The 71,222-nt window shown below is 40.1% G+C and overlaps 6 protein-coding genes and 2 pseudogenes across 6 annotated transcripts; all 8 read right to left on the bottom strand.

Annotated features, from left to right (window-relative positions):
• Window positions 1-3,289: 3,289 nt before the first annotated feature.
• Window positions 3,290-4,231, bottom strand: LOC139158652 (olfactory receptor 9G4-like). Its single transcript, XM_070735975.1, has one exon. The coding sequence runs from the start codon at window positions 4,229-4,231 to the stop codon at window positions 3,290-3,292; it is 942 nt and encodes a 313-aa protein (XP_070592076.1).
• An 8,393-nt stretch (window positions 4,232-12,624) lies between these two features.
• LOC139157022 (olfactory receptor 9G4-like) lies at window positions 12,625-18,332 on the bottom strand. Its single transcript, XM_070733337.1, has 3 exons — window positions 18,099-18,332; window positions 17,862-17,994; window positions 12,625-13,583 (listed from the first exon to the last, which is right to left on the bottom strand). The coding sequence occupies exons 1-3, from the start codon at window positions 18,330-18,332 to the stop codon at window positions 12,625-12,627; spliced, it is 1,326 nt and encodes a 441-aa protein (XP_070589438.1).
• Window positions 18,333-20,367: 2,035 nt separating this feature from the next.
• On the bottom strand, window positions 20,368-21,309 carry LOC139158660 (olfactory receptor 9G4-like). The gene has a single exon (XM_070735981.1). It carries the CDS (start codon window positions 21,307-21,309, stop codon window positions 20,368-20,370), a length of 942 nt encoding a protein of 313 aa, XP_070592082.1.
• An 11,812-nt stretch (window positions 21,310-33,121) lies between these two features.
• Window positions 33,122-38,611, bottom strand: LOC139163919 (olfactory receptor 9G19-like). The gene is made up of 3 exons (XM_070745287.1): window positions 38,580-38,611; window positions 36,101-36,180; window positions 33,122-34,080 (listed from the first exon to the last, which is right to left on the bottom strand). Exons 1-3 carry the CDS (start codon window positions 38,609-38,611, stop codon window positions 33,122-33,124), a joined length of 1,071 nt encoding a protein of 356 aa, XP_070601388.1.
• Window positions 38,612-38,937: 326 nt separating this feature from the next.
• LOC139163962 (olfactory receptor 9G4-like) lies at window positions 38,938-41,205 on the bottom strand (annotated as a pseudogene).
• Window positions 41,206-41,456: 251 nt separating this feature from the next.
• Window positions 41,457-42,398, bottom strand: LOC139158669 (olfactory receptor 9G4-like). Its single transcript, XM_070735995.1, has one exon. The coding sequence runs from the start codon at window positions 42,396-42,398 to the stop codon at window positions 41,457-41,459; it is 942 nt and encodes a 313-aa protein (XP_070592096.1).
• Window positions 42,399-55,131: 12,733 nt separating this feature from the next.
• On the bottom strand, window positions 55,132-56,076 carry LOC139164002 (olfactory receptor 9G4-like; annotated as a pseudogene).
• A 5,792-nt stretch (window positions 56,077-61,868) lies between these two features.
• LOC139158676 (olfactory receptor 9G4-like) lies at window positions 61,869-62,810 on the bottom strand. Its single transcript, XM_070736007.1, has one exon. It carries the CDS (start codon window positions 62,808-62,810, stop codon window positions 61,869-61,871), a length of 942 nt encoding a protein of 313 aa, XP_070592108.1.
• Window positions 62,811-71,222: the final 8,412 nt, after the last annotated feature.

Raw genomic sequence — 71,222 nt, forward strand, 5'->3', positions numbered from 1 at the left:
GGGCTACTAGTACTAGAAAGTTCATAATGTATTGCCTTCCACTTCTGTCATTTTTATTAGCATAACCTGTTTAGAAAGAAAAGTGAAGTAATGATTCTGCAGTTCTCAGCTCAGGAATAGAGAATTCATTGCAATTTTCGAAAGATTGGTTGAACTCCCAAGACCTTTGGTATAATTTTCTCAATGATGCCCCAAGCTGATGAGTAGAATTTGGAGGAATACATTGAGGAAGACTGGTCTAGGAAGTTGGAGTCAATAGGATAAGTTCTATCTTACAAGTAGTAAGATAGGACAAATTCTATCTTACTACTTATAAGTATTTTCCAAGATAATTACATGGACACCTCATTTTATTATGGGGCCCATCAGTAGTGGTATTCAATAGGGGGGGCAGCGTTGGCCCCTGGTGTTTGGACAGGAACTTGCGGACTTGTAGCGCGTTGTGGCAAGGCGAATTGTCATGTAGTGGAGTTGCCAGGTAGTGGAGATATTTTTCTTGTCCTGATGACCCTTTTTCGGAGTCTTTCCAGCACATCCACGTAGTCCTTGAGGAACAAACTCCTTATGGACCACTCCTTTACTGTCAAAAAAGACAATGAGCATTGTTTTCACTTTTGATTTGCTCATTCTTGCCTTTTTGGGCTTGGGGGATTGGTCATCTATTTCTACATTCTACATTCCCCAAAAAGGTTCAAACAACAAAAAAAAGTTCCTCTGATTGCTCCTTGGCTGTAAAGTAGTTTAAAAATAATTCCTGCAATGCAAATTTCAGGGGCTTGGGAAACTCCCATCCTCTTGGCTAGCAGCTGAGGAAGACAACTCTGTTGTTATTAGCTGGGACAGTCACAAACAGACTGATAAAAAGGAGATATTGTAGATTGCCTGGGTGACAAGATCTAAACATTTGTGATGGAGAGGTCTAGAAGTACTGACTCTGGTGAGTGTTTGGATGATTTAAATATTAAAAGAAGAAATTCCATGCTTAAAAAGAAACAAGAGGTTTTAAAATGGAGTGGACATCTATCTAGCAATTGGAAATAATTATAATTATAATTATTATTATTATTATTATTATTATTATTATTATTAATTAAATGTGTATGCCGCCCCTCTCCGCAGACTCGGGGCGACTCACAACAATAATAAACAGTATACAATAAACAAATCTAATATTTAAAAGAAGAAATATCTAAAAGCCCATTATATAAAACCATACAACACAAGCATACCATACATAAAACTATATAAGCCTGGGGAAAATGTCTCAATTCCCCCATACCTGGCGGTATAGGTGGGTCTTATGCAGGTTACAAAAGACAAGGAGGGTGGGGGCAGTTCTGATTCCTGAGGAGAGTTGACTCCAGAGGGCCGGGGCCACCACAGAGAAGGCTCTTCCCCTGGGGCCTGCCAGACGACATTGTTTAGTCGACGGGACCCAGAGAAGGCCAACTCTGTGGGACCTTATCGGCCGCTGGGATTCGTGTGGTCCCAGAGATATTCTGGTCCGATGCCTATGCCTATAGACTATGAAGTGGTATATAAATCTAAATGCTAATTGCTAATTCAGATGGCACCCCTATTCCTGAGCAAATATTAGTAAATAGCATACACCAGTGATGGCAAACCTATGGCACAGGTTGTGGCAGGTGGCACGTGACGTTGTCCCACATAATAATAATAATAATAATAATAATAACAACAACAACAACAACAACAACAATAACAACAAAATTTATTTATACAGTAATGCCATTTTAGAAAAGGGCATAACAACAAGCCATATACAATTGATAAAGACAGACAATAACACTTCTTAGGTAATATATACACTTAGCAAAAACACGGCTAATAAAAACCCTGAACTTATTAAAACATTCCCAATCACTCCAATGTCTTCCCCTCTTAATGATCCCCGGACAAGGATGTTTCAGTGTGGCGAATCAAAAAGGAAGGTTTTTAATGCCTTATGAAAATGGTGAAAATTCTCCTCTCCTGAAGCTCTAAGGGAAGTCTGTTCCACAGACATAGGGCTAGATCTCGAAAAGCCCGCAGTATTGATGCTGCTATATGTGTCTGTGGAACTACAACAGACCTTCCCTGCTGAACGTAGGTCCCTCGATTGTGTATACCAAGACATACCATAGAGAGAGAGACTTAAAGGAACAAGTTCAAAAGTCCGATTTTGAGGTGATTTGTATAAATGGAGTTGATGGGAGTTAAAGAAAGTGAAAAACAAAAGAATAAGAATTAGAAGAAAACATATAATTTACAAATGGATTTAAAATATGGTGCTTCTCATTAAAGAAGAAAAGGGAGGGGGGGAGTGTTGGGAAGCAACATTGCCATCTATTGGTTAAAAGAAATATTGCAACAGACTGTGGAAAATAATATGTTGACTGCTGGATTGCTTATCAATCTACTGCTTCTCTCCATCTGGAGGGAGGGAGGGAGGATCTAAGGCTTAGACATGGGATATAAAACTCATGGCCCATCAAATACAAAACTCTGAATGGTTTTATCGGATTATTATTAACATCTTGATCAATTCAATCGGATCTTAACCCAAGTATAGATCAAAATGTACTGAAAAAACCGCGGCAACCAGATGCCGCCCAATTAGCAATCTAAAGTCTTTAGAACTGTCAACAACAGTTCACTGGGGGGGAGGGGGAGGGAAGGAAGAGACAGAAGAGCTAAATGATAACGAATTACAGAGATACAGTACTTTTAAAAATTCAATCAATAACTGGTTTTGGTTTTGATATGTATAAAGTTTAATTGAACAAAATAACCATATTCTACTTGTGACTATATGTTATCATAATGATGTAAAACAAGATATACCCACTCTTCCTCCCTTTGTATATACTTTTTTGTAAACTAATAAAAATTATTTTAAAAAAAAATGATGGCCCAGAGGCTGGTTGTGTCACATGCTAGCAACGCCTATGGCAACACCGTGCAGGGAAAAAACAATGATGGCAATGTGATGCGGTGGGTTTGACACCCATGACCTAAACATAGAATAACTTTATTGTCACTTTGAATGTGCACTAATTGGCATACATTAAAATGAAATTTCATTGCATACAGCTCTCAAATGGTCCCCACTACCAATATACACTACATAAATATGACAAAAAAAACATATACAAAATTATGCACATACCCAAATATATTATATGACATGAGACGGAAGGAAGGAAGTAAGGAAAGGAGGGAGGGAGGGAGAGAGGGAGGGCTTAAATTTTCTGCCATCCAGTCTGGAGAAATACAGTATTGATAACATTTATTTATGTGCCAGAAATCTCCTCCAGACTTTCTTGAAGGCTGCCTTCACATCTTTGTTGCGTAAGCTATAAATTAATGGGTTGACTAGAGGGTTGATTACCGTATAAAACAATGCAATTGCCTTGTCTGAATTTGGGGTGTGTTGAGAGGGGGGTCTGCAATACATGATTAGAATGGAACCATAGAAGAGAGTGACTGACACCAGGTGAGCGGAGCAAGTGAAGAAGGCTTTGCGTCTCCCTGCAGCCGAGCGGATACGCACTATGGCTGCCCCAATACCAATATAGGAACCCAGGATCACAATTGTGGTTGCTAACGTATTACTACCAATAAGAGCAGAAAGAATGAGTTCATAGACTTGTGTGTCATCGCAGGCCATCTTCACAAGTGGCACCACATCACAAAAATAGTGGTTGATGACATTTTCCCCACAAAAACGCAGTCGAAAGGTGTTACCAGCATGTGCAATGGCATTGGCAAAGCCAGCTACATAGGAACCTACTATTAGATGGACACAGAGTTTCTTGGGCATAGCAACGGCATAAAGGAGTGGGTTGCAGATGGCCACAAAGCGGTCATAGGCCATGAAGGCCAATAGGATGCATTCACTACAGCCAAAAGCAGCAGAGAAGAAGAATTGGGCTGTGCAACCAGCAAGGGATATGTGGTTATTTATTGACACACAGTCAGACAAGATCCGAGGAGTGTAGACTGAGGAGTACCAGACATCCATGAAGGAGAGGCTGCCCACAAAGAAGTACATGGGTGTCTGCAAGCGGAAGTCCAAGTAGATCAGAGCCATGAGACCCAGATTCCCAATCAGGGTTAACGTGTAGGAGACCAAGAAGAGCACAAAGAGGATTATGCGTAGAAATGGGTCTGTTGTAAATCCAACCAAGACAAAATCAGTTACCAATGTCTGATTGCTTTTCATTTCCATTGTTTTCATAAGCACAACCTGTTTACAGAGGAAAGAGGACTAAAAATTTGGCAAATGTCACTGAGGAATAGAAAATTCATTCAATACTTTTGAGAGATGTGTTGAACTCCCAAGACCTTTGGTATAATTTTGTCAATGTTGCCCCAAACTGATTTTACTTCTGCTTTTTAAGAGTTTATATCCATTTACAGGATGTAGGTGAGAATCTTACACAGTCTGGGAGCTTTTCCAACTCTTTCTGAATGTAGATCTCAGCATTTGAGTGATGTTATTGGCTGTCTGACCTTTAGGTGGCTAAGTAAAATTTTGAGGAAGACCAATCTTTGAAATCAGAGCTATGTCCTATGACAAATAATGTGTAGCCACTTTTACATATTTGCCAAGATAAGTAGATAGACTTGCTCATGTAAACACGAGGCATCAACCTGTACTTGAAGGAAACACTGGCCTTTCCAACAGGACACAGGGATATGGACGCATATATTCCACATGGATTCTTTCTCCTAGGGGGATATAAAAATGTTTGGCAATGGTTTCCCATATCGAAGTTGTGTGTGGATTATTTAAGGGAGAATAAAGTGTAGGAATTTCCTTGGTGGACCCAACACATTTTAGTCAGCTGATTTGGAGATGTTTACATTGTGATATGATTCAATGAAGAAGTCCACTTAAGTCTTTGGGACTACATTGCCATCTACTCAAATAGGGAACATTTTTTTTCTGCTGGGCATTCATCTCCAGCCAAGGGTTGGAGTGTAAAGTCTGTGAGGTGATAAATTAGGTTTCATAAAACAACATATAAAAAAACCTCCATGTTTTTACCATGGTTCAAAAGGGAGAGAGTATAAATCTGAATCCTTGCTCAGAATTGGACTCCTGCTCATAGCACGACTAAGAAAATCATAGGTAGGCAGGAAATAAGGATATATTATGTTTGCAACTACAAAAAACTACATTTTTTAAAAGAGAGTGGCTTAAATTATAAAATCACTTTTAATACTATGTAACCCAGATCTTTTAAATAATCTATTTGCTATGGGCACATGTAGGAAAAAAGAAAGAAAAGGACAAGATATTAAAAATATGCAACATCTACCATCCCAAATTAAAATTAACAAAAGCATCCTGATCTTATTGAGTTGAGATGACAAAATCTTTTGATCACTTGGCAGAAGAAACAGCAAAGCCTAGAAATATTCTCACTGCAATGTAGATCAGGTGAGGGGTGGGCTTCATAGTTAGGAGAGCAGGAATAACACTGTTTAAAGTTTGGACCCCAGACAGAATTGTATTATAATGGGGGAAGAGTACATATAGTAGAGCTACATACTTTTAACATGAATTGCAAGTGAAGAAAGGTCCTACAAAAATACCCGAGAATCTGAAGTTTTGCACATGGAATTTTGAGCCTGTGGATTTTACAACGATAGATTCATTTTCAGTCTGTAAAAATAAAAGAAGGGAAAATGAGGTATAGTTTTTGATATCAAGTCCTCATAGAGGGGCCTAGAATAATTCAAATCTAGTCAAAATATTTAAAATGTTTCAAAAACAATTCAATGCTATCCACTCAGTCAAATGACCATCAGAGGAAACATTTCTTCATAATTGTCAAAGAATTGCTGCATCCATGGTGTAACTTTTTAAACAGATAATACCTTTTTTTTTAAAAAAAATCTGCATCTTGCTAAATTTACTTGTATGGCTCATCATGCTAACTGGGAATTCTTACTTTCTATAATTTATCTGCTGTTAATGTCTTTTCAATCTGGGAAGAAGTGGTCCTTCCCCATAGCAAAGATGCTATGAAGAAACATATGAATTGTTTTACATTCAACATAATTGGCTGGAGAGCAATTCCTCCAAAGCAGAATTATTTCAAAATTGAAGAAGGAGAAAGCTTAGACTGGCTGGAGCTGTAAATCTGAAACATATACCAGAAAGTCCAAATAGGGAAAGAAAGAATGAATGGATTTCAAGAACACAGAGTGATATTAGGGGTCATGATTAATACTTGCACTGTGTTAATGGCTGCTTCTCTATTGTGCTATTGAAATACAGATTGTCCTCAACTTACGACAACAACTGAACCCAAAATTTATGTTGCTATGTGAGAAATGTGTTAAGTAGGGTTTTTTTACAATGTTTCTAGCCACATTTCTTAAGCGAATCACTGCAGTTGTTAAGTTAATCACACGGCTGTTAAATGAATCTGGTTTCCCCATTGACTTTGCTGGTCAGAAGGTTGAAAATGGTGTTTCTGTAACCCTAGAACTGTCATAAATGTGAGTCAGGTGCCAAGCACCCGAATGCAAATCTTATGACCATGGGGATGTGCAATGGTCATAAGTGAGAAAAATGGGCATAAGTCACTTTTTTCAGTGCCATTGAAACTTCAAATGATCCCTGTGAACTGTTGGAAGTTGAGGACTACCTGTGCACTGCTTTATTCTGTGACATCTACAGTGTCCAGCCTTTTACAGCTTCCTTGCTTAATGAATTCAGATTCCCTATTCAAAATATTCTGATCTCTAAATTACCTCATAGGATGCAATTCTTTATTGACCTTTAAATCCTCCTTCAGAAAATTGGACCACTCAAACATTTCTTGTATCTTTTCTATAGATCCTCTGTGAGGAAAACAGATGGGTAAGAAGTTTGATAGAGATAAATAGATGGATGGATAGACAGACTGACAGACAGATAAATCTTTTTCTCCGCCTAGCTTTCCTGAGCACTGATAACTTAATTTCACTATTGTACAATGCTCTGTGTCTACAAATTTCATAAAACTAAGTTTCTACGAAGATTCAGTTGTTCTCTCAGAGGTACATTTTCTTTGACCAAATTTCATCAGAATAACCAGGCACACACGCAGGAGAAATTAAAAAAAAAAATTTCTCAAGTTTGGGGAAAAGAAAAAAGCAGAAAGATTTTGTCGCTTTTTAATGGGAATCCCAAGTTCGCTGCCTGAAGTTGGTCACTCCACTTTGACAAAGTAAAGGTAGGACTCTCCTTAAAAGCTGTCCATAAAATAGCATCACTTAAGTACAAGCAATGAACAAAGGAGTGTAGGGGCAGTGTTATGTTACCTGTGTGCACCTGCATTTTTATGTATCTGAAAGAACATATGCACTTGTCTTCCTGGTGTCAGTGAGTGATCTCATTTTCAGCCAGTAAAGCAGCAGAAAATAGCTGCCTCTTTCCTCACATTTTTCAGCCAAGATTCTTCCTGAAACTCATCTCAACAGGGCTGCATGTTCTGCTTAGATCCAGATTAGTGTTCTGTTTCCTCAAAGGAGTAAGCAGTTCTCTTTCCGCTTCATAGAAATCAGCAGTTTAGGCAATTAAACGTTCTAAAGGTGTGATGTGAAAAGCTTTCTCTGTCTTTTCTCAGAGCTCAAACCAGATTTTATTTTTCAAATCCTGTTTATAGGTATGTGTCAGAGGCAGGTTTGACTCCTACATTTTGTTAGAGAAAGTGTGGATAAATTGAAGGGTCACCATGCATGGACCTACTTCTGGAGTGAATAGGAAGTCAGAAAAGTCATTTGCCTTCGAACACCTTGATATTAGTTAAGTTCCAGCTGGAGAAATTAACATCTTGATGGGAATCTCCCTAAAATAAACCTGGAGATGTCAAACTTACCCGAATGAAGTGGAGTACACCTTCCCACTAAGTCTGTTTGGACAAGCTAAAAGATCACCATACCTGGGAGCCATGTGTTTTCCTAAATAGGATGAGCACAATATTCCTTCAAATTAAGTAGCCTCAGTTCCCTGTGGAAGTACTTAGATGGTGTCTTTCCTCTGATGATTTGAAGGTGGAACATTAAATATCATGCCAAAAGTTTTTTTCTTAATTGTCCCAAAGGGAATTTCATCTAAGAAAAGAGGAGGGAGAACCATTCCCTACCCCAGATCTTCGAGTAAACAAATATCTTCTACATTGTAAGCTCAGTCATTTTATGTATTTATTTAATATTCCACTTTATATTACTTGTCTCAGGGTCCTTTCTGGAAGAAACAGTGGTGTCTACACTTGATAATTATCAGCCTTTTTATCAACTTTTTATTATAATAAAAAGTTATTTATTTAATGGGTGATCTTTGGCTGGGAAGGAAGGGAAGCTGAAGGAATGTACCATTTGTTGCTTTTAAATTATCCCATATGAAACCAGTAAAGGCTGTCCAGCCAGATTGCTGAGGCAGGATAGGACTTGGTTTGGGGGCATTGTGATTAAAGCTGTATACTCTTTAAAATAATGAGTAGAGGAACATTTATGTGACTATGAGGAGGACCCTCAAGGTAATTTCAAATTGTGGGTAGTGTTTGGGAGACAATTAAGCACACTTTAATCCATAAATGTACCTCCTCCCCAGTATTCACACTTTTTAAAAAAAAATGGTACCGGTGATTTCATTGAAAGTTATTCTTCAAAATTTCAAATAACACCCCACAAATTAATTTGTTGTCATTTTCTCTCAGAAATTATTTCATAAATTTAACACAGAAATAACATCTATGTTTAATCTTAATCACATATACCAATTTCATAATCCTTTCTTTTTCTTTCAATCCATAGATTATTATTTTTTCTGTAAATTCAACAACAACAAAATTTGTTCTTTCCATATCTTATATATAAACAAATCATTAAATCCCCATAATTTAGTCCAGATTGAGCACTGAACATATTACGAGTAGTGTTGGGCGAACCCAACAAAATTCGTGTTCAGCGGGTTCGTGTGAACTTGGCGGCTGGTTCGGGCAAATTCGTTTAACCCAAACCCACCAAACCCTTCTGGCCCCGCCCTCCCATCTTCAAGTTTCTCCGGGGACCACCTCGACGGCGGCTTTAACGCACCGAGAAACTTGCCACCGTCTTACTTTCCCAACAGAGAAATGCTCCCCACACACACCGCGCGCGCCCAACCTCCTTCCAACATCATAGGGGAGGGGGGCGGTGGCAGGCACCGAAAACCAGGAAGTGATGTCTCCCCCCCATCGTGGGGAGCCTGGGGAAGCGGGGGAGGGGATTCCCCTCTGCCTGCCACTCCCCCCTCCCCTTTGACATCGGAAGGAGGATGGGTGCACGTGGTGTGTATGGGGAGCATTTCTCCGTTGGAAAATAAGATGATGGCAAGTTTCTCAGTGCGTTAACGCCACCGCCAATGTGGTCCCCGCCGAGAAACCTGACACCGTTTTACTTTCCCAATGGAGAAACACTCCCCAGACACACCACGCATGCCCATCCTTTTTCTGACATCACAGGGGAGGGGGGCGGTGGCAGGCAGAGGGGAAACCCCCACCCTCACTCCCCCAGCCTCTGCACCGAAAGCCAGGAAGTGACGTCTCCATGACGTCAAAGCCTCACCCCCGGAATCCCATTGTGGGGAGGCTGGGGGAGTGGGGGTGGGGGATTCCCCTCTGCCTGCCACTGCCCCCCTCCCCTTTGATGTCAGAAGGAGGATGGGCAGGGGTATGTGTGGGGACCGTTTCTCTGTTGGGAAAGTAAGACGGTGGCAAGTTTCTCAGCGTGTTAAAGCCACTGCCAAGATGGTCCCCGCCGAGAAACTTGCCACCGTCTTACTTTCCCAACAGAGAAATGTCCCCCCCACACACTGCGCATGTCCATCCTTCTTCCAACATCAAAGGGGAGGGGGGCAGTGGCAGGCAGAGGGGAATCCCCCGCCCCTACTCCCCCAGCCTCCCCACGATGGGATTCTGGGGGCGGGGCTTTGATGTCATGGAGACGTCACTTCCTGGCCAACCAAGGCGACCGAACGCCAAACGCGACCCAAACTTTGCCTGAAGTTTAAAAAAAATTCTGGTTCGTGTTTGGCATGCTGAACACTGCAAAATCCGTACGGACCCGAATTGTGTGAGTTCGGTTCGCCCAACACTACTTACGAGCTACTGGTACTAGGAAGTTCATAATGTATATGTATATGTGTTGTGGTTGGCTCTGGCCCACCTCCTGCCCCAGAGAATGTGGAGGTGAATGCAGGGGAAACATCAACATGTCATAGGCCTGTTTTATTGCCGACAGAGGCAGGTAGTGCATTTTCCTCGGACGAAGAAGAAGGTGGGGGTGACTTGGAAGAGGGGGGCTTGGCACACAGCCCAGGAAGCCAATCTCCATTATCTTCGGTCGATTTGGATGCGGAAGTCTTTGACCCGTGCAGGCGCAGGGTTATGCATAGAAGAGATCAATTGAGGACATATTACAGGAGATAAGAGAGGCCACCTGTGTTTGGGTGGGGCTGTAGTAATTAGAGCTGCGGATACAAATAGCAGCGTGTTAGTTTGGCTGTTGTGGAAGATTATCTGATCACAGTTTCTTCAGGACCGTATTTTGCTGTTTTCCGGACTTTGTTGATTTTTCACGCCTTTGAAACCAAAGTAGAGCAAAATGTGTGTGTCTCACTTCATTGGAAGAAGGAGGGCTGTGATGTTTCTTCACAGCAAGTTCTTAAGGACTGATTAAGGGAATTGTACAGTCTACAAGGTTGTTTTGGGACGAGTGCTCTTTGCAATACAAAAAGGGTGCTTTGTTTCTTTTGAATTTTGTGATAAAGAACATTGTTTTGAATTTCCAAACGTGTGTGTGTCTGAAATTTGTACCCTTGAATTTTCGGGAGGCTCATACCAGAGAGCCCGGCAGAACATATATGTATATGTATATGTATATGTATATGTATATGTATATGCATATGCATATGCATATGTATACGTATTTTCCCAAACAAATAATTCCCTCAACACTATCAAACGTTTTACTAAGTCTGCACTTGTATTTCAATTAGTTTTTTTAAAAGTCAACATTCCTATCATCCCTTTCCTCCAACTTAGGATCATCTTGTTGCTTGTATTCTAAGATTTTTATTAATATTGATAGTTTCTTCATTGATTTTTTGACCCATATGACAATCATTAAGTGTTGTATCACATGTTTCCTGACAAATCTATATTTTCTTTTATGTACACTGAGAGCATATGCACCAAGACCAATTCCTTGTGTGTCAAATCACACTTGGCCAATAAAGAATTCTATTCTATTCTATATGTATATATATATATGTGTGTATGTATACGTATATGTACTTTGATCAAATAAACCAACTTTTGATTCCTTTTTGGTTTTAAAATCTTGATATTTATTCCTTTTAAAAAGTATCCCCAAAGCTTATTTCTTTTTATTTTCTATCAGGAACTCCCTTGTTAGTATAACACATCTCTTTTGTAAGTCCAAGATAAATATATTGTCCATGTCACTCTCTGATTTATTATTTGTCTGTTGCTTTTAGTGACTTAATCATCAACTGGTTTCACTTGTAAATACTGTACAGTCCATTTCATTCTTCTATTTTGTCATTTTAAAATCCATACTCAAAACAGTCTCATTCTCATTTGTATCCTCTTCTCTTTTAAATTCATTTTATTGTAGTGTACAATCTTAAAATAAATTTCCGAGTGCATTGTTAGCACACATCCTTTGTTTCTTTGAAAGTCAATATATTTTTCTCCCTCCTATACTAGGGTTAGGGTTACTCTTCTCCTTTAACTATAATATTTAGTTATTTCTAATTGCCTTTAGTGTTCAACCTTTAAATTCTCCTTTTATCATGAGTTTAATCCCTTTAATCCCTTCAAGCAAGGAAGGAAACACACCTGATGTTTTTAGGCTTGTGGATCAATCAATAGGTCCCTAATAGCTGAAAAGCAATTAACAAGCAATTTTAAAAAGTGATTAGAGAAGGCCATAGACAAACCTGGTGTTCTTTTAAAGGTGCCAAGCATGGTTTTAGCAAGATGCTATAGTGTTATCTCCCAGAACTCTATACCTTCCAGAATGCTGGCTCCTTGCAAAGAACAACTGCATACAGTGGAGCATTTGTGGGTCATCTGAAGTCCTTTTCTTGTCCAGAGAGAAATTACAGAGAACCAGTCTATTTAACAGCTCTTCATTCTGCCACAGTATAGCTGTCTTCAGTTTGCAAATTCTTACCTTGAAGTCAAACCTTTTCTCCAGCTTCCCATTGTCTAATGATTTTATTCTGATCATGCTGAGTCTGTTTCATTCTGTTTCTGCCTCTGTATAGAATATTGAAAAGTAGGAAGAGGAATGGGAAGATGTATATATTGGAAATAGTTGCTTACAATGAGAAGTAAGTGTGGAAATTTTGAGGACTGAAGATGATGGTTAATTCTTGCAGCAATCTGCTTTCTTGCTTCACTATCTTTTAGGAAGGAAGGAAGGAAGGAAGGAAGGAAGGAAGGAAGGAAGGAAGGAAGGAAGGAAGGAAGGAGGAAGGCAAAGTTGACAGTATAGATTGGGGCTTAATTTATCCGTAATCCAGTCTGGAGAAATGCAGAATCTAATTGACATTCATTTGTGTGCTGTGAATCTTCCCCAGATTTTTCTGAAGGCTGCCTTCACATCTTTGTTGCGTAAGCTATAAATTAATGGGTTGACCAGAGGGTTGATTACTGTATAGAACAATGCATTTGCCTTGTCTGAATTTGGGGTGTGTTGAGAGGGGGGTCTGCAATACATGATTAGAATGGAACCATAGAAGAGAGTGACTGACACCAGGTGAGCGGAGCAAGTGAAGAAGGCTTTGCGTCTCTCTGCAGCTGAGCGGATACGCACTATGACTGCCCCAATACCAATATAGGAACTCAGGATCACAACTGTGGTTGCTAACATATTACTAATAACGAAAATAGACAGAATTAGTTCATATACGTGTGTGTCATCGCAGGCCATCTTCACAAGCGGCACCACATCACAAAAGTAGTGATTGATGACATTTTCCCCACAGAAGCGTAGCCGAAAGGTGTTACCCGTGTGGGCAATGGCATTGGCAAAGCCAGCTACATATGAACCTGCTACCAGCTGGACACAGAGTTTCTTGGGCATGGCAATGGCATAAAGGAGTGGGTTGCAGATGGCAACAAAGCGGTCATAGGCCATGAAGGCCAATAGGAAGCATTCACTCCAGCCCAATCCAGCAGAGAAGAAGAATTGGGCTGTGCAACCAGCAAGGGATATGTGGTTATTCATTGACACATAGTCAGACAAGATCCGAGGAGTGTAGACTGAGGAGTACCAGACATCCAGGAAGGAAAGGCTGCCCACAAATAAGTACATGGGTGTATGTAAGCGGGAGTCCAGGTAGATCAAGGTCATAAGGCCCAAGTTCCCAATCAGTGTTAACGTGTAGGAGACCAAGAACAGCACAAAGAAAATTATTCGTAGAAAAGGGTCTTTTGTAAACCCAACCAAGACAAAATCAGTAACCAATGTCCAATTGCCTTCCACTTCTGTCATTTTATAAGCATAACCTGTTTAGAAAGAAAAGTGAAGTAAGAATTCTGCAGTTCTCAGCCCAGAAATAGAGAATTCATTCCAATCTTTTGAAAGATTTGTTGAATTCCCAAGACCTTTGGTATAATTTTCAGAATGATGCCCCAAGCTGATTTTGCTTCTATATTTTAAATATTCTATGCATATTTATAGGATACAGTTTAGAATTAGTTATATTCAATGTTGTCAGTGAATCCCAGATTTATAATCTGGGGTTTTTTTTGGCAGCTATTTCTATATGGAAGTACTTGACTGGTATTATTGGCTGTCAAAGCTGTAGGAAAGTTGTGGTATGAGTAGAATTTGGAGCAAGACATTGAGGAAGACTAGTCTAGGAATTTGAAGAAATCACGTAGGACATGTTATATCTTATAATTTCTACGTATTTTTCAAGATAATTACAAAGACATCTCGTTTTGTTATGGGGCCACATCAGTGGTGGTATTTAAATTTTTTTCCTACTGTTTCTGTGGGCATAGCTTGGTGGTGGGTGGCATGTGACTGAGTGGGCATGGCCAACGTGACATCACTCATAGATGAGTAAAATAAGAAAAAAATGAGTAATAAGGGGGATTTGTAAAAATAAAAGAGATTATAAATTAGGGGCATTTAGAGATGACTGAATAAAAAGAAAATGAATAAAGATATAAATTGGGGAAAGAGAGAAATAGGCCAAAAATTTAAAAGAAAAAAAGAAATAGAGGATAGATTTGAAAGATGAGTATGAATTGATGTATAAGATAATGAAAATGTATGGAGGATAAGTAATAGTGATTAATTGGAAGAAAATGTAAAATTAAAGATGGTAGACCCACGCAACAAAAAATAGGTGTCTAAGGAGGCAGCATTTGGACAATAGCACATATATCTAGAAAATAATGTTATGGAAATAATGATATGAAAATATAGATATGAAATATAAGCTTAACACCGATGATTGAATGAAATGAGGAATTTGGACTACCTGTCTGTTAAACCTAAAAGATTAGATATACTCAAGGAAGGGACAAGAGGGATGAAGAGGAAATAGAGATGGTAGGGGAAAGGATGAGGGGAGGGAAGTTGGAAAGAAGGAGGGAAGGAAAAGAGAGAAGAGAAGGAGATAAAGAGTGGGGAGTAAAAATGGAGGGGGGAACAGACTGGAGATATAAGTACAAAAGGTGTAAAATTAGGATGTTTGTTTATGATATATTGATAGAAATGTATAATTATATATATTTTGATATGATATATGGCATATGTTTGGATGTTTATGTGGATATGGTAGAAAAAATAAAAAAAATAGTTAAAAAAATATTATTTGTATCTTCTCTAAATATTTTTCAGTATGCTGAGAAGAAATCACCTTGCATTCCAGATCAGTGAGACAATTATTCACTTTCCCTATTTTGCACTGCTCATTGTTTACAAAATTTCATAAAAGTATATTTCTACCAACCTTCGTGAAATTATTCTGTTGTTCATGTTGTTGTTGTTGTTGTTGTTGTTGTTGTTGTTATTATTATTATTATTATTATTATTATTATTATTATTATTATTTATTAGATTTGTATGTCGCTCCTCTCCATAAACTCGGGGCAGCTCACAACAACAATAAAACAATGTACTGTATAACAAATCTAATAATTTAAAAGTCACTAAAAACAAAATTATATAATTAAGGTACAGCTTTCCCTTCAAGATTTCATCAGAATAACCAAGCACACCCAGGCAGAAAATCCAGACAAGATACTTTTCAAATCTGGAAAAAATGAGAGTCCCAAATTGACTGCCTGAAGTTGGTTGCTCCACTCTGACTCCCGTTCAAGCTGTCCTTGAAAGAGCATCACTTAAGTACAAGCAAAGAATAAAAAGCATAAATATTTCCCCTGTTTTAACAAGAGTCCCAAATTTGCAGGGTGAAATTGACTGCTCCACTCTGATTGCCATTTAGGATGTCTTTGAAAATGCATCTTAGAGAAAGAAGCAACAAATAAAGGAGGGTGCTCATTGTTGTTGTGTAAGCTTCATTGAAAGACCTTTCTTGTACCCTAACGAGAATGCCCACTTCTTCCTGATATCATTAAGAGACCTAATTTTCAGAGAAAGGAGAGTGCAAAAGAGCTACACACAAAACCCTTGTGCAACAATCATTTTTAGCCAAGTTTTTTTCCTGAGACTCATTGCTTTAGGGATTTACCATTTTTGGCTTAGATCCATGTTACTATCCTTTTCCCAGCATTGGTGAAATCAGCAGCTTAGGTAATTAAACATTTTAAAGAAGTGCTGTGAAAAGCTTTCATTGTTCTTTCTCAAAGCACTTCCTTGTCTTTATCTTTCAAATCTCCTCCTATGACTTTTGTCAGAGGTAGGATTGACTCCAGCCTTCTTTTAGAGAAACGGGGAAGAAATTGAAGGGTTACCATGCATGGACCTGCTTCTGATGGAAATCAGAAATCAATTGTCCCACCTTTGAACATTGTGGAGTTAATTAGTCAAGTCCTAGCTGAGGAAATTAGAATCTTGGGAGGAATCTCCTTAAATGGTACCTGGTGATACAAAGCTTACCTGAATTAAGCTAAGTATATTTTCATGCTAACTCTGTTTGGACAAGCTAACAGATCAGCCTCTATGGGAGCCTTGTGTAATTTTTAAAAGAGTGAGCAAAATATTCCTTCAAATGAAGTAACCTCAATTCCCTTTGGAAGTACTTAGATTTAATCTTTCCTCTTGATGATAATAATCTGAAGATGGAACATTAGGATTATGCCAAGAGTTTTTTCTTAATTTCTCCAAGGGGAGTTTATTCTACCCGCCAAAAAAAGAAGAAGAAAAAGATGTAAAATCACAATTCCCTAAGGCTACCTAAGATCTCCAGATAAGCAATAATCTTCCATGTTGAGGGGCCTTGTTTAATGGTATTTTATGAAAAAAAAAATGTTTAGAATCTAAATTTTGTAATGGTTATCCCTTTAAAATTATTGGAATTATTTATTTAAACAAAGCTGCTGCGTGCACCAGGGTGGGTATTTTGGGCTCAGAGGTGGTGCAGCTCTCCCCCCTGTTGCACCCATTGCCCAGGGCAGCCTTAGCTCACCTTGGCACTCTTTGGAAAGGGGACGGGGCAGCGGCAGGCAGAGGGGAACCCCCCCTCCCTCAGCCACCCAGCTGTCATCTTCTGAGAAGAGGAGGAGGAGCCAGATGCCAGTGGCAGTGAAGGAAGGGAATGCAGGGGAGCTGTCAGCCGGTTGGGAGGTTGGGAGGGAGGTGGGAGATGGGACGAGGAGGAGGAGGAGGAAGAGGAGGAGGAGGGAGGGAGGTTGGGAAGAGGCGCGGTCGGCCCGGCCGAGGGGGAGGAGAAAGGCAGGGAGAAAGTCCTGGTGCCTGCCTCCCTGTCTTTGCAGCCGGCAGGAGAGCAAGTGAACGAGCAGGGCCTTAAAGCAGCAAAGCCCCCCACTGCCACTTTTGCTTGGTCCTCCACGGCAGTGGGTGGGCGTGGAAGACCTGCAGTGGAACAAGTGAGAGGAAGTGAGCAGGCGGCAGCTCCTAAGCAGGCTCCAGGTTCAGGCGCGGCTCTCCCTCCCGCAGAGGACCGGGCAAAAGTGGCAGTGGGGGGCTTCACTGCTTAAAGGCCCCACTCACTGACTTGCTCTCCTCCAGCTGCAAAGACAGGGAGGCACCAGGACTTTCTCCCCGCCTTCCTCCTCCTCCTCCTCCTCCTCCCACCTCCCACCTCCCTCCCAGCCTCCCTCCCAGCCAACAGCTCCTTGGCGTTTGCCTTCCTCTGCCCCTACCGGTGCCCAGCTCCTCCTCCTCTTCTCAGAAGATAACAGCTGGGTGGCGGCAAGGAGGCTGGGAGAGTGGGGGGGATTCCCTCTGCCTGCCACCGCCCCCGAAAATTTTCAAGGAGGGTGGAAGCCCCAGCTTCTGGCCATTGCCCGTTTGATGGATCCTGACACCCCACCTCCAGCACTTCACCTCCCACTGGGCAAGAGGGCTCAGGAGGCAGGTTCTGCTGGCCTGCTATTCAGGATCCTGGCTGGCAGCTTCAAGCGAGCGAGGGCCGGGAGGGGTGGGGAGCACTTGGAGACTCAAGCCACAGCTCTCCCCTCTTCCCTCTCCTGCCCACCACCCACTTGAAGCCCACCGGGCCAGAGGTGTTGAGGTTGGGGTTGGGGTTGGGGTTCGGCGAACCTATCCACACTCCAACGTCAAGTTCATCCAAACCCGCCAAACCCGAACTTCAACAGGTTCACCCAACACTAGTGACAATTTACAGCTAAAGACCACCATTGTGAAGAGGGGCAGATTTAGCAAGTCAAGAACTGTGCTATTCAGCACAATTGCTGGGGGTGGGTGGGGTGGAGGCAACATGATATTGATGTCATCATGAAGTCTTTGATTTATAATCTGGGGTATTAAGTTTCTGGGGTTATGTCACAGGAGTTCCCAACAAGAAAAAACAGGTATTTATAGTTGTATTGTTATACAACAAACATTCATATGCATAGTACTTTGGGTTCAAAAAAGATTAACTTGTGCAGTTCATCTGTGGATGCAGAGTTGGCTCTGCAGTCCATTGTTATAGTGATAGTGAGCGTTATTCGGTGATGGTGCTCACTGATTTCAATCAGTTTTTGGCGGCACTTTTCTTCAAAGCTGGTGGAAGCTTCATAGTACAGGACTCGCCCAACAGTTCTGCCAGCAATCACAGCTTTTCGTTCCCTTCGTTGGATGTCAAGACACATGGGGTTCTGTTAATAGTGGCTTTGTAGTTTTGCGTGGATGACTTTGAGGTTTCTTCTTAGTCTTTAGTATACCATAGAGCAACCATAAATTTGTTTTTAAAACATGTCCCTCAATACTACATTCTGATAATGTAGCTGGACTTTGAACTCTCAGATTGGAGACATAGTCTTGCCAACAAGTGCTAAGAATGTAGTGGAGGCTGTAAATGTGAAATTTCTCCAGATGTATATTGTGTCATTGGTACAGAGTCCAGGACTCATATCCATACTACACAAGTTTTAATATATCTTTTACAGTGAAATCTAAGGTGTTACAAGATGCAAAAGAGGAGGATTGGGTTTTCCTGATTTGAGATTATATTTATGCTGGCTGTGGGCATACTGCATTCTAACTTCTGCACCACCATAGTAATAATAGTAATAACACAAAATAAATTAAAAACTGCTAAAACAATTTAAAACCCTGAAATAAAAATTCATGTTGTTGTTAGGTTAGAAGATTGAAAAAAAATGTCATTAAGAAAAGTATACATGGGGATTCTGAGCAGGGTGGATGATTGCTAATCTTAACTTTGGTCTCTTGATGACTTTCTCCACTTTCTGTTACCAAGGAAGTATATGGAGGAAGGAGGAAAGAAGGAGAACAGCTAGTTGGCTAGCAGAAATGGGAGCCCAGAGGTTGATTTCCTCATCTGAAGTCTACCCTAAAGAAGGAGCCATTCGTTTGCTGTGAATCTCCCCCAGACTTTATTGAAGGCTGCACAACTTTGTTATGTACTGTATACTGCAAATCAAAGGGTTGACCAGAGGATTGGTTACAGTATAGAACAACACATTTGCCTCATCCCAATTCGGAGTGTGATAAGAATTGGCTATGGAGTGTATGATCAGCATGGAGTCACCACAGGCCATTTTCACAAGCGGTGGCACATCACAAAAGTAGTGATTGATGATATTACTACCAAAGAAGCCTAGGTGGAAAGTGTTACTGGTGTGTGCAATTGAATGGGAAAACCCACTACACAGGCTCCCACCACCAACTGGACACAGAGGTTCTTGGGCATGTCAGTGATGTAAAGGAGTAGTTTGCAGAAAGCCACAAAGTGGTCCTATGCCACGAAGGCCAATAAGAAGGATTCATTCCAGCCCAATACATTAGAGAAGAAGTACGGAGCTGCACAACTGGCTAAGGAAATATGATTGTTCTTCAACAATCAGTCATATAAGATGGCAGTGCCCCTGGGCCAGCACCGATCGACCCAGTTCGGTGATGTCATCATGACATCACCAGCTGGTCGCTAATAGTTCGGGTGAACCAGTCCGAACCAGGAGGAATCCTCCCCTGAGATATGTCCCCACCCCTGCATTGCAACTCTGATAATCAGGGAATCAACATTGGTGGACTTTCATTAGTGAAGGTCTACCAAAATATTTACTACCACACTGTGGGCATGGCTTATGCAGGACACCCTCTATTTTCTTTTAACATCTTTTAGGGCAAATTGGGTGCTCTGGGGTGGAGTTCCATTTTCGCTTCCCCACTGTGTTCTCCCCATCCAGGCAGTAGCTCGCCCCTGACAGTTATATATTTTGAGAATGAAATATAAAATGTTACAAGATGCAAAATAAAGAGAATTGAGTTTGATTTGATATTATATTTTGCTGGTTGTTGTTTAATTTGTATGAAAGAATACGTTGCTGAGAAATAAAAAGCCTTTGAAGTTAGAAGGACATGACAATATTAATGTACATTTGAGAAATCATTTTGTTAGATGTGCTTTAATTCTGAACTCCTGAATTTTATAAGAATTTGGAATAGATATAAACCTCCAACCAATGAGAGGGTAAACATATTTAATATCTGATACTACCAGCAATATAAGTATCAACATCAACAATAACACAAAGCAAATTACAAACTATTAAAACAATTTTAAAAGTCTGAAACAAAAGGTCAGGGTTCTGCCATGTTAGAATGTGGAATGATATTTTAAGAAAAGTATGCATAAATAAAGAAGGAATGTAACAATGCTATTCATTTGGTTGATGTGAATTTCTCCCAGACGTTCTTGAAGGCTGCCTTCACATCTTTGTTCCGTAATCTGTAAATCAAAGGGTTGATCAGAGGATTGACTACCGTATAGAACAACGCATTCGCCTTGTCCCAATTTGGAGTGTGGTAAGAGCTAGGTGTGGAGTATATGATAAGCATGGTGCCATAGAAAAGGGAGACAGAGACCAGGTGAGCTGAGCAAGTGGAGAAAGCTTTGCCTCTCCCTGCAGCCGAACGTATTCGAATAATAGCTACCACAATACCAAAGTAAGATTTCAAAATGACAGCAGTGGCTGCCAGGAGATTGAAACCAATGATAAGGGTCGTAATTAGTTCATATACTCTTGTGTCATCACAGGCCATCTTCAGAAGTGGTGGCTCATCACAAAAGTAGTGATTGATGATATTACTACCACAGAAACGTAGGCGGAAAGTGTTACCAGTATGTACGATTGCATTGACAAACCCCACTATGTAGGCTCCCACCACCAGCTGGACGCACAGCTTCTTGGGCATGGCAATGGCATAAAGGAGTGGGTTGCAGATGGCCACAAAGCGATCATAGGCCATGAAGGCCAATAGGAAGCATTCGCTCCAGCCCAATCCAGCAGAGAAGAAGAACTGGGCTGCACAACCTGCTAAGGAAATGTGGTTGTTCGTGGACAAACAGTCATATAAGATCCGAGGAGTGTAGACTGTGGAGTACCAGACATCCAGGAAGGAAAGGCTACCCACAAAGAAGTACATGGGTGTGTGCAAGCGGGAGTCCAAGTAGATCAGCGTCATGAGGCCCAGATTCCCAGTCAGTGTTAGGATGTAGGAAGCCAAGAACACCACAAAGAATATTGTGCGCAGAAATGGATTTGTTGAAAACCCAACTATCACAAAATCACTAAGGAATGTGCGATTATCTTCAAGTTCCATTTTTCCCCAAGCAAAACCTATTTAGAAAGGAAAAACAAGTAGGGGTTTTGGTGTTTTATGCCCTAAACAATGAATTCCTGCTATGACATTGAAAGATATTTTGAAAACAGTGTATTTGATAAGCTGTTGCTAATTTTGAACTCAAAACCCTTCTAGTTTTGAACATTCCATACATTTTTATAGCATGCAGGTTCTATATGAAAACAATAATACATGTATTACATTCTCATTGCATTAAGTGCACTTGGTTCCATGTATTTACAAACTTCCAATGACTAGTCTCAGCATATAAAACAGTGGTTCTCAATTATTTTCTGTTACACCCCCCTAGAAAGAAATAAACATTTTGCGCCCCCCCCAACTCTCCACCAGGATGATTGTTTGCAATATTCAGCACGTTTCCGTTGAAAAAATTCAAGCGTGATTGGGGTGTAATGTGTTTAAGTGACACCTTAATATATTTGGCTTCATGCTGTCCGCTGCCAACATTTTTAGACCCAGTCAACATGCCAGTCTTTCCTTGTCTCCCACCATAGTCACAGTGAAGACAAGCATCCTATTTCTTCGTCTTAGCTTTCGGGAGACTTTGGGGAGTTTGTCTCATTATCTCCGTCTCTCTCCTCCTTTCTTTTCATCACTGCTAAGTCTTTTTCCATGGTGTCTCTTAAGGGTTTGTTATCTGCACTTCATATCTCCTGCTCTGTGCTATTGTTCGTTGCAAAAAAAAAAACCCTACTCTCTGCAGCAAAAAACCCACATTTCCTGGGGTCTCTCACTCCCCTCCCTTGTAAGTGCAGTGGCAAAAAAACTAGAAAAAATCCCCCCCACCAAAGCCAAAAACAAGATGGTGACTACATGCGGGACCGTCTTCTGCTTCATGTATCCCAGCGACTGGTTATGTCCCACAGAGTTGGCCTTCTCCAGGTCCCATCAATCAGGCAATGTCATCTCGTAGGACCTAGGGGAAGAACCTTCTCTGTGGCAGCTCTGACCCTTTGGAACCAACTCCCTCTGGAGATTCATACTGCCTCCACCCTCCTGGCTTTCGTAAGGCCCTGAAGACCCATCTTTGCCAGCAGGCATGGGGGGCTGTGAGTGCTAAGAACTAATTCCGGGCCATGAATGGCTAATCCATCTGGATGACTGTGAATGTTTGCATTTTTAAGATTTTGGGTTTTTTAATATTTTTAGAATTTTAATATTAGATTTCTACACACTGTATTTGTATTTTTGTATTTATCTCTGTTGTAAGCTGCCCTGAGTCGGCTGAGAACTGCGGCATAGAAATCTAATAAATAAATAAATTAACAAACCTAATAAATAAATAATGCACCGTGTCAGAAACTCGGCTTCGGCAAATGTGCAGGGGGAAAACCCCCCGAAAAAAATCCTTTAAAAATTTATCCAAAATAATAATAATTAAATAATATGGTGGTGCCCACAGACCAGCACCAACTGAACTGGTTCTGTGACATCATTGTGACATCACCAGTAGTTTGCTGCCAGTTCGGGCGAACCGGTCCGAATCCACGTGTGGTGTAAATTCTTGAACAGCTAAAAAAAAAATAGATCTACTTGCACTTTTTGTCTAGATTCGTGTAAATTCAAAGTTCATTTTGACAGGGTCTGGAGTCAAAATGTATGGAATTAAAAGTACGTAGATGAACTTCATACCAACTAGGCACTCTATTAGATATCATTTATGAGCTAGATGAATCTCAGAATGGAAGTATAAAAGTCACCTTATTTTGAGGGAGCATTCAGAGTAGCTTTTCTGTTATTTATCCACAATCAAGTTACCTGAAGAGTTTGCAACAAGGTGGCATCAAATAAACATCTAAACATGTTCCCATCTCTTATTTTTTACCCTTCCTTTTGGCTCATAATTCTCCTTTCCTTTATTTTGACAGTATTAATAGTGGACTCAGGAATTTGAACTTATCATAAACCTTCTGGTATCAAACATCTCCAAATTTAGTCTCAATGCTCCCAATATTTTCCAAAACAACTCCTAAATTGTCATTTTTTTTCTTGCTAATTATCTTTTTAAAATTTGCCATTATTTGTTCGAATACTTTCGGGATTAAATCTTTTGAAGCTTCTCTACATGTTTTTAAGCATGTAATCTCTCCTAAATGTATCTCAAGTCTCCCTTCTTTTTTTGGAAAAAGTTTTCTATTTTTATTTTCATACAGACATTTTCACATATTTATCATCTCATTTCTCATTTCATTCTTTCACAAAATCTTTATATGTATATTCTGTATTTATCTTATTACTTTGTTAGTTCAAGGTTGCTTTTTTACCATCCTCCCTTCCCATATCATACAACCCTTCCTTCTTTCTTCTTCCCTTCCCTTCATCTTTCTCTTTCTAAACCTACTTCCCCTTTCTCCTTCTCCTCTTCTTTACTTCACCTCCTGCCCTCTCTTCTAACTCTCTTCTCCCCTCTTCTCTTCTTTCCTCCTCCTCTTCCTTTCTTCTTTCTCTTTACTTCTCTCCACCCGCCCTCCTTCTTTTGCTGTACTTTCTCCATTTTTCTGGGATGGTATACCAGCAACTTTGAATTCTTTTACACAGTCTTACATTTTTTTTCATATTTTATTCTACATATGTTCCTTTATTTCTTTTATCTTTATGTATTTCTCTATTAATACACTTCAAATTTAAGATTTTCTCCAAATCTCTCCCTTCTGTCCACTAAAATATCATGATCTGCAAAATACCTGACATGACCATGCACTGATTTCTTGAAAACTTCCTCATGTTTCAAAAGCCAACATAATTCTTAATATTTTTCCACAGAAAAGGACCATTCAAATATTTCTTTTACCATCTCTGAAGCTTTTCTCAGCCATACAATCCCCAGCTGTGGCTTTGGCTATAACTTTGTTTCATTGACATGCCCTGATCTTTGTTATAAAAGCCTACAAATCTATATTTATACTAACCTTGACTAAGTTGCTGTATTTGATTGTACCCCGATGTATAATTGTACTGCAGCTTCCCTTTCCAAATTTCCCTAGAATAATCAGGCACATCTGATCTAAACATATCTGAACAAGATCCCCCCAGATGTGTGGAAAAGAAAAAAAGCAGAAAGATTTTCTCTTTTAATAAGACTCCCATATTGGCTGAGTGAAGTTGACGGCAGCCATTCAAGCTGCCTTTGAAAATTCTTCTCATAGATCCAAGCAACAGACAAGGTGCCCAATACTGTTACAGTACAGAATAAGCTGTAGCTCTCATTGAACGAACTTTCTTGTGGCCTAAAAAGGGTGTCCACTCTTCCTTCTGTTGTCCCCGAGTGACCTCATTTCTAGCCTGCGGAGCAGTAGAAAAAAAAATTGACCTCAATTCCTTGTGGGAACTGAACACTTTTCATCTAAGGTTCTTCCCAAGACTTATCACTTCAGGGGGTTCCATCTTCTACTTAGATCCAAATTTATTGTCCTTACTTTTCATCTAAGGTTCTTCCCAAGACTTATCACTTCAGGGGGTTCCATCTTCTACTTAGATCCAAATTTATTGTCCTTACTTTTCATCTAAGGTTCTTCCCAAGACTTATCACTTCAGGGGGTTCCATCTTCTACTTAGATCCAAATTTATTGTCCCCTTTTCTCAAAGGTGGGAATCGTTCTCTTTCTGCTTTATGGATATCAGCTTTTTAGGTAATTAAACATTTTAAAGATGTCCTATGAACAGCTTTCCCTATCTGTTCTCAGAGCTCTATCTTGACTTTGTCTTTCAATTCTGACTCTAAGAATCTTGCCAGAGGTAGAATTGACTCCAGCCTTCCGTTTAAAAAAGGTTGGAAGAAGTGACCACCATGAACGTGATGCATGGAGGTGCTTCTGAATAGAAACAGAAATCGGAAAAGTGAATAACCTCTGAGCAACTTGGGGAATCTATTTGGAGAAGGGCAAGAATGAACGGGTTTGAACATGGCTGTAACAGTCTTTGCACTCACATGTGAAAGAAAGGGACAGATAACAATTGATCAAGTCCTATCTGGAGCAATAATAGAATCTTGGGAGGATTCTCCGTATATGGCGCTTAAAGATTCCAAACTTACCTGAATGAAGAGAAGTATATCTTCCCACTTAGTCCAACTGGACAAGCTAACAGATCAGCCTATGTGTTTTCCTAAATAGGATGAGCATAATATTCCTTCAAATTAAGTAGCCTCAATTCTCTGTGGAAATACCTAGACTACATCTTTCCTCTGATTATCCGAAGGTAATTACAGAATATAGGAAGGAGGAAAAAGAACCAAAAACTATTCCCTGAAGCTTCCTGAGCTCTCTAGGTAAACAATAATCTTCCAAGTTGACAACCCTTAGAAGTTCACTTGTCTCAAAGCCTTTCTTTAAAAAAAAATTAAAAATTAAAAATGGTGGCATATAGAATTCATAATACTCATGTCTTTAGAATTTATATAAATTTATATATTAGATGCATTTAATTAATAATTTAAATAAAAATATTTTTGTAATTATTTACAGAAAAATTCAAACAGAAAGAGAAAGAAGAAAGAAAGAAAGAAAGAAAGAAAGAAAGAAAAGAACAAAAGAAACATTAACAAACTGAAGAGAAAATGGTGGGATGGGGTCAGGATTATTGTACCAAGAAAACCTGCTAGTCATTCCTAGAGCGAATGATAACCTAATCTGAAGCCCTGGTTCTAAACTGATATGGATTCAAATAAAACTAAGTAAAGTGAATCAACCAAACAAATCTATTAGTATACTGTATGTAACTATGTTGGGTGTTGCAATACAGGAGATAACAAATGTCAGTTTAAGACTGTACCTTTAAGAAACATTTGGTAAGGTGACCACACTTTAAAATTGTTAAAGAAGACACCATTGAGGGGGGGGGGTCTTAACATTAGTAAAGTGGGACACCATTGACTGGGGGGTGGGGAATGGGTTTCTCTGATCCTCAACACACACACACACACACACACACACACACACACACACACACACACACACACACCATTCATTCTGATGCCATACTTACTATTCTGAGCTCCTCCTCCTGCAGACTCCTTCAAAACAGCCACCCCTCTCTCATCAGCTTTCACTACTACTCTCTTTCTCACTCATCACTTTTACTCCAGCGTAATCTGCTCTCCCACCACACATACACATACACCTCGCTGTGCTCCTCCCTGATCTCCTAGAAAAGCTACCCCATTCAAATCTCCCCACCAGCTCAAGGTTGACTCAGCCTTCCATCCTTCCCAGATGGGTCAAATGAGGACCCAGATTGTTGGGGGAAAATAGGCTGACTCTATAAACTGCTTAGAGAGGGCTGTGAAGCAACATAGAAATCTAAATGCTATTGCTAAATGCAGGAACCTCTCCAGGAGGCTTTGCAAAGGAAGGAGAATGTGCCAGAAATCCCATCAGAAGACAGGAAGGGATCTGGCACTTGAGAAGAGAAGGCGGTTTAGAAAAGTGGGTGAGACAAATGGGGTCTTCAATTGGCCAAGGTCGGAAACCCCCCACCACCACCAGTGGTCAGACCCAAAAGCAAAGCCAGCAGGGAGTAGTTCCAGAGAGTGCCCCCCCACCACCAGGCGAGGACAAAAGCCAAAGGCGAGGCTGCCATTTCGATCCCCAGGACAAAAGCCAAACCTCGGCTGGGACTGAAGCAGGAAAGGCAGGAGGGGCCGGGATCCCATAGCCCTTGGAAGGGGGTGAGACAAGCCTCGTGGCCCGCGGGGTGGCCAGAAAACACAGCAAGAACCTGGGCTTTCCTGCAGCATTCCCGCCAGCAGCTCTGCAGCCACGAGGCTGGCCAGAGGCTGACGGGGCCTGGGGCCTTTATGCCAGGCGGAGCAGGGTGGTGTCTGTCTGGACCTTGCGGGGCATTGGGGTTGCTGCCCAGCACCACTGCACAGGGAGGCCGAAGATCCTGGTGGGTGCCGCATTCCCACTGGCAGCCTGCCTGGCCCTTCTGCCCACCTCTCCCTGGGTCCTCTGTCAGGTGGGACCCATGGAGGAACCAGGCGAGGAGCTGGTGGGAGCAATGTTCCCTCTAATTTTTTTTCCGGTGTGGGCGGAAAAGTATAGTGTCTGAGCGGCAGTCCCTTCGGGACTGGGTGGCAGGGCCACCTATAGACGGGTATTACTGGGAGGGGCGTACCAGGCCCGGGAAAATTGAATAATGGTGGGGGCCCGGCGCTTCTCCTGCTGAGCCCAGTCCTCTCCCGGTGGCTTTCGGCTCCTCCCGTCCTCCAGTCCCAGAGTAAAGCGTGCAGTGAAGGTAGGAGCCCCTTCAGGGTGGCGGTTGCAACTTGCGCTTGTGTTAAATTTTGTTTCTTTCCTAAGCAGCCTTCTGTGTAAAAAAATCCATTTGGGAACGAGTCGTTCCCAAATGGATTTTTTTACACAGAAGGCTGCTTAAGAAAGAAACAAAATTTAACGCACAAGCGCAAGTTGTAGGCTTCGCACGCGTGCGCCAGTGTCCCCCAAAAGGCCCCCTTTCCAAGGGCGCGCACGAAGCTGCCCCCGCGCCTCTAGCCCCCTCGCGCCGCCGTGGCTACTCGCCGCTGCCCTCGCCCGCCCGTCTGCTCCGCCTCTCTTCCCTGCAGGCATTCTTGGATCCCTCCTTCTTCTTCTGCCGTCGCCGCCGCGGCCTTCAGCCCGGCTCTGCTTTCCCGCCCGAGCGCCTCGTGGCTTCATGGAGGACCTTGCTGGCCCCCACAGCGGTCAGGGTCCCTCAGCGCTGTTGGCGGGTCACTCAGAGTTGACCCACGGCCGGTCTCCTGCCTTTTAAGATCCGCGCTCCGTTTCTTCTCTCAGCGGACTTGCAGACAGCGGTTTCATGGACAGGTCGGATCTTTAATTTTACCTCAGATTGTTTGGTTTTAGCACGTCCCCTGCCCCCCCAAAAAAAACCCACCTGAAGAAGTGGCACCTTAATAAATTATGACAGTCACTTCCCCGGTTTCCCTCTTTATATCTGTACAGTATTTGTATCTGAGTGCCCTCCTGGGGTGAAGCACAGCATCCTACATGAGGAAAATTGCATCTCTTTTTCAGGCCGGGATTGAGCGAAGTTTACACGATGTGAGGGAAGAGAGGGCCGGGAGGACACAGAAGGGAAGGAAGGAAGGAAAAATAGGGAGGGAAGGGAGGGAAAGACGGAGGGGAAGGAAGGGGAAGAGGGAGGAGAAGGAAACAGGAAGAAGAGATAGGTTGGTTGGAATGAAGGAAGAAGGGAAAGAAGGAGAAAGGGGAAGGGAAGGAAGGAAAGGAAAAGAGGGAGGGGGGAAAGGAAGGAAGGAGAAATAGGTTGATTGTAATTGAAAATTACAATTGAAAATAATTGAAAATTACTTTCGCCAGCCTCCGGAGAACGAGAGAGAGTGAGAGCAATGACAGAACAAGATAGATAGATAGATAGATAGATAGAGAGAGAGAGAGAGAGAGAGAGAGAAATAGGGGGAGAAAGAGATAGCAAGAGAAAGAGAACGAGAGAGAGAAAGAGTGTGAGAGAGAAAGCAAGAGAGAGAGAGAAAGAAAACAAGAGAGGGAAAGTGAGAAAAAGAGAGAGAGAGAAAGAGGGGGAGAGATAGAGAAAGAGAGAGAAAGAAAAGAGAGAGAGATGAGAGAGGAAGGAAGAGGGAGAGAGATGGAGAAAGCAAGATAGAGAAAGAGAGAGAGAAAGAAAGTAAGAGATGAGAGAGGAAGGAAGAGAGAGAGAGGAAGAAAGCAAGAGAGAAAGAGAGAGAGAAAGAGAGAGAGAGGAAGAAAGCAAGATAGAGAAAGAGAGAGAGAGAGATGAGAGAGGAAGGAAGAGAGTCAGAGAGAGGAAGAAAGCAAGATAGAGAAAGAGAGAGAGGGGAAGAAAGAGAGAGAGAGAGAGAAATGAGAGAGGAAGGAAGAGAGAGAGGGGAAGAAAACAAGATAGAGAAAAAAAAGAAAGAGATGAGAGAGGAAGGAAGAGAGTGAGAGAAAGAGAAAGAAAGCAAGAGAGAGAAAGAGAAAGAAAGAAAGAGATGAGAGAGGAAGAAAGAGAGAGAGAGAAATGATAGAAAAAAGGGGAGAAAAAAAGAGAAATGAGAAAATGATTGAGGCAGAGAATGACAGAAAAGAGAAACAGAGAGAGAAGTGATTCTTGATTTAAAGCATATGGTAAAAGCACTTAAATAATAACAGAGAAAAAACCCCAGCCCTCACCTGTTTTTATTAATAGTTTTGCTGGTTGTTTTAGTTTTAATAGTACATGGATTTTGGTTTTTTAAAATTATTATTTACAAAATTGAACGGGTCCAAAGACGGGCTACAAGAATGGTGGAAGGTCTTAAGCATAAAACATATCAGGAAAGACTTCATGAACTCAATCTGTATAGTCTGGAGGACAGAAGGAAAAGGGGAGACATGATTGAAACATTTAAATATGTTAAAGGGTTAAATAAGGTCCAGGAGAGAAGTGTTTTTAATAGGAAAGTGAACACAAGGACAAGGGGACACAATCTGAAGTTAGTTGGGGGAAAGATCAAAGGCAACATGAGGAAATATTATTTTACTGAAAGAGTAGTAGATCCTTGGAACAAACTTCCAGCAGACATGGTAGATAAATCCACAGTAACTGAATTTAAACATGCCTGGGATAAACATATATCCATCCTAAGATAAAATACAGGAAATAGTATAAGGGCAGACTAGATGGACCATGAGGTCTTTTTCTGCCATCAGTCTTCTATGTTTCTATGTTTCTATTAATTTCTTTTAATAAAAAAGAAGGGATTTATTTATTTATTTATTTATTTATTATTTATTTATTTATTTCTATGCCGCCCAGTCCCAAGTTTTTCCTTATTTCCAGATTGCATTTCTTCTTGGTGAGGTTCCGCCCATTGCTTCTTGTACTACCTTCAGGTGGCATGGAGAATAAATAGATGCCATCTGCTCTGTGGCAGCCCTTTAAGGATTGGGAAACTACTATTATATTCCCCCTCAGTTTTCTGTTTATTGAGCTAAACATACTCATTCTCTAAGCCCTTGTTCATAGGATTTAGCCTCTAGGCCAGGGGTGTCAAACTCAATTTCATTGAGGGCCACATCAGGGCTGTGTTTGACCTCAGAGGGCCGGGGGAGGGCTTGCCCAGGGTGTGTGGCCATGGTGGGCATGGCACGGGATTTGGGGGGAAGTAGTTTTAAAATGGCCGAGGGGGGCCCAGACACTTAGGCTGTATGGGGCCCCAAAATTCCTGATGGCGGCTCTGCTGGGTGGCATAGAAGTATAAATAAATAGATAGATAGATAGATAGATAGATAGATAGATAGATAGATAGATAGATAGATAGATAGATAGACAGACAGACAGACAGACAGACAGACAAATAAACAAATAAATAAGGCATGGAAGTTTATCCGTTCAGTGAAGGAGAGATGTGTATTTTGCATCAGGATTCTACAAGGACTCTTTGACCTGTTTCTAGGACTTTTGAACTAAATCATAGTTAAGTTTGTAACTTGAGAACTCTTGAAAGATGGTGGCTGTGATGTCTTTACAGCTGCTCTTTATCTTCTTTGTGTTTGTTTATTGTTCTTCACAGCATTCAAGGCTGTTGCTTGGAAGGTGAGCACTTTGACTAACTAAAAGTGTGTTTGGCTCATATTTTCCTTTCGACAAAACAGTGTTAGTGACTTTACAACTGTGTGTGTCTGAATCCCTTCCTTTGAACTTAATTGGGGGCTTGTGTCGAGAAGCCCGGCAAAACACTCCTATATCTCATATATCGTATCTTCTATCCCTATATCTTTTCTTCTATTCTCTCTTTGATATATTTTATTTCTATATTTTCTCTTCTATTCTTTCTCTAATATATTTTACTCGAGGGTATCCTCCATAACCTTCATTGTGTATTATTGTGCATTGGACAAAATGAAGAAAGAAAGAAAGAAAGACGTGGTAGATAAATCCACAGTAACTGAATTTAAACATGCCTGGGATAAACATATATCCATCCACCGGACCAGAATATCTCCGGCACCGCCTTCTGCCGCACGAATCCCAGCGACCAGTTAGGTCCCACAGAGTTGGCCTTCTCCGGGTCCTGTCAACTAAACGATGTCGTTTGGCGGGACCCAGGGGAAGAGCCTTCTCTGTGGTGGCCCCGACCCTTTGGAACCAACTCCCCCCAGATATCAGAGTTGCCCCCACTCTCCTTGTCTTTCGTAAGCTCCTTAAAACCCACCTCTGTCGTCAGGCATGGGGGAATTGAGACTTTCCCTCCCCCTAGGCTTATAAAATTTATCCATGGGTATGTATGATTAGTATGTATGATTGGTTTCTAAATTGGGGTTTTAAATTAACTTAAATATTAGATTTGTTTACATTGTATTATTATTGCTGTGAGCCGCACCGGAGAGGGGCGGCATACAAATCTGATTAATAAATAAATAAATAAATAAATAAATCCTAAGATAAAATACCGAAAATAGTATAGGGGCAGACTAGATGGACCATGAGGTCTTTTTCTGCCGTCAGACTTCTATGTTTCTATGTTTCTATGAAAGAAAGAAAGAAAGAAAGAAAGAAAGAAACAAACAAACAAACAAACAAACAAACAAACAAACAAACAAACAAATAAAACAGTCTGATTCTCATTTCTATCCTCTTCTCTTTTACATTCATTTTATTGGAGCATACAATGTTAAAATAAATTTCTGAGTGCATTGTGAGCAAACATCCTTGGTTTCTTTGAGAGTCAAAATACGTTTCTCACGCCTATATTAGGGTTAGGGTTACATTTCTCCTTTAATTATAATATTTAGTTATTTCTAGTTGCCTTTAGTGTTCAGCCTTTAAATTCTTCCTTAATCTAAAACACTTTCACACAAGATTTTTTACACTTAAGATTGAAAAACTTCATATGTCTAAAAAAGAATTTAAGAAACTCAAAAGATGTATTGTTCTAATTTCAAAATCTTATTTCTAATTCATCCGACCCTAAATCCATTTACAATTTTCCAAAAGCACATTTATAATCACAATTTTTCTGTTTATTAAAAAAATATTTACATTTATATTTAATATTTCTTTCAAGCAATGAAGGAAATAAACCTGATATCTTTAGGCTTGTTCATCAATAAGTCCCTAGTAGCTGAACAGCAATTAACAAGCAATTTCTTAAAGTGATTAGAGAAGGGCACAGGCAAACTTGGTGTTCTTTTAAAGGTGCCAAGCATGGTTTTAGCAAGATGCTATAGTGTTATCTCCCAGAGCTCTATACCTTCCAGAATACTGGCTCCTTGCGAAGAACAACTGCATACAGTGAAGCATTTGTGGGTGATCTGAAGGCTTTTCCTTGTCCAGAGAGAAATTACAAAGAGCCAGTCTACTCACCAGCTCTTCATTCTGCCACAGTGGAACTTCCTTTAGTTTGCCAATTCTTACTTTGAACTCAAACTTTTTCTCCAGCTTCTCATTGTCCAATTATTTTATTCTGATCATTTTATTCTGTTTCATTCTGTTTCTGACTCGGTGTAGAATGTTGAAAAGTAGGAAGAGGAATGGAAAGATGTATATATTGGAAACAGTTGCTTACAACGAGAAGTAAGTGTGGAAATTTTTGAGGACTAAAGACTATTCTTGCAGCAATCTGCTGTCTTGCTTCACCATCTTTGAGGAAGGGAGGGAGGAAGGAAGGAAGGAATGAAAGAAGGAAGGAAGGAAGGAAGGAAGGAAGGAAGGAAGGAAGGAAGGAAGGAGGGCAAAGCTGACAGTATAGATTGGGGCTTAATTTATCTGTAATCCATTCTGGAGAAATACAGAACCTAAATGACATTCATTTGGGTGCTGTGAATCTTCGCCAGACTTTCTTGAAGGCTGCCTTCACATCTTTGTTGCGTAAGCTATAAATTAATGGGTTGACCAGAGGGTTGATTACTGTATAAAACAATGCATTTGCCTTGTCTGAATTTGGGGTGTGTTGAGAGGGGGGTCTGCAATACATGATAAGGATGGAACCATAGAAGAGAGTGACTGACACCAGGTGAGCGGAGCAAGTGAAGAAGGCTTTGAGTCTCCCTGCAGCCGAGCGGATACGCACTATGGCTGCCCCAATACCAATATAAGAACCCAGGATCACAACTGTGGTTGCTAACATGTTACTAACAATAAGAATAGCCAGAATGAGTTCATATAGCTGTGAGTCATCACAGGCCATCTTCACAAGCGGCACCACATCACAAAAATAATGGTTGATGACATTTTCCCCACAGAAGCGTAGCCGAAAGGTGTTACCAGCATGTGCAATGGCATTGGCAAAGCCAGCTACATAGGAACCTGTTACCAGCTGGACACATAGTTTCTTAGGCATGGCAATGGCATAAAGGAGTGGATTGCAAATGTCTACAAAGCGGTCATAGGCCATGAAGGCCAGTAAGAAACATTCACTATGGCCCAAGCCCGCAGAGAAGAAGAACTGGGCTGCACAACCAGCAAGGGACATGTGGTTATTCATTGACACACAATCAGACAAGATCCGAGGAGTGTAGACTGAGGAGTACCAGATATCCAGGAAGGAAAGGCTGCCCACAAAGAAGTACATGGGTGTATGTAAGCGGGAGTCCAGGTAGATCAGGGTTATAAGGCCCAAGTTCCCAATCAGTGTTAATGGGTAGGAGACCAAAAACAGCACAAAGAAAATTATTCGTAGAAATGGGTCTGTTGTAAACCCAACCAAGACAAAATCAGTAACCAGTGTCCAATTGCCTTCCACTTCTGTCATTTTATAAGCATAACCTGTTTAGAAAGAAAAGTGAAGTAAGAATTCTGCAGTTCTCAGCTCAGGAATAGAGAATTCATTCCAATTTTCGAAAGATTGGTTGAACTCCCAAGACCTTTGGTATAATTTTCTCAATGATGCCTCAAGCTGATGAGTAGAATTTGGAGGAATACATTGAGGAATACTGGTCTAGGAAGTTGGAGTCAATAGGATAAGTTCTATCTTACAAGTAGTAAGATAGGACAAATTCTATCTTACTACTTATGAGTATTTTCCAAGATAATTACATGGACACCTCATTTTATTATGGGGCCCATCAGTAGTGGTATTCAATTTTCTCCCTTTTTTTCTGTGGCCATGGCTTGGTGGTGGGGTTCATGTGACTGAATGGGCATGGCCAACTCAATCACTCATAGATGAGCTAAAATAAGAAAAATTGAGTAATAAGAGGGATTCCAACATAATTACATGGACACCAGTGATGGGTTCTTACTTGTGTGGTCTAGAGTGTCTTACCGGTAGGAACCCAGTGATGATGCAATTTTCGACAATTTTTTTCTGGCATCACCAGAGAAGGAGCTTCTCAGCTGTTATTTGGATGACAAATAAATGTTGGCATTAAGATGAGGATGACGAGTCTTTGGAGAGGGGCGGCATACAAATCTAAGTAATAAATAAATAAATAAATGGGTGGGAGGGCTTCTTCCAACATGGAGATGCCGGAAAAAAGTCACCGAAAATTGCATCTTCAGTGGGTTCCTACCGGTGCAGCACTCTGGACCTCATCAGTAGGAACCCACCACTGATGGACACCTCATTTTGTTATAGGGCCACATCAGTGGTTGGCCCATTTCTGTGGGCATGGCTTGATGGTGGGTGGCATGTGACTGAGTGGGTATGGCCAACACGACATCACTCATGGATGAGCTAAAATAAGAAAAATAAGGCGGATTTGTAAAAAATAAAAGAGATTATAAATTAGGGGCATTTAGAGATGACTGAATAAAAAGAAAATGAGTAAAGATATAAATTGGGGAAAGGGAGGAATAGGCCAAAAATTTAAATGAAAAAAGAAGAAAAAGAGGATGGATTCAAAAGATGAGTATGAAATGAAGTATAAGAGTAATAAATATGTATGGAGGATAAGTAATAGCGATTAATTGGAAGAAAATGTAAAATTTAAAGATGGTAGACCCAAGCAACAAAAAATAGGTGGCAAAGGAGGCAGCATTTGGATAATAGCAAATATATCTAGAAAATAAAGAGAGAGAGGAGCGGCATACAAATCTAATGAATAAATAAATAAAGATATGTGAATAAATATAGATATGGAATATAAGATTAACACTGGTGATTGAATGAAATTAGGAATTTGAACTACCTGTCTGTTAACCCTAAAAGGGATTAGGATTACATATACTCAAGGAAAGGACAAGAGGGATGAAGAGAAAATAGAGAAGGAAGAGGAAAGGGGGAGAGGAGGAAGGTTGAAAAGAGGGAGAGGAGGACAAAGAAGAGAGAGGGAAGAGAAGGAGGTAGAGGGAGGGCAGTAATTTGGAAAATGGGAGGAAAAAAGATGGAAGATTTAAGTACAAAAGGTGTAAAATTAGGGTATTTGTTTATGATATATTGGATAGAAATGTATAATTATATAATGATAGATAGATAGATAGATAGATAGATAGATAGATAGATAGATAGATAGATAGATAGATAGATAGATAGATAGATAGGCAGGCAGGCAGGCAGGCAGGCAGGCAGGCAGGCAGGCAGGCAGGCAGGCAGGCAGGCAGGCAGACATGATTTATGGCATCTGTTTGGATATTTATATGAATATGGTAGAAAAAGTAAAATAAATATTTTTAAAAATATTAATTTTATCTTCTCTAGAATTTTTTTCAGCCTTGCTTTCTGGAGCAGTGAAACAATTATACTCACTTTCCCTATTTTGCACTGCTCTTTGTTTAGAAAATTTCATAAAAGTATATTTCTACCAACCGTCATGAAATTATTCTATTGTTCATGTTATATAATTACGGTGCAGCCTTCCTGTGAAGATTTCATCAGAATAACCAAGCACACCCAGGCAGAAAATCCAGACAAGATGCTTCTCAAGTCTGGAAAAAAGGAAGAAGCACAAAGATTTTTAATGAGGGTCCCAAATTGACTGCCTGAAGTTGGTTGCTCCACTCTGACTGCGGTTCAAGCTGTCCTTGAAAGAGCATCACTTTAGTACAAGCAAAGTACAAGGGACAAAAAAGCATAAATATTTTCTCTGTTTAAATGAGAGCCCCAAATTTGCAGGGTGAAGTTGATTGCTCCACTCTGATTGCCATTCAAGATGTCTTTGAAAATGCATCTTGGAGAAAGAAGCAACAAATAAAGGAGGACGCTCAGTGTTGTTGTGTAAGCTTCATTGAAAGACCTTTCTTGTGCCCTAAAGAGAATGCCCACCCTTCTTTCTGATGTTATTAAGTGACCTCAAATCTCCTTCTTCTATGATTTTTGTCAGAGGCAGGACTGACTCCAGCCTTCTTTTAGAGAAACAGGGAAGAAATTAAAGAAATTGAAGGGTTACCATGCATGAGCCTGCTTCTGATGTAAATCAAAAATCAATTTCCACATCATAGAAGTTAGCAATTTAGGTAAACATTCTAAAGGTGTGATGTGAAAAGCTTTCTCTGTCCTTTCTCAGAGCTCTACCTGGACTTTGTTTTTCAAATCCTGTTTTTAGGCGTGTGTCAGAAGCAGGTTTGATGCTTACTTGTTGTTAGAGAAAGTGTGGAGAAATTGAAAGGTCACCATGCATTGATTTGCTTCTGGAGCCAGAAAAATAATTTGCCTTCAAACACCTTGAAATTAGTTAAGTTCCATCTGGGGAAATTAACATCATGATGGGAATCTCCCTAAATTAAACCTGGAGAGGCCAAACTTACCTGAATGAAGTGGAGTATCCCTTCTCATTGAGTCTGTTTGGGCAAGCTAAAAGATCACCATACCTGGGAGCCACGTGTTTTCCTAAATAGGGTGAGCATAATATTTCTTCCAATTAAGTAGCCTCAGTTCTCCGTGGAAGTATTTAGATGGTGTCTTTCCTCTGATGATTTGAAGGTGGAACATTAAATATCATGCCAAATGTTTTTTTCTTAACTTTCCCAAAGGGAATTTCATCTAACAAAAGAAGTGGGGTGTAGAGATGTAGAAATCACAGACACATGATTTCTAGAACAAAGATTTGCCCAGGTTGGAAATATCTCTCTGGGGGAGCAGAGCTGTCTTGTGTTGAGAAGCTTTCTGTCTTTCTGTGGGAGCAGCTTCTGTTGTGTAGCTCTCGCTCTCTCTGGATGCAGCTCTCTCATTCTCTGGACTTATTATTTATAATTAGTTCTTGTGTATACAAATATAAAACAGTAACTCTTAGTTACAATGGAACTATTAATTTGTCACATATAGAAACTAACCATAATCCTATCAGTAGGATGGTTAAAACAAACAGAAGAGAACACTCTTCTTTTTAAAATTCATTTTATTGTAGCGTACAATCTTAAAATAAAATTCTGAGTCCATTGTTAGCAAACATCCTTGGTTTCTTTGAAAGTGAATATAGTTTTCTGCCTCCTATATTAGGGTTAGGCATACAAGTCTAATAAATAATAATAATAATAATAATAATAATAATAATAATAATAATAATAATAATATAGTTATTTCTAGTTGCCTTTAGTATTCAACCTTTAATTGTCATTTTATCATGGGTTTAATCTACAACACTTTCTCACAAGATCTTTTACACTTAAGATTGAAAATCTTCATGTGCTAAAAGGATTTAAGAAACTCACAAGAAGGATTGTTCTAATTTCAAAATCTTATTTCTAATTCATCCAACTATAAGTCATTTATAATTTTCCAAAAGCATAATTCTAATCACCATTTCTCTGTTTATTAAAAAAAATATTTAAATTTATATTTAATATTTCTTTCAAGCAATGAAGGAAACACACCTGATATATTTAGGATTTTTGATCAATAGGTCCCTAATAGCTGAAAAGCAATTAACAAGCCATTTCTTAAAGTGATTAGAGAAGGGCATAGACAAACCTGGTGTTTTTTTTAAAGGTGCCAAGCATGATTTTAGTAAGATGCTATAGTGTTATCTCCAGTCATGGGCTACTGCCCAGACCGGGGGGGGGGGTTGCAGTGGGGTAGCAAAAATGGAGCCCCACCCAAAAGCACCCAATTTGCACTGAAAGATGTTGAAAGAAAATACTGGGACTCCTGCATAAGCCACACCTACAGTATGGTAATAAAAATTTTGGTAGCCCTTTCACTGGATATCTCCTAGAGCTCTAAACCTTCCAGAGTGCTGGCTCCTTGTGAAGAACAACTGCATACAATGGAGCATTTGTGGGTCATCTGAAGTCTTTCTATTGTCCAGAGAGAAATTACAAAAAGCCAGTCTATTCACCAGCTCTTCATTCTGTCACAGTAGGGCTGTCTTCAGTTTGCCAATTCTTACCTTGAAGTCAAATTTTTTCTCCAGCTTCCCATTGTCCAATGATTTTATTCTGATCATGCTTAGTCTGTTTCATTCATTCAGGAAGAGGAATGGGAAGATGTATATATTGGAAACAGTTATTTACAACGAGAAGTAAGTGTGGAAATTTTTCAGGACTCAAGATGATGGTTAATTCTTGCAGCAATCTGCTATCTTGCTTCACCATCTTTGAGGAAGGAAGGAAGGAAGGAAGGAAGGAAGGAAGGAAGGAAGGAAGGAAGGAAAGCAAAGCGAGGTAGCATAGATTGGGGCTTAATTTATTCATAATCCAGTCTGGAGAAATTCAGAACCTAAATGACATTCATCTGGGTACTATGAATCAGATTTTTCTGAAGGCTGCCTTCACATCTTTGTTGCATAAGCTATAAATTAATGGGTTGACCAGAGGGTTGATTATCATATAAAACAATGCATTTGCCTTGTCTGAATTTGGGATGTGTTGAGAGTGGGGTCTGCAATACATGATTAGAATGGAACCATAGAAGAGAGTGACTGACACCAGGTGAGCGGAGCAAGTGAAGAAGGCTTTGCGTCTCTCTGCAGCTGAGCGGATACGCACTATGGCTGCCCCAATACCAATATAGGAACTCAGGATCACAACTTTGGTTGCTAACATATTACTAACATTGAAAATAGACAGAATGAGTTCATATACTTGTGTGTCATCACAGGCCCTCTTCACAAGTGGCACCGCATCACAAAAGTAGTGATTGATGACATTTTCCCCACAGAAGCGTAACCGAAAGGTGTCACCCGTGTGGGCAATGGCATTGGCAAAGCGAGCTACATACGAACATACTATTAGCTGGACACAGAGTTTCTTGGGCATGGCAAAGGCATAAAGGAGTGGGTTGCAGATGGCCACAAAGCGGTCATAGGCCATGAAGGCCAATAGGAAGCTTTCACTCCAGCCCAATGCATTAGAGAAGAAGTATTAGGCATAACTGGTTAAGGAAATATGATTGTTCTTGGACAAGCAGTCATATAAGATGGTGGCGTCTATGGACCGGCACTGACCAACTCAGTTTGGTGATCTCATAATGACATCACCAGCCGGTCACTAATGGTTTGGGTGGACCAGTTTGAACCAGGAGGAATCTACCTCGAGATATGTCCCCACCCTTACATTGGAACTCTGATAAACATAGGACCAACATTGGTGGACTTTGATGATCCAGGACCCTTAAGTTGGAATCTGAGTCTTATTCACAAGTGCTAATGATAGAGCAGAGGGTGCACATGTGAAATCTCTCCAAATGTTTGATGTGTCCTTGGTACAGAGTCCACACATGGGTGCACATGTGTAATCTCTCCAAATGTTTGATGTGTCCTTGGTACAGAGTCCACACATGGGTGCACATGTGTAATCTCTCCAAATGTTTGATGTGTCTTTGGTAGAGTCCAGGAATGACACCCATGCCACGCACGAAACAACAGTTAAATCTGCAATGTACAGTATTTGAACAGTTATATATTTTGTGAAAGAAATATAAAATGTTATAAGAAGCAAAATAAAGAGAATTGAGTTTACCTGATTTGAGATTATATTTTGCAGGTTGTTGTTTAGTTTGTATGAAAGAATAGGTGTGGCTGAGAAATAAAATACCCTTTAAAGTTAGAAGGACATGACAATATTAATGTATATTTGAGAAATCATTTTATTAGATGTGCAATTATGAGAATTTGGAATAGATACAGTATAAATCTCCAACCAATGAGAGCCTAAACATATTTAGAAATCATTTTATTAGATGTGCAATTATGAGAATTTGGAATAGATACAGTATAAATCTCCAACCAATGAGAGCCTAAACATATTTAGTGGCTGATACTATCAGACTAGTAGCAATAAAAGTAACAACATCAATTCAATTCAATTCAATTTATTAGATTTGTATGCCGCCCCCTCCGAAGACTCTCAACAATAACACAAAGCAAATTGAAAAATATTAAAACAATTTTAAAAGTCTGAAATAAAAAGTCAGAGTGCTGCCAGGTTAGATGAAGATTAGGACAGTATTATTATTATTATTATTATTATTATTATTATTATTATTTATTAGATTTGTATGCCGCCCCTCTCCGAAGACTTGGGGCGGCTCACAACAACAAGAACAATGCAAATCCAATAATTAAAACAGTTTAAAGCCCTTAATATAAAAAACAATCATACCATACAAACCATACATAAAATTTCAATTTCCCCATGCCTGATGACAGAAGTGGGTTTTAAGGGGTTTACGAAAGGCAAGGAGGGTGGGGGCAATCCTAATCTCCAGGGGGAATTGATTCCAGAGGGTCAGGGCTGCCACAGAGAAGGCTCTTCCCCTGGGTCCCACCAGACGACATTGTTTCATCGATGGGACCCGGAGAAGGCCAACTCTGTGGGACCTAACTGGTTGCTGGGATTCGTGAGGCAGAAGACGGTCCTGAAGACATTCTGGTCCGATGCCATGAAGGGCTTTATAGGTCATAACCAACACTTTGAATTGTGACCGGAAACTGATTGGCAACCAATGCAAACTGCGGAGTGTTGGTGTAACATGGGCATACCTGGGGAAGCCCATGATTGCTCTCGCAGCTGCATTCTGCATGATCTGAAGTATATATATGGAATAATATTTCTGATTAAGAAAAGTATGCATGGGGAATCAGAGCATAGAGAACGATTGCTAATCTTTTCTGAACTCCTGAATTTATCCACTTACTGCTAACAAGGAAGCAAGTGTGGGAAGGAGCAAAGAAGGAAAGTGGCTAGCTTAGCTGGCAGACACTGGAGCCCAGAGGTTAATTTCCCCATTAGCAATCTACCCTAAAGAAGGAATGTAACAATGCTATTTATTTGTGTGCTCTGAATTTCTCTCGGACGTTCTTGAAGGCTGCCTTCACATCTTTGTTCCGTAAGCTGTAAATCAAAGGGTTGATCAGAGGATTGACTACCGTATAGAACAACGCATTCGCCTTGTCCCAATTTGGAGTGTGGTAAGAGTTAGGAGTGGAGTATATGATAAGCATGGTGCCATAGAAAAGGGAGACAGAGACGAGGTGAGCTGAGCAAGTGGAGAAAGCTTTGCCTCTCCCTGCAGCCGAACGTATTCGAATAATAGCTACCACAATGCCAAAGTAGGATTTCACAATGACAGCAGTGGCTGCCAGGAGATTGAAACCAATGATAAGAGTCCCAATTAGTTCATATACTCTTGTGTCATCACAGGCCATCTTCAGAAGTGGTGGCTCATCACAAAAGTAATGGTTGATGATATTACTACCACAGAAATGTAGGCGGAAAGTGTTACCAGTATGTACAATTGCATTGACAAACCCCACTATGTAGGCTCCCACCACCAACTGGATGCACAGCTTCTTGGGCATGGCAATGGCATAAAGGAGTGGGTTGCAGATGGCCACAAAGCGGTCATAGGCCATGAAGGCCAATAGGAAGCATTCGCTCCAGCCCAATCCAGCAGAGAAGAAAAACTGGGCTGCACAACCTGCTAAGGAAATGTGGTTGTTCGTGGACAAACAGTCATATAAGATCCGAGGAGTGTAGACTGATGAGTACCAGACATCCAGGAAGGAAAGACCACCCACAAAGAAGTACATGGGTGTGTGCAAGCGGGAGTCCAAGTAGATCAGCGTCATGAGGCCCAGATTCCCAGTCAGTGTTAGGATGTAGGAAGCCAAGAATATCACAAAGAATATTGTGCGTAGAAATGGATTTGTTGTAAACCCAACCATCACAAAATCACTAAGGAATGTGCGATTATCTTCAAGTTCCATTTCCCCCCAAGCATAACCTATTTAGAAAGGGAAAACAAGCAAGGGTTTTGGTGTTTTGTGCACTAAATAATGAATTCCTGCTATGACATTTAAATATATTTTGAAAACAGTGTATTTGATAAGCTGTTGTTAATTTTGAACCCAAAACTGTTTTTGCTTCCAGTTTTGAACATTCTGTAAATTTTTATAGCATGCAGGTTCTATATGAAAACAATGATACATGTATTACATTCTCATTGCATTAAGCGCACTTGGTTCCAAACCTTTTCCAATGATCAGCATATAAAGCAGCAGTTTTCAGTTATGTTCTGTAACACCCCCTAGAAAGAAATAAACATTTTGTGCCCTCAGGCAAGCTCTCCACCAGGATGATTGTTTGCAATATTCAGCACATTTTCGCTGAAAAAACTCAAGTGGCTTAAAACCTAAGTGACGCCTTAATGTATTTGGCTTCATGCTGTCCGCTGCCAACATTTTTAGACCCAGTCAACATGCTGGTCTTTCCTTGTCTCCCACCATAGTCACAGTGAAGGCAAGCACTATATATGCTTCTTCGTCTTAGCTTTCGGGAGACTTTGGGGAGTTTGTCTCATTATCTCCGTCTCTCTCCTCCTTTCTTTTCATCCCTGTTAAATCTTTTTCCATGGTGTCTCTTAAGGATTTGGTATCTGCACTTCATATCTCCTGCTCTGTCATGTGTGCTATTGTTCAGTGCAAAACCCCCCTACTCCCTGCAGCAAAAACCCATGTTCCCTGGGGTCACTCACCCCCCCCTCCGGCATCACTTTGCATGTGCAGTGGCAAAAAACATAGAAAAAATCCCCACCACCACAAGCCAAAAACAAGATGGTGATTACATGTGGGACCGTCTTCTGCTGCATGTATCCCAACGATTGGTTATGTCTGATTTGGAATGCTCCAGGTCCCATCAACCAGGCAATGTCATCTGGTGGGACCTAGGGGAAGAACTTTCTCTGTGGCAGCTCCGACTCTTTGTAACCAACTCCCTCTGGAGATTCATACTGCCTCCATCCTCCTGGCCTTTCGTAAGTCACTGAAGACCCATGTTTGCCAGCAGGCATGGGAGGGGGGTGAGTCCAACTGGATGAATGTGAATGTTTGCGTTTTTAAGATTTTGGGGTTTTTAAGATTTTTAGAATTTTAATATTAGATTTCTACACACTGTATTTGTATTTTTTATTTATCTCTGTTGTATGCTGCCCTGAGTCGACTGAGAAGGGCAGCATAGAAATCAAGCAGGCAAGCAAGCAAGCAAGCAAGCAAGCAAGCAAGCAAGCAAGCAAGCAAGCAAGCAAGCAAGCAAGCAAGCAAGCAAGCAAGCAAACAAACAAGCAAACAAACAAGCAAACAAACAAGCAAACAAACAATGCACAGTGCCAGAAATTCGGCTTCTGCAAATGTACAGGGGAAAAACCCCCCAGAAAAAAATCCCTCCCCCCAAAAAGTCCCCTCCAAAAATGCAAAAACAAGATGGCAACCACATGCACAAACTTGGCTTCTGTCCACGTACAGAAGAAAAAAAACCCCAGGAAAAAAATCCTAAAAAAGATTTCAATAATAATAATAACAACAACAACAACAACAACAACAACAACAATAATAATAATAATAATAACATGGTGGTGCCCACAGACCAGCACCAACCGAACTGGTTCTGTGACATCATTGTGACATCACCAGCAGTTTTCTATCAGTTAGGGCAAACCAGTCTGAATCCACTTCTGGTGTAAATTCTTCAACAGCTAAATAAAAAATAGATCTATTTGCAGTTTTTGTCTAGGTTCATGTAAATTCAAAGTGAATTTTGACAGGGTCCGGAGCAAAAATGTAAAAGTATGTAGATGAACTTTATATCTGAACAGGGTTGCAATATATTGTACCAACATGGCACTCTATTCGATGTCATTTATGAGCTAAATGAATCTCAGACTGGAAGTATAAAAGTCACCTTATTCTGAGGGAGCATTCAGAGTAGCTTTTCTGTTACAGTGATCCCTCGATTATCGCGAGGGTTCCATTCCAAGACCCCTCGCGATAATCGATTTTTCGCGATGTAGGGTTGTGGAAGTAAAAACACCATCTGCGCATGCGTGCCCTTTTTCCATGGCTGCGCATGCGCAGATGGTGGAGTTTGCGTGGGCGGCGGGGAAACCCAGATCTTCATCTGCTCGCTGCTGCTGCGGCCACCCAGCAGCTGATCTGCTCGGCGGCAGCAGCGAGGAGCCGAATCGGGCTTTCCCATTTGCGTGGGTGGCGGGGAAACCCGGATCTTCGTCTGCTCGCTGCTGCTGCGGCCGCCCAGCAGCTGATCTGCTCGGCGGCAGCAGCGAGGAGCCGAATCGGGCTTTCCCCTTTGCGTGGGCGGCGGGGAAACCCCGATCTTCGGCTGCTCGCTGCTGCTGCAGCAGCAGCGAGCAGGCGAAGATCGGGGTTTCCCCGCCGCCCACGCAAATGGGAAACCCCGGCTCCTCGCTGATGCCCCCGCTCGCCCGCCCGCCGCCCGCCGCCCGCCAGCAAGAGGGGGAGAGATAGAGAAAGAGAGAGAAGGAAAGAAAGAGATGAGAGAGGGAGGAAGAGAATGTGAGAGAGGAAGAAGCAAGATAGAGAAAGAGAGAGAGAAAGAAAGATGAGAAAGGAAGGAAGAGAGTGACGTCATCGGGTGGGAAAAATTGCCATATAGCGTTTCGCGAAGATCGAGATCGCGAAAATCGAGGGATCACTGTATTTATCCACAATCAAGTTAGAGTTTGCAACAAGGTGGCATCAAATAAGTATCTAAACATGTTCCCATCTCTGATTTTTACCCTTGCTTTTGGCTCATAATTCTCCTTTCCTTTATTTTGACAGTATTAATAGTTAACTCAGGAGTTTAAACTTTACCATGAACCTTCTGGTATCAAACATCTCCAAATTTAGTCCCAATGCTTCCAATATTTTCCAAAACAACCCCTAAATTGTCTTCTTGCTAGTTATCTTTTTAAAATTTGCCATTATTTATTGGGATACTTTCGAGATTAAATCTTTTGAAGATTCTCTGCATGTTTCTAAAAATAAATTACTTAATCTCTCCTAAACGTATCTCAAATCTCTCCCTTCCTTTTTTTGGAAAAAGTTTTATATTTTTATTTTCATACAGACATTTTCACATATTTATCATCTCATTTCTTATTTCACTCTTTCACAAAATCTTTATACATATATTCTGTATTTATCTTATTACTTTGTTAGTTCAAGGTTGCTTTTTTACCATCCTCCCTTCCCATCTCATACAACCCTTCCTTCTTTCTTCTTCCCTTCCCTTCATCTTTCTCTTTCTAAACCTACTTCCCCTTTCCTCTCTTCTTTTCCTCTTCCCTACTTCCCCTCCTGCCCTCTCTCCTAACTCTCTTCTCCCCTCTCCTCTTCTTTCCTCTTTCTCCTTACTTCTCTCCACCCGCCCTCCTTCGTTTGCTGTACTTTCTCCATTTTTCTGGGATGGTATTCCAGTGACCTTGAATTCTTTTACACAGTCTTACATTTTTTGCATATTTTATTCCACATATATTCCTTTAATCTCTTTATTTTATCTTTATGGTTTCTCTATTCATACACTTCAAATTTAAGATTTTCTCCAAATCTCTCCCTTCTGTCCACTAAAATATCATGATCTGCAAAATACCTGACATGACCATGCACTGATTTCTTGAAAACCTCCTCATGTTTCAAAAGCCAACATAATTCTTAATGTTTTTCCACAGAAAATTACCATTCAAATATTTCTTTTACCATCTCTGAAGCTTTTCTCAGCCATACAATTCCCAGCTGTGGCTTTGGCTATAACTTTTTTTCACTGACACGCCCTGCTCTTTGTTATAAAAGCCTACAAATCTATGTTCATACTAACCTTGACTAAGTTGCTGTATTTGATTGTACCCCAATGTATAATTGTACTGCAACTTCCCTTTCCAAATTTCCCTAAAATTATCAGGCACACCTGATCTAAAAATATCTGAACAAGATCCCCCCAGATGGGTGTAAAAGAAAAAAGCAGAAAGATTTTCTGTTTAAATAAGACTCCCATATTGGCTGAGTGAAGTTGACGGCAGCCATTCAAGCTGCCTTTGAAAATTCTTCTCATCGATAGAAGGAACAGACAAGGTGTCCAATTCTGTTACAGTACAGTATAAGCTGTAGCTCTCATTGAACAAACTTTCTTGTGGCCTAAAAAGGGTGCCCACTCTTCCTTCTGTTGTCCCTGAGTGACCTCATTTCTAGCCTGCGGAGCAGTAGAAAAAAAAAATTGACCTCAATTCCTTGTGGGAACTGAACACTTTTCATCTAAGGTTCTTCCCAAGACTTATCACTTCAGGGGATTCCATCTTCTACTTAGATCCAAATTTATTGTCCCCTTTTCTCAAAGGTGGGAGTAGTTCTCTTTCTGCTTTATGGAAATCAGCAGTTTAGGTAATTAAACATTTTAAAGATGTCCCATGAACAGCTTTCCCTGTCGGTTCTCAGAGCTCTACCTTGACTTTGTCTTTCAATTCTGACTCTAAGAATCTTTTCAGAGGTGGAATTGACTACAGCCTTTCTTTAAAAAGGAGTTGGAAGAAGTGACCACCATACACGTGATGCATGGAGGTGCTTCTGAATAGAAACAGAAATTGGAAAAGTGAATAATCTCTGAGCAACTTGGAGAATCTATTTGGAGAAGGGCAAGAATGAACAGGTTTGAACATGGCTGTAACAGTCTTTGCACTCACATATGAAAGAAAGGGATAGATAACAATTGATCAAGTCCTATCTGGAGCAATAATAGAATCTTGGGATGAATCTCCCTATATGGCGCCTAAAGATTCCAAACTTACCTGAATGAAGAGAAGTATATCTTCCCAGTTAGTCCAACTGGACAAGCTAACAGATCAGCCTATGTGTTTTTCTAAATATGGTGAGCACAATATTCCTTCAAATTAAGTAACCTCAATTCTCTGTGGAAATACTTAGACTGCGTCTTTCCTCTGATTATTGGAAGGTAATTACAGAATATAGGAAGGAGAAAAACAACCAAAAATCATTCCCTGAAGCTTCCTGAGCTCTCTAGGTAAACAATAATCTTCCAAGTTGACAACGCTTAGAAGTTCACTTGTCTCAAAGCCTTTTCTTTAAAAAAAATAAATAAATAAATAAAATGGTGGCATATAGAGTTTATAATACTCATGTCTTTAGAGTTTATATAAATTTACATATTATATTTATTTAATTAATAATTTAAATAAAATATTTTTTTAATTATTTACAGAAAAATACAACAGAAAGAGAAAGAAAGAAAGAAAAGAACAAAAGAAACCATAACACACTGAAGAGAATATGGTGGGATGGGTTGGGATGGGACGGATTATTTACCAAGAAAACCTGTTAATCATTCCTACAGCGAATGATAACCTAATCTGAATCCCTGGTTCTATGGATTCAAATAAAACTAAGTAAAATGAATCAACCAATCAAATCTGTTAGTATACTGTATGTAACTCTATTGGGTGTTGCAATACAGGAGATAACAAATGTTAGTTTAAGACTGTACCTTTAAGAAACATTTGCTGGTTGACCATAAGAGGGAGCCAATGCCGTTCCTTTTGGGGGAGTTTATACTAGAGATATTTGTTTTTGCTGTGTGCATATTTTGCTGTGTGCATTAACCTGGTTTGTAAACCATTATTAGGATTATATGTGTATGATATTTGGACTGTGTAACTACTATTGCTTATTTGCCTATTTGTATATAATAATATTGTTCCATTTTGTACTAAGTCTGATTCATTGACTGACTAACCCACATTGCTACATTAACTCTACTTAAAGTTTGTTGAAGGTTTATGACATAGAAACATAGAAGACTGACGGCAGAAAAAGACCTCATGGTCCATCTAGTCTGCCCTTATACTATTTCCTGCATTTTATCTTACTATGGATATATGTTTATCCCAGGCATGTTTAAATTCAGTTACTGTGGATTTACCAACCACGTCTGCTGGAAGTTTGTTCCAAGGATCTACTACTCTTTCAGTGAAATAATATTTTCTCACGTTGCTTTTGATCTTTCCCCCAACTAACTTCAGATTGTGTCCCCTTGTTCTTGTGTTCACTTTCCTATTAAAAACACTTCCCTCCTGAACCTTATTTAACCCTTTGACATATTTAAATGTTTCGATCATGTCCCCGCTTTTCCTTCTGTCCTCCAGACTATACAGATTGAGTTCATTAAGTCTTTCCTGATACGTTTTATGCTTAAGACCTTCTACCATTCTTGTAGCCCGTCTTTGGACCCGTTCAATTTTGTCAATATCTTTTTGGAGGTGAGGTCTCCAGAACTGAACACAGTATTCCAAATGTGGTCTCACCAGAGCTCTATATAAGGGGTTCAAATCTTCCTCTTCCTGCTTGTTATACCACTAGCTATGCAGCCAAGCATCCTACTTGCTTTTCCTACCGCCCGACCACACTGCTCACCCATTTTGAGACTGTCAGAAATCACTACCCCTAAATCCTTCTCTTCTGAAGTTTTTGCTAACACAGAATTACTTAACAAAATCTCTATTATGGAATCCAGATAATTGAAACACAAGTGTTGCTCAGTCTTCTGGCCATTTAAACTCCAGGAGGGACTCTTGGCCGTCTTTATGATTTTAGCTTTCTTTGGTTTTTGAGAGCTAGCTAATGCTCCTTGCAATATTCTGCTATTGCTTTAAATGCTCTTGTAAGGTCCATAGATATTCTTGAAAATAATAGTGCATTGTCTGAGTAGAACAGAAATGTGTCTCCCAGCAAGTATTTTGAGGGTATTCATGCTGAGGAGGAGACCCACCATGAAATTGAAATAGAAATTAAATAGGTGTGGGGACAATAATATCCTTGCTTGACACCTTTCTTAGTACTGATGACCATGGTGAGTTGGTCCTGGGAATTACTTTTACTTTGAGTGATGTCCCTTTACGATGCACACATATTGGGAAAAAAACTAAATGTTGATCAATTGAGGAGATCTCCAACATTTCCCACAATTTAGCTTGAATATAGAATTAGATGCTGTTTCAAAGGAGAGGGGTCATAATAGCTTAGACACTGTTTATCAGTTGGAAAGTTGACAGCCTGGGTTTGAGACATGAGTGCCATGCAATAGGATGAGTTCTCATTGCTTGCTCCAGCTCCTACCCACCTTGCAGTTTGAAACCATGTAAATGTGAGTAGATAAGTAGATACCACTTTAGTGGAAGGGTAATAGAGTTTCTTGAGCATCAGGGTATGGACATGTGGCCACGTGACCAAGAAATGATTTTGGACAATGCAAATTTATTTTAATAAAAATGACCCAGTTTTAAATCCAGCTCTTGTGTCCGTGTCGTTACTCTGTCTCTTCTGCAAATGGCATTTATAGAGGTTGTGTTGTGGAAGGAATGTTTTTCAATGAGATGCTAGAATACCAAACACTCATTATGGTAGATCAGACTTCTCTAAAGCTAGCTTGCTCCTCTGGAAATCTTTAGTTATTTCATTTTATTTATTTATTTTATTTGTCAAACATGTACAGTGTTCCCTCGATTTTCGCGGGTTCGAACTTCGCGAATAGCTTATACCTCGGTTTTTCAAAAAATATTAATTAAAAAATACTTTGCGAGGTTTTTTCCTATACCACAGTTTTTCCTGCCCGATGACGTCATACGTCATCGCCAAACTAACAATTTTTGCAAATAAATAACAAAAAAAATAATTATTGTTAATAAATAATTGTTTATAAATATCAGGGTCCCTAAGTGTCTTATTCAATGGTGAGTACCAGTAATAATGGTGAGTAAACGGTTGTTAAAGGAATGGGAAATGGTTATTTAGGGGTCTAAAGTGTTAAGGGAAGGCTTGTGATACTGTTCATAGCCAAAAATGGTGTATTTACTTCCGCATCTCTACTTTGCAGAAATCCGACTTTCGCGGGCAGGCTCGGAACGCATCCCCCATGAAAATCGAAGGAACACTGTATAGGATAGTAGTTTCTATAAACATAACGTAAGTAAAAAGTGATGATAAAAGAGGACAATAGGACAGCATGACAGGGATGGTAGGCACAGTGGTGGGCTTATGCATGCCCCTTACAGACCTTCAGGCTGTCTTTTCCATCTCACCTTTGCCATTTTGTCTGGCAGGAAAAAGAGGTGCCTGGTTTCCACTGAGGCATCTTCTTGTCATGCCTGCCAGGTGCTTGCATATTCATTTTTGTATGTTAAATGGGTTCCTTGCAAACCCAGTTTTTGCTCTTTTCAAAGAGTGGGGAATCCGTAGTTATAGGCCTCTGCTGATGAAGCTGTCATGGAAATGTGTGCGCTTATGATATATGTGTCTCTCGCTTGGTCCCTGGGAGATGGAGGTGCTGCCTGTAGCATTCTCTCCCTTTCAAGATGCTTCCAGTTTGGCAATAGACTGAATGACAAGTTATTTATTTATTTATTTCACCTCTATGCCGCCCAATCCCGAAGGACTCAGTGATTGGCATAGAATACACAGTTGCTCTATTCCAGCACTCTGATAAATTGAAAGATGGCTAATCCTGGATCCCAGCTACCTACCTGTCTTCAGTTAGAAACATAGAAACTTAGAAGACTGACGGCAGAAAAAGACCTCATGGTCCATCTAGTCTGTCCTTATACTATTTCCTGTATTTAATCTTAGAATGGATATATGTTTATCTCAGGCATGTTTAAATTCAATTACTGTGGATTTACCAACCACGTCTGCTGGAATTTTCTTCCAAGGATCTACTACTCTTTCAGTAAAACAATATTTTCGCATGTTGCTTTTGATCTTTCCCCCAACTAACCTCAATTAGCAGCCCCACTCCACCCCTCAATAAAGAATACAATTGTTGATTTCTCTCTCTCTCTTCTTAATGGATGGTCCTTGGCTGGGAAGGAAGGGAAGCTGAAGGAATACACCCGTTGTTGCTTTTAAATTATCCCATGTGAAACCAGCAAAGGTTGTCCAGCCAGATTGCTGAGGCAGGATAGGACTTGGTTTGGGGCCAACGTGACTAAAGCTGTATACTTTTTAACATAATCATGAGTAGAGGAACATTTCCACTCCAGCTCCCCCCGGAGATTTGCACTGTCCTCACCCTCCTTGCCTTCTGAAAGAGTTTAAAAACTCATCTTTGTCGCCAGGCCTGAAGTCATCAGATCTTCTCCCTGACCAACAAGTGTTTTTAATATAGGTTTATTGGGTGAATTTTAATGAATGTTTTTAAAGTGTTTTAGAATTTTTAAAGATTTTTTAACTGTATTAATTGGATCTATTGTATTGTTATGTCTTATTTATGCTGTGAGTCGCCCCGAGTCCTCGGAGAGGGGTGGCATACAAATCCAATTAAAATAAAATAAAATAAAAATGTGACTATGAAGAGGTCCCTCAAGCAGTGACAGGTCGCCATTCCCAGTGCCACCAGAACGGGCCTGGAGCATGCATGCATGCACGGTGCAGGATTCAGCTTCTGTGCATGTGCAGGAGCTGATTTCATGCAAGAATGCATGATTTCCTGCTTTTTTTGGTTCTGTGAATGCCCAGAAGCAAAAAAGCTGAAAACAGCAAAAACTGCCGCCTGCCTTGCCCTACCACATTCAGTGGCTCCGTCGCGAGCGGCCCGAGTGCTCAATTGCCCACCTCCTGCCTTACCTTTTACTCCAGTGCTTGTGTGACACTTCTCCCTCGACGCACTACTCACATTTGAAATTACCTTGAGAGCAGGGATGGGTCCGGCTCCAGAATGGCGGGAATACCATTCCAGCAGCAGAAATGGAGCACATAGAATAACTCCATTACCGCCAGGCATACACATGCTCTGCACGCACAACCAGTGCAATTTTGGTAAAAATAATAGAAATTGGCCAGTTTTGCCCAAATCTCACTGCCAGAAGGATGCCCGCACAAGATTTTGGCTGATTCAGTAGTCGAATCTCACTGCGATTCCTAGAGCAGAAGCTGGGGCCAGCAGCAACAGTGGCCTGCCTGAGCTCCAGCCACGCGACCTGTTCTGTTCTCTCCTGCACTGCAGGCATCTCTCGGCACAGAGATGGTGCTCCAAGTGAGTCATGGCCTTTGGGAGCATAGTACTGTTGCTCCCAAAGTCTACGACTCGCTCAAGGCACCATCACCATGCCGAGAGATGCCTGTGGCATGGGAGAGCAGAGAGCAGCCCACGTGGCCAGAGCTTGGGCAGGCCACTGTTGTTGTAGGAGTGAAGGATGCCTCTTGTGAAATATTTCTGGACTATCTCAATTGTGTTGATGTCAGATGTGCAATGTGGGTTCCGTACAGGTGAGCTGTATTCTAGGATTGGCCTGACAAATGTTTTGTAAGCTCTTGTTAGCAGTTCAATGTTACCAGAGATGAAGCTGTGAAGGATTAGATTAACAACTCTTAATGCCTTTTTGGCAATGTTGTTGAAGTGGGCTCTAGGATTTAGGTTTGTCTGTTGCTTTTAGTGAAACCATCAACTGGTTTCACTTGTAAAAACAGTCCATTTCATTCTTCTATTTTGTCATTTTAAAATCCATATCCCATATCCTATTGTCTCTCCTATGTTGTGGTCAGCTCTGGGCCAGCTCCTGCTCCAAGGACTGTGGGGGTTGATGTGGGTGAATCCTCCCATTGTCAGAGGCCAATTTTACTGCCGACTGCTTCCTACAGCAAAGCGTTTGTAGCAGATAGTGAAAGTGAAGTGGGATCCTCAGAGGTGGTAATGGCAGGCAGCCATTAGATAGTCGCCCGGTGAGTGATTCATCATCATCATCACTGGATTCGGAAGAGGAGACATTCATTGATGTGTGCAGATGCAGGGCAATGGCTAGGAAAGAGCAACTGCGTAAATATTACAGGAAATAAGGGAGATCACCTGTGGGTGGGCATAATTAGGCTAATGGGGCTGCTGTGAAATTGTCAGCATTCTTGCCTCTGGGCATGGAAGCTTATCCATTCGGTGAAGGAGAGATTTGTATTTTGCATCAGGATTCTACAAGGACTCTTTGAACTGTTTCCAGGACTTTTGAACTAAATCATAGTTATGTTTGCGACTTGAGAACTCTTGAAGGAAGGTAGCTGTGATGTCTTTACAGCTGCTCTTTATCTGCTTTGTGTTTGTTTATTGCTCTTCGCAGCATTCAAGGCTGGTGCTTGGTAGGTGAGCACTTTGACTGACTAAAAGTGTGTTTGGCTCGTATTTTCCTTTCGATAAAACAGTGTTATTGACTTTACAACTGTGTGTGTTTGAATTCTTTCCTTTGAACTTAATTGGGGGCTCGTGTCGAGAAGCCCAGCAGAACACTCCTATATCTCATATATCGTATCTTCTATCCCTATATCTTTTCTTCTATTCTCTCATTGATATATTTTCTCTTCTATTCTTTCTCTAATATATTTTACTCAAGTGTATCCTCCATAAAATTCATTGTGTATTATTGTGCATTGGAAGAAAGAAAGAAAGAAAGAAAGGAACGAACAAACAAACAAACAAACAAACAAATAAAACAGACTGATTCTCATTTGTATCCTCTTCTCTTTTAAATTCATTTTATTGTACCATACAATGTTAAAATAAATTTCTGAGTGCATTGTTAGCAAACATCCTTGGTTTCTTTGAGAGTCAAAATACTTTTCTCCTGCTTATATTAGGGTTAGGGTTACTCTTCTTTAATTATAATATTTAGTTATTTCTAGTTGCCTTTAATGTTCAACCTTTAAATTCTTCCTTTATCATGGGTTTAATCTACAACACTTTCACACAAGATTTTTTACACTTGATTAAAAAACTTCATGTGTTAAAAGGATTTAAGAAACTCAAAAGATGTATTGTTCTAATTTCAAAATCTTATTTCTAATTTATCTGGCCCTAAGTCTTTACAATTTTCCAAAAGCGCATTTCTAATCACCATTTTTCTGTTTATTTAAAAAATTCTTTAAATTTATATTTAATATTTCTTTCAAGCAATGAAGGAAACAAACCTGATATCTTTAGGCTTGTTGATCAATAAGTCCCTAATAGCTGAAAAGCAATTAACAAGCAATTTCTTAAAGTGATTAGAGAAAGGCACAGGCAAACTTGGTGTTCTTTTAAAGGTGCAAAGCATGGTTTTAGCAAGATGCTATAGTGTTATCTCCCAGAGCTCTATACCTTCCAGAATACTGGCTCCTTGCGAAGAACAACTGCATACAGTGAAGCATTTGTGGGTGATCTGAAGCCTTTTCCTTGTCCAGAGAGAAATTACAAAGAGCCAGTCTACTCACCAGCTCTTCATTCTGCCACAGTGGAACTTCCTTTAGTTTGCCAATTCTTACTCTGAACTCAAACTTTTTCTCCAGCTTCTCATTGTCCAATTATTTTATTCTGATCATTTTATTCTGTTTCATTCTGTTTCTGACTCTGTGTAGAATGTTGAAAAGTAGGAAGAGGAATGGGAAGATGTATATATTGGAAACAGTTGCTTACAATGAGAAGTAAGTGTGGAAATTTTTGAGGACTAAAGACTATTCTTGCAGCTTCACCATCTTTGAGGAAGGAAGGAAGGGAGGAAGGAAGGGAGAGAGGGAGGAAGGAAGGAAGGAAGGAAGGAAGGAAGGAAGGAGGGCAAAGCTGACAGTATAGATTGGGGCTTAATTTATCCATAATCAAGTCTGGAGAAATACAGAACCTAAATGACATTCATTTGGGTGCTGTGAATCTTCGCCAGACTTTCTTGAAGGCTGCCTTCACATCTTTGTTGCGTAAGCTATAAATTAATGGGTTGACCAGAGGGTTGATTACTGTATAAAACAATGCATTTGCCTTGTCTGAATTTGGGGTGTGTTGAGAGGGGGGTCTGCAATACATGATTAGAATGGAACCATAGAAGAGAGTGAATGACACCAGGTGAGCGGAGCAAGTGAAGAAGGCTTTGCGTCTCCCTGCAGCTGAGCGGATACGCACTATGACTGCCCCAATACCAATATAGGAACCCAGGATCACAATTGCGGTTGCTAACATATTACTAATAACGAAAATAGACAGAATGAGTTCATATACTTGTGTGTCATCACAGGCCATCTTCACAAGTGGCATCACATCACAAAAGTAGTGGTTGATGACATTTTTCCCACAGAAGCGTAGCCGAAAGGTGTTACCCGTGTGGGCAATGGCATTGGCAAAGCCAGCTACATATGAACCTACTATTAGATGGACACAGAGTTTCTTGGGCATGGCAATGCCATAAAGGAGTGGGTTGCAGATGGCTACAAAGCGGTCATAGGCCATGAAGGCCAATAGGAAGCTTTCACTCCAGCCAAAAGTAGCAGAGAAGAAGAACTGGGCTGTGCAACCAGCAAGGGATATGTGGTTATTCCCTGACACACAGTCAGACAAGATCCGAGGAGTGTAGACTGAGGAGTACCAGATATCCATGAAGGAAAGGCTGCCCACAAATAAATACATGGGTGTATGTAAGCGGGAGTCCAGATAGATCAGGGTCATAAGTCCCAAGTTCCCAATCAGTGTTAATGTGTAGGAGACCAAGAACAGTACAAATAAAATTTTTCATAGAAATGGGTCCGTTGTAAACCCAACCAAGACAAAATCAGTAACCAGTGTCCAATTGCCTTCCACTTCTGTCATTTTTATAAGCATAACCTGTTTATAAAGAAAAGTGAAGTAAGAATTCTGCAGTTCTCAACTCAGGAATAGAGAATTCATTCCAATTTTCGAAAGATTGGTTGAACTCCCAAGACGTTTGGTATAATTTTCACAATGATGCCCCAAGCTGACTTTTCTTCTATTTTTTAAACGTTCTATGCACATTTATAGGATGTGGATTAGAATTAGTTATATTCAGTGTTGTCAATTATATCCCAAACTGATTTTTGGCAGCAATTTTTAAATATAGCTCTCAGCATATGGAAGTACTTGACTGATATTATTGGCTGTCAAACCTGTAGGAAAGTTCCGGGATGAGTAGAATTTGGAGCAAGACATTGATGAAGACTAGTCTAGGAAGTTGAAGAAATCACTTAGGACATGTTATATCTTATCATTTCTACGTATTTTCCAAGATAATTACAAAGACATCAGTGGTGGTATTTAATTTTTCCCCCTAGCGTTTCTGTGGGCATAGCTTGATGATGGGGTTCATGTGACTGAGTGCTGAGCAAAATAAGAAAACTTGAGTAGTAAGGGGGATTTGTAAAAATAAAAGAAATTATAAATTAGAGATGATTGAATAAAAAGAAAATGAGTAAAGATATAAATTGATGACAGGGAGAAATAGGCCAAAAATTTAAAAGAAAAAAAGAAAAAAAAATTTGAAAGATGAGTATGGATTGAGGTGTAAGATAATGAATATGTGTGGAGGATAAGTAATAACAAATAATTGGAAAAAAATGTAAAATTAAAGATTGTAGACCCACGCAACAAAAAATAGATGTCTAGGGAGGCAGTATTTGGATAATAGCAAATATATTTAGAAAATAATGATATATGAATAAATATAGATATGGAATACTGTATAAGATTAACACCAATGATGGAATGAAATTAGGAATTTGAACTACCCACCTGTTAATCATAAAAGGGAAGGGATTAGGATTATATATACTCAAGGAAGGGAGAAGAGGATGAAGAGGAAATAGAGAAAGAAGGGGAAAGGAGAGGAGGGAATTTGGAAAGAGAGAGAGAAGGAGAAAGAAGAAAGAGGGAAGAGAGGGAGATAAAGGGAGGGGAGTAATTTGAAAAATGGGGAAAACAGATGGGAGATATAAGTACAAAAGGTGTAAAGTCAGGATGTTTGTTTATGATATTTTGGATAGAAATGTATAACTATATATACTTTGATATGATTTATGGCATATGTTTGGATGTTTATGTGGTTATGGTAGAAAAAAAATATTTTTAAAAATATTACTTGTATCTTCTCTAAAAAAAATTCAGCATGCTGAAAAGAAACCACCTTGCTTTCTGGAGCAGTGCGACAATTACTCACTTTTCCTATTTTGCACTGCTCTTTGTTTACAAAGTATTATAAAAGTATATTTCTACCAACCTTCACAAAATTATTCTATTGTTCATGTTACATAATTAAGGTACAGCTTTCCTGTCAAGATTTCATCAGAATAACTGAGCACACGCAGACAGAAAATCCAGGCAAGATACTTTTCAAATCTGGAAAAAAGAAAGAAGCACAAAGATTTTTAATGAGGGTCCCAAATTGACTGCCTGAAGTTGGTTGCTCCACTCTGACTGCTGTTCAAGCTGTCCTTGAAAGAGCATCACTTAAGTACAAGCAAAGTACAAGAATAAAAAGCATAAATATTTTCTTCGTTTTAATGAGAGTCCCAAATTTGCAGGATGAAGTTGACTGCTCTGCTTCGATTGCCATTTAAGAAGTCTTTGAAAATGCACCTTGTAGAAAGATGCAACAAATAAAGGAGTCAATGGAGCAGTGCAAAAGAGCTACAGTCACAACCCTTATGCAACAATAATTTTTAGCCAGGTTTTTTTCCTGAGACTCATTGCTTTGGGGACTTACCATTTTCGGCTTAGATCCATGGTACTATCCTTTCCACACAGTTGGTGAAGTCAGCAGTTTAGGTAATTAAACATTTTAAAGAAATACTGTGAAAAGCTTTCGTTGTCCTTTCTCAAAGCACTACCTTGACTTTGTCTTTCATATCTCCTCCTTCTAAAATGTTTGTCAGAGGCAGGATTGACTCCAGCCTTCCCTTAGAGAAACAGGGAAGAAATTGAAGAAATTGAAGGGTTACCATGCATGGACCTGCTTCTGATGCATATCAAGTGTCCCACCTTTGAACACTGTGGAGTTAATTAATCAAGTCCTAGCTGAGGAAATTAGAATCTCGGGAGGAATGTCCCTAATGGTACCTGGTGATGCAATGTTTACCTGAATTAAGCTAAGTATATTTTCCTGCTAATTCTGTTTGGACAAGCTAACAGATCAGCCTCTATGGGAGCCTTGTGTAATCCTTAAAAGGGTGAGCAAAATATTCCTTCAAATGAAGTAACCTCAATTCCCTTTGGAAGTACTTAGATTTAATCTTTCCTTCTGATGATAATAAAAATCCGAAGATGGAACATTATGCCAAAAGTTTTTTCTTAATTTCTACAAGGGAATTTTATTCTAATAAAAAGAAAGAAAGAAAGAAAGAAGAAAAAAAAGAAAAAAAGAAGTAAAATCACAATTCCCCGAGGCTATCTGAGATCTCCAGATAAGCAATCATTTTCCATGTTGAGGGGCCTTAGAAATTCAGCCACAATCATCACTTGTTTAATGGTATTTTATGAAAAAGAAATGTGTAGAATCTACATTTCGTAATGGTTATTCCTTTAAAATTATTGGAATTATTTATTTAAACAAATGTTACAGCAAAATTCCTCACACACATCCCCTTCGACCCAAGAGCAAAGAATGACACTCCTGATCCATGATGACTCGACATGTGAGAAATGAGCATGGTCTGAAGTCTATCACATGACAGCCAACAGGGCATGTGTGTGGGGATGAAGGTGATGCTATATATGACTAAGTATGTCTCGGTATTGTTAGAGCATAATTGCATGGATGTCGTTCTAATCTCATTTGTTTTATTAGGAATTGGGTGATGACAGTAACAAAATGACTAGAACAAGTAGATACAAAGTATAGCAAGAATGTTGGCTCGCGACTGTGCTATCCAGTTTAAAACTTCCCCCGCTAGAGGCACGGCTTGACAGACTCTTGAATTTCCCAGGCACAATTTAGTCAATCTGTGGCCAGTATGCATATTAGCTCATTTTCTTAAACTATTTACATATTCTATTTACATACACAACAACCCTCCCCTCCTGGTTCATGGCAACTCTCACTCATTTATCCATGTGATATAGTCATCCAATTGTAGAGGGCATTGACTTTCCTGCTCGGACTTGTGCAGATCAGAAAAGTCAGCGGCGGAGATGGAGGAGGTCGGCTTGCTCGCAACTCTGCAGAGATTTGTAGGCCCCACCTATGAGGTATCTTCCTGAGTTGAGTCTGCGATACCAACGCCGGCCTCCTGGGGTCCATGACTCCCTCTGCTGGATCCTCGGGGAAAGTCAAGTAGGTATTCCAGAGCGGTTGTGATTTGTTGTAGGTTCTGGGGGTGGCGGAGTTGAGCGTAGTTTCCCCCTGTGGGGATTGAAGGTTCAGACTCTGAATGTAAAGTCTGATTATTGTCTGAAAATAGGTTAGTTGCCTCAGAACACTTTTGGAGGTGATCTATATACCTCCACCATTCACGACCACCGTCTAAAAGGATTTCATACAATTTTGGTCCCTTTTTTCTTAAAATTTCCCCTTTTACCCACATCACCCACCTGTCAAAGTTCTTTGCAGGCTCCTGGCAGCAGCCCCTCTTCACCTCCCCTCCAGGGAAGATCTGGCCTAGTTCCATGGGAACCAGGACCCCCGGGTGGCAGGGATTTGAAGCAGCCCCATGGGCGAAGGGGAACTTCGTGCTGTCATGGTCATTGGCCTGCCCCTCTCAACTCTGGGTCTCTTGATGACTTTCTCCACTTTCTGTTATCAAGGAAGCATATGGAGGAAGGAGGAAAGAAGGAAAACAGCTGGCAGAAATGGGAGCCCAGAAGTTGATTTCCTCATCTGAAGTCTACCCTAAAGAAAGAGTGTGTCAATGCCATTCATTTGCTGTGAATCTCCCCCAGACTTTCTTGAAGGCTGCCTGTACAACTTTGTTATGTATACTGCAAATCAAAGGGTTGACCAGAGGATCGATTACAGTATAGAACAACACATTTGCCTCATCCCAATTTGGAGTGTGGTAAGAATTAGCTATGGAGCATATGATCAGCATGGAGTCACCACAGGCCATTTTCACAAGCAGTGGCACATCACAAAAGTAGTGATTGATGATATTACTACCAAAGAAGCCTAGGTGGAAAGTGTTACTGGTGTGTGCAATTGCATTGGCAAAACCCACTACATAGGCTCCCACCACCAACTGGACACAGAGGTTCTTATTTATTTATTTGTTTGTTTGTTTGTTTATTGGATTTGTATGCCGCCCCTCTCCGCAGACTTCTTGGGCATGTCAGTAATGTAAAGAAGTAGGTTGCAGAAAGCCACAAAGTGGCCTATGCCACGAAGGCCAATAAGAAGGATTCATTCCAGCCCAATACATTAGAGAAAAAGTACTGGGCTGCACAACTGGCTAAGGAAATATGATTGTTCTTCGACAATCAGTCATATAAGATGGCAGCACCCCTGGGCCAGCCCTGATCGACCCAGTTCGGTGATGTCATCATGACATCACCAGCTGGTCGCTAATAGTTCGGGTGAACCAGTCCGAACCAGGAGGAATCCACCCCTGAAATATGTCCCCACCCCTGCATTGGAACTCTGATAATCAGGGAATCAACACTGGTGGACTTTCATTAGTGAAGTGCTACCAAAATATTTACTACCACACTGTGGGTATGGCTTACGCAGGATACCTGTATTTTCTTTCAACATCTTTTAGGGCAAATTGGGTGCTCTGGGGTGGAGTTCCATTTTCGCTTCCCCACTGTGTTCTCCCCTGTTCAGGCAGTAGCCCACCCCTGACTTTCATGATGCAGGAGCCTCAAGCTGGAATCTGAGTCTTATTCACAAGTTCTGAGGATAGAGCAGAGGGTGTACATGTGAAATCTCTCCAAATGTTTGATGTGTCCTTGGTTTAGAGTCCAGGAATGACACCCATTTCACACAAACAACAAGAGTTATATCTGAAATCTATTAGAACAGTTATATATTTTGATAATGAAATATAAAATGTTATAAGATGCAAAATAAAGAGACTTGAGTTTGATTTGATATTATATTTTACTGGTTGTTGTTTAATTTGTATGAAAGAATATGTTGCTGAGAAATAAAGTAAGTAATGAAGTAAGAAGGACATGACAATATTAATGTACATTTGAGAAATCATTTTATTAGATGTTCCATTATTAGAATTTGTAATAGATATAAACCTCCAATCAATGAGAGCCTAAACATATTTAGTGGCTGATACTACCAGATCAGCAGCAATAAAAGTAACAATATCAACAATAACACAAAGCAAATTGAAAACTATTAAAACAATTTTAAAAGTCTGAAATAAAAAGTGCGGGTTCTTCCAAGTAAGAAGAAGATTAGGAAAGTATACATATGGAATAATATTGCTGATTAAGAAAAGTATGCATGGGGAATCTGAGCATAGAGAATGATTGCTAATATTTTATTATGAACTCCTGAATTTATCCACTTATTTTTTACCAAGGAAGCAAGCATGGGAAGGAGCAAAGAAGGAAAGTGGCTAGCTTAGCTGGCAGACACTAGAGCCCAGAGGTTAATTTCCCCATCAGCAATCTACCCTAAAGAAGGAATGTAACAATGCTATTCATTTGTGTGCTCTGAATTTCTCCCAGACGTTCTTGAAGGCTGCCTTCACATCTTTGTTCCGTAAGCTGTAAATCATAGGGTTGATCAGAGGATTGACTACAGTATAGAACAACGCATTCGCCTTGTCCCAATTTGGAGTGTGGTAAGAGCTAGGTGAGGAGTATATGATAAGCATGGTGCCATAAAAAAGGGAGACAGAGACCAGATGAGCTGAGCAAGTGGAGAAAGCTTTGCCTCTCCCTGCAGCCGAACGTATTCGAATTATAGCTACCACAATGCCAAAGTAAGATTTCACAATGACAGCAGTGGCTGCCAGGAGATTGAAACCAATGATAAGAGTCCCAATTAGTACATATACTCTTGTGTCATCACAGGCCATCTTCCGAAGTGGTGGCTCATCACAAAAATAGTGGTTGATGATATTACTACCACAGAAACGTAGGCGGAAAATGTTACCAGTATGTACGATTGCATTAACAAACCCCACTATGTGGGCTCCCAACACCAGCTGGACGCACAGCTTCTTGGGCATGGCAACGGCATAAAGGAGTGGGTTGCAGATGGCCACAAAGCGGTCATAGGCCATGAAGGCCAATAGGAAGCATTCGCTCCAGCCCAATCCAGCAGAGAAGAAAAACTGGGCTGCACAACCTGCTAAGGAAATGTGGTTGTTCGTGGACAAACAGTCATATATGATCCGAGGAGTATAGACTGTGGAGTACCAGGCATCCAGGAAGGAAAGGCTACTCACAAAGAAGTACATGGGTGTGTGCAAGCGGGAGTCCAAGTAGATCAGCGTCATGAGGCCCAGATTCCCAGTCAGTGTTAGGATGTAGGAAGTCAAGAACACCACAAAGAAAATTTTTCGTAGAAATGGATTTGTTGTAAACCCAACCATCACAAAATCACTAAGGAATGTGCGATTATCCTCAAGTTCCATTTTCCTCCAAGCAAAACCTATTTAGAAAGGAAAATCAAGTAAGGATTTTGGTGTTTTGTGTCCTAAATAATAAAATCCTGCTATGACATTTAAATCTATTTTGAAAACAATTTATTTGATAAGCTGTTGCTAATTTTGAATCCAAAACTGATTTTGCTTCTAGTTTTGATCATTCTGTAAATTTTTACAGCATGCTATATGAAAACATTTTTTTGTTTTGTTTTTTATTATAAATTTAAAAAAATAAAAAAGAAAACAATAATACATGTATTACATTCTCATCCTGCTGTTCTGTTCGGGTCTGTGAGACCCGAAATCAAAGTTTGAGACCCTGTAAAACATTTTCCCTACATATCTGAATTTTTTTTAGGGGGGTGGGGGTTTTCTATCTTGCTGGGGAAAAAAAGTCACACCTGTACTGTTCCCGGGTCACCCTGACCCGGACCGAAAACTCTTCATTTGAAGTGCTTATGCTTGGTCAATTTGAAAACGTTTTTCACTTGGAAAGTAGTCTGAACATTTCTGCACACAATGATATGAAAATTGAACTGAAAACAATTATGCATATTGCTTTATTTTGATTATAAAAGGCAGACGTTTTTGTGAATTTTTTTTCAATTTATATATAGTTTAGTTTGCAAAATGTGTTCACTTGGTGTGAGATTGGTAGTTTGAACATTTCTGAATATAAGAAAAATATAAATGAACTGAAAGAAATTATTCTTATTGGTTTTTTAAAATCAGAAATAAGCCCCCCCCCCCTGGCTGCTTGCAAACATTTTCACTTTATATTTTTTTAGGCTCCAAATCCGAAATATTTTTAATATCTTACGCATTCATTTACTCAATTTAACATTGTTGATCATCAAAACAATATTTTTGTGGTGGGGGCAATTTTTTTTCTGGGCAAAAAAAAAAAATCACATTGAGTCTGTTTCGGGTCGTATACGACCCAGACCAAAATGATTTTTTTTAGGTACTTGAATTTGGTCTTTTTGAAAACCTTTTCCACTGGGAAACTAGTTTGAACATTTATGAACGTAATGATATGAAAATCGAACTGAAAAAATTGAGGCTTATATTTTTATTTTGATCAAAAAACCCGTCCCCCCATGTTTTCTGAATTTTGTGTCAATTTATATTTTTTTAGGCTACAAATCTCTAAGGAATTTCCCCCCAAAAGTTTTGATATACTAAATTGAACAATCCTGAACATAAGAAAAACAGAAATGAACTGAAAAAAATGATTCTTATTTGTTTATTTTTGCCACAAAAGGGCCACACACACCCTCGGCCTTGCTGTGTGCCATTATTTTCACTTTATATATATATTTGGTTAGAAATATTTGGAATATCCTTTGGAAAGCAAGCACATTGTAGCCAGACAACTAATTTTATGAAAGAAATCCATTTTACTAAAAACAAGTATGAAATTAACAGCATAATTTTTATATAAATTGAAATAATTGAACACTGGGGGGGGGAGACTTTTATGTGCAAAATAAATACATATGCATCAATTTTTCCAGTTCAATTTTAATATCATCATGTGTAGAAATGTTCAAGCTACCAATCCCACACCAGGTTTAGTAAAATAGAATGCATTTTTCAAGCAAAACTATCCATAAATTGAAAAAATATTTCACAAAAATGGGAAGGGCACGCATTCTATTAGCAAAATAAACCAATAAGCATTACTTTTCTCATTTCAATTTTCATTTCAATGTGTGCAGAAATGTTCAAACTTGTTTCCAAGTGAAAAAAGCTTTCAAAAAGACCAAATATAAGTACCTAAAATGATCAATTTGCGGTCCGGGTCAAATAGACCTGGGAACATAACATTAGGGAGTTTTTCTGAACAGAACAGCAGGGTTAAGTGAACTTGATTCCATGTATTTACAAACCTTTTCCAATGACTGGTCTCAGCATATAAAGTAAACAAGGAAACAACTGTTGTGAATCAGGAAGTACACAGGGTTAAACAGTAATAAGTACAATATTATCAAACATCCATATCTTCCTATCCCAGGTTTTTGGTGAGAACAAAATACACAATCAGAATGCCAAATCCAGTCTGAACATCTAGCTGGCTGTGTGATGAACATAATAATTTTTTAGTAATAATGTTATTAAATAATAATAACTGCCAAAAACATTCAGTGGAAACTTAGCCAGAGATTTGGATTTGAACGTACTGCATGAAAAAGCTACTAGAACCATCAGGCTGAAATGTTTTGGAAAACCAGTGGGTCAACATCTTATGGGGCTTTTATTATCCTAACAGAGAGGCATTTGTTTCATGACATGCCTAACACAATAGTTATTGAAAAGAAGAAAGTTTGATTCCTTAATGTGACATTACCAGGGGATGCTAGGATTGAGGAGAAACAACTGGGGAAAAATCAGATTGCAATAAATTACCAATAGAAAAAGAAGTTGTTATAATTGGAGCCCTTGGACCAATGCTTAAAGGATTTCTTCAATATATGGAAATATTGAATTTAGGGGTGGAACCTGAATATTCTAATTTTTCAAAAGTCATCTTGCTAGGAATTGCTTATATTATTAAAGGCTACTTGTTTGGTGAGGACTTCAATCTAAATGTAGACTACCCATTGGCTATGGTTCTCAACCTGGGGGTTGGGACCCCTTTGGAGGTTGAACGACTGTTTCACAGTGTTCACTTAAGACCAGGGGGGGGGGGGGGACAAATTTTCTGTGGCATTAGGAACTAAAGCTTCTATTCTGGCACCTTGGAACACAGAGAGGAAAATTTGATGAGAACTATAGTTATATCAGCATCTCACAAGGCAGCTAAATAATGGATTCTATTCTGGAAAGTGGAAACAAATCTCAAGTGCCATATATTGCAAGTGACTAAAGAAGGTGTTCCATCTTCTGCTTAGATCCAATTTATTGTCCCCTTTTCTCAAAGGTGGGAATAGTTCTCTTTCCACTTCATGGAAATCAGCAGTTTAGGTAATTAAACATTTTAAAGATATCCTATGAACAGCTTTCCCTGTCCATTCTCAGGCTCTGTCTGATCTTTGTCTTTCAATTCCTATTCTAAGAATCTTGTCAGAGGTGGCATTGACTCCAGCCTTCCTTTAAAAAAGGGTTGGAAGAAGTGACCACCATGTACGTGATGCATGGAGGTGCTTCTGAATAGAAGCAGAAATTGGAAAAATGAATAAGTTCTGAGGAACTTGGAGAATCTATTTGGAAAAGGGCAAGAATGAACCGGTTTGAACATGGCTGTAACAGTTTTTGCACTCACATGTGAAAGAAAGGGATAGATAACAATTGATCAAGTCCTATTTGGAGCAATAATAGAATCTTGGGAGGAATCTCCCTATATGGTGCCTAAAGATGCCAAACTTACCTGAATGAAGAGAAGTATATCTTCCCACTTAGTCCAACTGGACAAGCTAACAGATCAGCCTATGTGTTTTTCTAAATAGGGCGAGCACAATATTCCTTCAAATTAAGTAGCCTCAATTCTCTGTGGAAATACTTAGACTGCGTCTTTCCTCTGATTATCGGAAGGTAATTACAGAATATAGGAAGGAGAAAAACAACCAAAAATCATTCCCTGAAGCTTCCTCAGTTCTCTAGGTAAACAATAATCTTCCAGGTTGAGGGACCTTGAAAATTCATGTCTCAAGGCCTTTTCTGTAAAAAAATAAAAATGAAAAGTGGTGGCTTATAGAGTTCATAATACTCATGCCCTTAGAATTTATATATTATATTTATTTAATTAATTATTTAAATAAAAATATTTTTTGAAATTATTTGCAGAAAAATACAAACAGAAAGAAAAAGAAAGAAGAAATAAATAAATAGAAAAGAATAAAAGAAACAATAACAAACTGAAGAGAAAATGGCAGGATGGGGTGGGGTGGGAAGGATTAGTGTACTAAGAAAACCTGCTATTCATTCTTGAAGCAAATGATAACCTAATTTGAAGCTCTGGTTCTAAACTGATATGGATTCAAATACAAACTAACTAGAGTGTATCAACCAATCAAATCTGTATTATGGAATCCAGGTAATTGAAACACAAGTCTTGCTCAGTATTCTGACCATTTAAACTCCAGGAGGGGTTCTTGGCCCTCTTTATGATTTTAGTTTTTTCTTTAATTTTTGAGAACTATTGTATTTTTCAGCGTACACTCTTTTCCTCCCTAAAAGAGGCTGATAATTTGGGTGCATCTTATACTCCGAATGTAGTTTTTCCCCAGCCCTAACTAGCTGCTAATGATCTTCCAAGCTCTTTCCTTGCAGGCTTTTTCTTTGTTTCTCTCAGTGAAGCATGTTTTCCAAGCTCCAAGTCTTTGCAGGGTTTTTTTCATTGCTTTAACTTGTTCTGAATAAGTTTCTGTCCAACCCTAACCAAGTGCTAACAATGTTCCCAGCTCTTACCAGCTTGCAAGCTCTTTCATTGTTACTCTCTGCAAAGAATGTTTTATCTATTCACATTTACATTGTTTCAAACTGTGGGGTGGGCAGGAGCTGTGGCAAGCAATGAGAGTAACTGCAGTATTTCAAGTCTGGTGGAATAAGGTATTTTGTTGCGAGCTGAGGAGTGAAGGACTCTTCTTTTTTGTGACATATTTCTGGACTCTGATTGTATTAATGTCTGATATGCAATGGAGGTTCCAGACAGGTGAGCTGTATTCTAGAATTGGTCTAACAAATGTTTTGCATGCTCTGGTTAGCAATTCAATGTTGCCAGAGAAGAAGCTATATAAGATTAAATTAACAACTCTTAGTGCTTTTTTGGCAATGTTGTTACAGTGGGCTGTAGCACTTAGGTCTGAGTGGGCTCCAGCACTTAGATATGAGTACTTCAAGGTCTTTGATAGAGTGAGGGTCATCTACAAGTCCGTTTCCTCCAAGTTTACATATTTTGTATTCTGATACCAATACGTAAGACAGAGCATTTGTTGGTTGAGATTTCAAGTTTTGTATTTGCTTATTCCAGGCAATCGTGGAATTTCCATTATAGGTGTCTTGCATAAAGGTTGGCTAAAGTGGATAATAACAGAATCAGAGAATTAAATCAACTGAGTGGTGTGGTGGCCTAGGGGTAGAGCTCTCGCCTCACAATCAGGAGGCTGTGCGTTCGATCCTAGCTAAAGGCAAACATTTCTCTCTCTGCTCAGGTTGAGAATGTATCTGTTGAATATAGCTCTGCAGAGGCGACAGAAAGGCCAGCCAGCCAGTAAACACTCATCTCCATTCAGTTGGCCAGACTCCACCTGGCAAAGGGATTATTGTTGATGAGAGAATTAAACCAAACAATCAATCCAAGTGTTGGAAGGAACTCTAGGCCTCCTTATATTTTGCAAGTAAACATCAATTTGTTCATTATTTTTTGTGTATTTCTAAAAATAAGTACCTTAAATAGGAAAAAAAAACCAAGCCTTGCTTCTATCATTTTTTTAAAAAGTTTTTATTTTTATAGTGTTTATACACATTCACTTGAATGTAGAAAAAAAATTAACTTTTTCAACTTTTAACAAAAAAGTTAAAGGTGTATAGTTTGGCAGGATTTTTTTTTCCAAGAAACTTTTTTGCAGTTGTGTACCATATGTATCAGAGGTGTATTCCTTCTGGTTCTAACTGGCTCTTTAGAACCATTAGTAATTCGGTGATGACATCACGGAGCAGGTTCTGTAGATGTCTCTGTGGGTGCCGCCATCTTCTGCATTCGCAAAAGCTATTTTTTGATTTCTGTGTGTGCACGGAGCGACCCTGAGTGAACTGGCAGCAAAAGGATCCAGAACCCACATGGCTTTTGGGTCATGTGACCAGGTGGGCATGGCTTGGCAATCATGTGACCGGGTAAGCATGGTTTGGTGATCATGTGACCAGGTAACATAGAAACATAGAAACATAGAAGACTGACGGCAAAAAAAGACCTCATGGTCCATCTAGTCTGTCCTTATACTATTTCCTGTATTTTATCTTAGGATGGATATATGTTTATCCCAGGCATGTTTAAATTCAGTCACTGTGGATTTACCAACCACGTCTGCTGGAGGTTTGTTCCAAGGATCTACTACTCTTTCAGTGAAATAATATTTTCTCACGTTGCTTTTGATCTTTCCCCCAACTAACTTCAGATTGTGTCCCCTTGTTCTTGTGTTCACTTTCCTATTAAAAACACTTCCCTCCTGAACCTTATTTAACCCTTTAACATATTTAAATTTCGATCCTGTCCCCCCTTTTCCTTCTGTCCTCCATACTATACAGATTGAGTTCATTAAGTCTTTCCTGATACGTTTTATGGTTAAGACCTTCTACCATTCTTGTAACCCATCTTTGGACCTGTTCAATTTTGTCAATATCTTTTTGTAGGTGAGGTCTCCAGAACTGAACACAATATTCCAAATGTGGTCTCACCAGCGCTCTATATAAGGGGATCACAATCTCCCTCTTCCTGCTTGTTATACCACTAGCTATGCAGCCAAGCATCCTACTTGCTTTCCCTACTGCCCGACCACACTGCTCACCCATTTTGAGACTGTCAGAAATCACTACCCCTAAATCCTTCTCTTCTGAAGTTTTTGCTAACACAGAACTGCCAATGCAATACTCAGATTGAGATTCCTTTTCCCCAAGCACATTATTTTACATTTGGAAACATTAAACTGCAGTTTCCATTGCTTTGACCATTTATCTAGTAAAGCTAAATCATTTACCATATTACAGACCCCTCCAGGAATATCAACCCTATTGCACACTTTAGAGTCATCGGCAAATAGGCAAACCTTCCCTACCAAACCTTCCCCTATGTCACTCACAAACATATTAAAAAGAATAGGACCCAGAACACACGCTTGTGGCACACCGCTTGTAACCTGTCTCTGCTCAGAATACTCGCCATTAACAATAACTCTCTGATGTCTATGCTTCAGCCAGCTTGAAATCCACTGAACTATCCAGGGATTAGGCATAGAGGGTAGACATGGCCAACTATCACACTTCATATAAAAATAACAGAAAAGCTACACAACTGACACACACACACATACAATGCAGAAGCAGCTGGACTTCACACAAAATAGCCCCTGCAACAAGCAGGAACCTCACAGAGTCAGCATTCTGGTCAATAGGTAGTAAAAAATGCTTTTAAAAGTAAAAAAAAGGTTCATCAGCTGTGACAATCAGCTGTGACAATCGTTGGAACTTTTATTTAAAAAAACCTTTTTAAAAGCATTTTTTACTACTGGTTCTCTGAACTGGAAGCATTTGTTACTACTAGGTCGTATTTCACAGTTCTGATTCTAGGCATGACCTGAAGTCTGTCACATATCAGCCAGTAAAGTGATGGGGGTGGGGATGATGATATTTCCAGACATATCCGGGCATCAACTGTATGTGATAAAAGCTGTGAGAGGCAGACTTGGGAAGTTAAGGATTTGCTATTCATACACAGCCTGGGGAAAAAAATCAACATCTTGATGTGACCATAAAAGTTTATTTTTTTAATAAGCCAGAGAGGGGGTATGATTTTTGTACAAGAGTTCCCAATAAGAAAAACAGTTGTTTGTATTGTTATACACCAAACTTTCCTAGGGGTAGTCCTTTGGGTTTCAAGAAGATATTATTCGATATTATTATCTATGGACAGTGGTGGGTTTCATTTTTTTTTTAACTGCTGGTTCTGTGGGTGTGGCTTGGTGGGTGTGGCAGGGAAAAGATACTATAAAATCTTCATCCCCACCTCATTCCAGGGGAATGATACTGCAATACATTTCCTCCCAATCAGTTGGGACTCGGATTGCAGAGAATAGATGGTGGTGGGGCCAGTCAGAGGTGGTATTTACTGGTTCTCTGAACGATTCAAAATTTCTACTACTGGTCCTCCAGAACAGGTCAGAACCTGATTCTGTCTATGGATCTGCCTATGGAGGTAGCTCTGCAATCCCAGTCTGAAAGGGAAAAGTTTCAACTGTAGCACAATGGAGGCACTGGAAGTCCATTGTGGCAGTAATTGTGGTCATTATTGTAATGATGCTGCTCAGGGGTTTCCATTGGCTTTTGTTGTTATCTAGTCTTCAGAGCCATTAGAGTCTTCACAACACAGGGCTTGGAAACAGGCTCGGTCAGCAGCCAGACCTCTTAGGTCCTTTGGATGGATGTTAAGAGGCACAGGCAGGGGTGGGCTACTGCCCGGATGGGAGGGAACGCAGTGGGGTTCCACTCCAGAGCACCCAGTTTGCACTGAAAGATGTTGAAAGAAAATGCAGGGCATCCTGCATAAGCCACGCCCACAGTGTGGCAGTAAAAATTTTGGTAGCCCTTCACTGGTGTTGTGGTTAGTTCTGGCCCAGCTCCTGCCCCAAGGACTGTGGATGTGGGGGAGAGATCCACATGCTGCAGGCCTATTTTGCCCCCGGTGGA

The sequence above is a fragment of the Erythrolamprus reginae genome, chromosome 1, assembly GCF_031021105.1.
Source record: "Erythrolamprus reginae isolate rEryReg1 chromosome 1, rEryReg1.hap1, whole genome shotgun sequence".
NCBI lineage: Eukaryota > Metazoa > Chordata > Lepidosauria > Squamata > Dipsadidae > Erythrolamprus > Erythrolamprus reginae.

What these genes read in the sequence shown, in the direction of transcription:
- LOC139158652 (XM_070735975.1), bottom strand. Translation starts at nt 4,231, where the DNA reads ATGGAAATGAAAAGCAATCAGACATTGGTAACTGATTTTGTCTTGGTT.
- LOC139157022 (XM_070733337.1), bottom strand. Translation starts at nt 18,332, where the DNA reads ATGTGTCTTGACATCCAACGAAGGGAACGAAAAGCTGTGATTGCTGGC. An exon ending in TAATCTTTTTTGAACCCAAA is followed by an intron (nt 17,995 to 18,098) that starts GTACTATGCATA and finishes TTAATACCCCAG; the next exon opens with ATTATAAATCAAAGACTTCA. An exon ending in CACAATGGTGGTCTTTAGCT is followed by an intron (nt 13,584 to 17,861) that starts GTAAATTGTCAC and finishes CTTTCTAAACAG; the next exon opens with GTTATGCTTATAAAATGACA.
- LOC139158660 (XM_070735981.1), bottom strand. Translation starts at nt 21,309, where the DNA reads ATGGAACTTGAAGATAATCGCACATTCCTTAGTGATTTTGTGATAGTT.
- LOC139163919 (XM_070745287.1), bottom strand. Translation starts at nt 38,611, where the DNA reads ATGGGAAGCTGGAGAAAAAATTTGACTTCAAG. An exon ending in AGAAAAAATTTGACTTCAAG is followed by an intron (nt 36,181 to 38,579) that starts GTAAGAATTGGC and finishes CCTTTTTTCCAG; the next exon opens with ACTTGAGAAGCATCTTGTCT. An exon ending in CTTCACAGGAAGGCTGCACC is followed by an intron (nt 34,081 to 36,100) that starts GTAATTATATAA and finishes CTTTCTAAACAG; the next exon opens with GTTATGCTTATAAAATGACA.
- LOC139158669 (XM_070735995.1), bottom strand. Translation starts at nt 42,398, where the DNA reads ATGGAACTTGAAGATAATCGCACATTCCTTAGTGATTTTGTGATGGTT.
- LOC139158676 (XM_070736007.1), bottom strand. Translation starts at nt 62,810, where the DNA reads ATGGAACTTGAGGATAATCGCACATTCCTTAGTGATTTTGTGATGGTT.